Consider the following 72089-nt stretch of genomic DNA (forward strand, 5'->3'; position numbering starts at 1 on the left):
CTTCTTTGATATATAGGTTGATGTTATCGTAGTTCTTTGATAACCAATCTTTATGAGAAAATTATGTAACCTTTCATACCAGGCTCTAGGGGCTTGTTTGAGACCATATAAAGCTTTGTGTAATCTACAAACCATGTCCCTTTTGCTAGGATCAATGAAACTTTTTGGTTGCTCCATGTGGACTTCCTCTTCTAAGATTCCATTCAGAAATGTTGATTTCACATCCATTTAATATACTTTGAATCCTTTGTGTGTTGCATATGCAAGGAGTGTTCTAACAGCTGCCATTCTACCAATAGGAGCAAAAGTTTCTCCATAGTCAATACCTTCCTCTTGAGCATAACCCTTGCAAACTAGCCTTACCTTATTTCTTGAAACTTCTCCATTTTTATTCAACTTAGTTCTGAATACCCATTTTGTGCCAATTACATTCTTATCCTTGGGTCTAGGAACAATAGTCCAAGTCTTATTCCTTTCAATCTAATCAATTTATTCATTCATTGCTTCAATCCAACTTTCATTCTCTAATGCATCTTTGATAGATCTAGGTTCAAATTTAGTAAGCAAACATGTACCTTTTAATTTGTTCCTTTTCATTAAACCAACTGATTGATCTCCAATGATTTTCTCGGGTGCATGATGTCTTCTGACATATCCAGCAAGTCTAGGCTCCTTCTTTCTGAAATTACTAGATTCACCATGATCTTATGAATCATGTTTGGGTCCCACTGACTGTGACTCAGGTCGATTAGACTGTGACTTAGTTTCCAACTGTTGAAACTTAGGTCCTTCTAATGACTTGGATCCTTCTGATGACTCAGGTTGCATTGGCTACAACTTGGGTTGAACTAGGGATTTAAGGGACTTAGATGGTGAAGACTGTTGATTCCTAATTGCATTAGATAAAGTGTCAGGCTCATAGTAAACAAAGTTTTTGTAGTTTTTAGGTTCCTTACTACTTTGTTCTTTACTCTTTTCTGAAAACTCATCAATCTTCACATGTGCACATTCTATAACTTTATGAGTAGATAGATTTAGACATTTATATGCTTTGCTCTTATTTGAGTATCCCATAAATATGCGTTCATCACTTTTCACATCAAATTTTCCTTTTCTTGACTCCTTCAAAATATAACATTTGCTTCCAAATACTTTGAAATAACACACATTAGGTTTATAGCCATACTATAATTCATAAGGTGTTTTCTCTTAATCTTTCTTTAATTGTACTCGGTTCAAGGTATGAAATGCAGTGTTGATTGCTTCCTTCCAGTATTTGATAGCAACGTTCTTCTCTATCATCAAGGTCCTTGCACAATCCATGATTGATCTATTCCTTCTTTTAGCTATACCATTCTATTAGGGTGTACCAGGTACAGAAACTTGCCTTTTGATTCCTTTCTTACTACAAAATTTATTGAATTCAATAGAAATCAATTCTCCTCCTCTGTTTGATCTTAAACATTTCATTTTCTTTCTTGTTTCTTTCTCCACTCTATCTAGATACCATTTGAACTTTTGAAAAGCTTCTAATTAATCCTTCAAGTACATTATCATCGTCATTATAGAATAGTCATCAACAAATAAAATAAAGTACTTATCTCCAAAGTTGCTTTCTGTGCCAATAGGTCCACAAAGGTCTGTATGAACCAGCTCCAGCACTTCTTCAGAATGATAATTTTTTCTTTTAAAATTTGTCTTTCCCATCTTACCAATTTAGCAATTCTTGCACATGCCCATGCAAGGTTTCTTCAGGCTTGGATTTCCTCTAAGCCTTTTATTTGTTCTTATGTTTACCAAAGTTATCAAAGTTCACATGACATAAACTCTTATTCCATAACCAAGTTTCTTCTATTGAGCAATGAAACATGAACTTTCATTTAGATCTAGGTAGAATAGATTACCTTTAAGTTGCTTGCTATTCCCAACTAGATTTCCTTTCCCATCTAGCGAATTGGCCTTTCCATTCATGAATTCTACTTTGAATCCAATGTTATTCAATTGAGCCACACTAAGTATATTATGCTTCAATCCTTCAACCCAATAAGCATTATCACATCAAAGATCATTGGTTAGTGCAATACAACCTTTACCTTTTACGTAACATGGTTCATCATTGCCAAATCTAACACTTCCACCATCATAGTGTACCAAGTTCTCAAATTTAGAATTGTCACCAGTCATATGGTGAGAACAACCACTATCAATCATCCATGTATCATTCTTACTAATATGTGAGATAAGGGTCATCTTATCATTTTTGTCATCTGATTCATCCTTAATAAAAATGTAGACCATTTCATTATCTTCTTCACTACTATTAGAATCTTTAGCAATGTAACAAGATTTCTTAGCTTTGTCCTTGTAATCCTTGTAGCTTTTGAATTCCTTCTTGCCCTTGTATTTTTCATGCTTCTTTTCTTCTTTACCTTCTTTGTTTGGACACCTTGTAGCAATGTGACCAACTTCTTCACAAGAAAAGTAGATCAAAGGGATTTTACCTTTGTACTTTCCTTTGCCCTTGGAAAATCTTCTTGCAAGTAATGATTCAATAACTTCAAGATCTTCATCAAAACCATCTTGATCTTCACTATCAGATTGCCTTTTAGATTTTTCAACTTTCTTCTTGAGTGATAGCTTGGCTTGAAATGTAGACTCAAGGTTGCTAGAGTTAGGAATAAAGTTATCATAGTTATCTAACTCAAATATTGTCAACCTTCCCACTAGTACATCCAATGTTATATCATTATGTGGATTGCATCTCATCTCTTGAATTACTAAAAGTCTAATTACATATATAGGAAGAAGTGTTTTGAGAACCTTTCTTACCACTGTTTCATCATCTATCTTTTCTTCTAAGGCTTTGATTACACATATGTAGGCGTTGATCCTTTCACTATATTTTGAAATATTTTCATTTTCATTTGATCAAATTGACCTCTAAGACTTTCTGCCTTAGCTCTTCTCACATTTTCATCACCTCAATAGATGGCTTTGAGCTCGATCCACATCTCATAAGATATACCACAATCTTTGACTTCATCAAATTTAGCATAGTTGAGAGTCAAGGCAATATCAATCATCATAATATTATGATTCTTCTTTTCTATAATTTCTTCACTAGTCATAGTTCCAGTAGGTGCCACATACTTGGTGTCTAGGTACTTTAGGTCTGAGTCTCCAATAATTTCCAAATGTAATCTCATGAGTTCCTGCCATGCCTAAAATTTATCTTTGTTCAGCTTAGGGATCTCCCTTCTATAAGACAACTTGATCTTTAGCTTAGGTTCTTGAAACCTTCTCTACAACCACCAAAAGCTCTAATACCAATTGTTGGAAATATAAGAGGAGTAACTAAGAGGGGAGGGGTGAATTAGTTACCACAAAAATAAATCCATCATCCCTTAGATGTCAATACAAGTCAAAACCAAATTCTGTTGAAAATGAAATACTCTTGTAACTCGATTAGCACTGAATCACTTGGCAAACACTAAGAATTATTGTTACTTGGCAATTAGTGAAATAAATGCTTCTTAATATGTTTAATGTGATTAAGCTTAATTAAATTAGTTTTAGAATCATAAATAAAATAACATGAATGCATATGACACTAGGATTTAACGTGGAAACCTAATTTGAGAAAAACCACCAATTGTAACTAGTTACTATTTTTCACTCTTCTGAAGTGAGCCCTGTTAGGAGCCAATCCTGTTAAAGGTTAAAAAAACACATGGTTAGGCATGACCCTATTAAACGATTTAAATCACCTTGTTAGGATTGGCCTTGTTACAGGTCTTTATACACTTCAATCTAGAAATGTTGTCTTGTTAGAAGATTTGGCAAATAGTTGTTAAGATAACTTTGTTAAGAGATTTGATACATTGCTACAATTATTAGAGAGTAACAATGATATGACCTGATTGCTAATGCAACTATACTAATTCTAATTTCAAATCTTTGTTCTTGCTTGAATACTTGATCCTCCTTGATTAGATAAAAATTTATAGCTCGATCAACTCAAGATACTTTGATATCCTTCCAATTCACTTCCTTGATTTATCTTCTCAATCCCATGCTTCTCTATTTCTATCCCACAACTTGACCTTATAATTATACCATATACCTTGTCAAGTTGGCTTGAATACACTTTCAAATATTCAATATTCATTCCTTAAGTTGGCTAGACTTAACAAATAAACTCATCAAACTAAATATGTTGATTCAAGAAAATCCTTCGTTAGCTGACCAAGCTTAGTTAATACTAACTCATAAAAGAAATTCTTCACACTTCCTTTGTTAACCATGTGAACTTAGTTAACACTGCATCCTAAATTGAATTCCCTTTGTTAACCAAGTGAGTTCGGTTAACACTGGTTCCTTGCCAACTTTTCTTTGGTGCTTGAGTGAACACAGTAGACACTGTCTCTGTACAAAGGTCCTTTGGATCTTGAGTGAACTCAGTGGACACTGACTCTAAACTTGATTATCTTTAGAATGCTCAATTGAGACTGGGAATTCTCTTCATCACCCAAGTGAGCTTGGAAGACACTAACTGATAAAGACTTGACATTTTTTGTAACATCAACAATATACAATTGAACAATTATTTTCAACAATAGTTTGGAGTTTTCCAAGACCACTACGAGGCCTTTTCTTGTCATTCAAGATGTTCCCTTATTCAAATTTTATTGGCTAGATATGGAATGTAATATAAATTTCCTATTTTGATGGTTTGGAATTATCAAAGAGGAAAATCATTTGTGGATAGAAATTTATTTCAATGCTTATGGTTATCTCATTCCTCCTTCCCTAGTCCTTAAGACATAAGATGAGTGAAATTAATTCTTCACAAACTCTTCAAATGTAGAAAAATAAAGAAATTGGTAACTCATAAAGAAATCAATAAAAAAACCAAGATTCTGAAGGGTATGGGTTCAGAGGATTCAAATGACGAAATTATTGCTATCACCATCTATAATATTTGCATATACATCCTAGTTTGGAGTCTCTTGGTATCTTTTGTGGCATAAGTATCTTTCTTCCAGACATACATTTCTTGTTATCTATCTTGAATAGGTTCTTAAGTAGTAGCATATTTTTTTACATTAGTAAGAAAGTATTATGTTTCTTTTCCTCTGGTCATTGTGCCATACTAGCATGTTTATACTAAACTTTCAATTATCATAAAAACATGAATTCTTATAACTCATATTTTTCTTTTAAAAATATTTTCTAGTCAATATATATTGTTAGTTAGTTCATTATGGATTTATACTCATATTATATTTTGGATATAAATTATATATTGGATCTTAAGATATTTTCTCTATTTCTCTTTCTCTTTGGATTTAGCTTGTGTTTTATCTATTGTTTCCTTTTCTTCTTTGCATCCTACCTTTATTGCCACTTGATGAATTTGCTCTTTTTGTCCTATCTATTTTCTTACTTGTGTAAGTATTCCTTTTAGGTCTTGTCCATTTGGCTTCCCCTTTTTCATATTATCATCCTCTCTAAAGCAAGGTCCTTATTTATTCTAGACTTGGTGGATCTCTTTCATCCTTATCTTTTGTTCTCCTTTAGGGCTCGATGTTTTCCTCTTTGTTATGTTTTGTCTAGGAGGGTTGTACCCTTGGTGAACTATATCTCTAAAATATATTCAAGGGTACAATATCCCCTTGGTAATTTATCCTACTCAACTTTTCTTGATTGTTGTCTTCTCTCTAGCCCTCTATTTTTGTGGTTTTTGGTTTTCCCTTGTTTTGTTTTCTTTACTTCTATTTCTAGGTATTTCAAGTTGTCTCTTTCCTCCTTTCACCTATTTCTTGCCTTTCTCTCTTGTCCAATTTTCTTCTCTTTGTCTTTGATTTTTCTTGTTTCCCTTTCTTATATGCTTTCTATTTTCTTCCTTCTCTTTTTCCCTTTTTGGTTTCCTTCCTTCTTCTCTTTGGTTTCTTTGGCCTTTCCTTTCTCTTCTATTTTGGGTTCTATGAGTTGCTTTTTTCTCCTTTGGCTTGGGGTAGCTATAGGCTCTATTATGATTGCTTTATTCTTTCTTTTAGTTAGCTCCTAGGAGTTTTCCTTCCCTTTAATTTTTTCTCTTAGCTTTTCTATTTTTCTATTTCCTTTTTTTCGTGTTCATCTTATGCATGTTCTTATTTATTGTCTTTCTCTTTAGTTAGTGTTGTATCTTGTTTTTTTGTCATTATTTGTCTTCATTTTTTCCTTTTTGTTTCTATTTTCATTTTCTTCATCCTTCCTATCTGTTAGTATTAGTTTCTTTATGTTCTTTCTTCCCTGTGGTCTCTATTGTTTTTTCTTTTGCTTTTCATGTTCTATATTCTTCCTAGCTAGTTTTCTCTTGTTGTGCCTCTCTCGAGTTTTTGGTTTGGTGTTACCACCTTGTTCCTTATTTTGTCCTTATCCATGTATTTTTTTTACTTCTTTTCTATGTGTTAGATTATGGTAACTGATCAGGAAAGTACTGTACATTTTTGGGTCGTGGACGACATGGTAGCTGACATATTATGGCCGACATATGGCCGACATGTTGTAACCCTAAAATGAATAAAATACTTGTATAAAAGGGTTTAGGGTTAGGTATTTTCATTATGTTATGATGCAAAATTGGTTCTTGCGGCAGTATTGAGCTGTAAGGGATTACGGATTGTAATCAGGTTGTAATCACTAGATTGTAATAAGATCATACTTACTGTTTAGTGGACGTAGCCCAAGGATTAGGTGAACCACGTTAAATCTTGGTGCCTTCTGTTCATTTCTGTGTTCTATTATTTTTTGTTATTGGTTATATTTGTATGTAGTTTTTATTTCTGTCCATGGTTTATCCTAACAAGTGGTATTAGAGCGAGGTTTTCTTTTAGTTATCCTCTGCAGGAAAGTATCACAGCTAAGTGAGAGTCTCACAGTTGAGTGGGAGCAATGGCAGATGAGGGTAAGTTGAGGGTTGACAGGTTTAATGGGCAGAACTTCCAATTATGGAAGATGCAAATGGAAGACTATCTATATCAAAAGGATTTATGGAAGTCACTGGATGGCAAAGCCAAGAATCAGGGAACTATGTTAGAGGCTAAATGGGATCTTTTGGATAGAAAGGCACTCGAAAGCATTCGGTTATGCCTGGCACCATCGGTGGCATTTAATATTACAAAAGCAAAGACGACAGAAGATTTGATGAAAACCCTAGCGACACTATATGAAAAGCCCTTCACTTCAAACAAGGTATTTCTCATGAAGCGTTTATTTAATATGAAAATGGAAGAAGGTAGATCTATTGCAGATCATTTAAATGAGTTTAATACTATTACTAGTCAATTATCTTCTGTGGGTATCAATTTTGATGAAGAAATTAGGGCTTTCTTGATTTTGTGTTCTTTTCCTAAAAGCTAGAATGGCCTGGTAATGGCTATGAGTAATTCTGTTCTTGGATCTAGTACCCTAAAATATGATGATGTGATTGGTGTTATTTTAAATGAGGAAACTTGTAGAAAATCCTCAGGTGGATCTACATCAAGAAGTGCTTTGAATGCACAAAGCAGGGGCAGAACAACTGAGAGAGGAAATAACTCTAGAAATCGTGGGAAATCAAGAGGAAAGTCAAAGGGGAAGAGGTCTCAATTGAGAGGACCAAACGACTATTGGTACTGTGGGAAACCAGGTCATAAAAAGAAAGATTACTGGAATCGAAAGAAAAATGAAGGAGATAAATTAGATGGAGACAAGGAGGCAAATGTGGTAAGTAACAAACGTGAAGAGGATGCTTTGCTTCTGTCTTTAGAAAGTGTTGATGATTCATGGGTTTTAGATTCTGGTGCTTCATTTCATGCTACACCTCATAGAGGTTATTTCATTGATTATGTCCAAGGGGATTTTGGGCTTGTTTATTTGAGGGATAATGAACCCTGTCAAATTGTTGGAAAGGGAAAAATTAAGATTAAGTTGCAGAATGGGAATCATTGGCTACTACATGAGGTAAGACATGTTCCAAGGCCGAGTAGGAATTTAATTTCAGTGGGGCAACTCGGTGATGAGGGTTGTGTAGTTACTTTTAATGATAAAAATTGGAAGGTTTCAAAGGGTTCCCTTGTAGTAGAAAAAGGTGTGAAAGTAGGCATCTTATATATTTGTACAGGTCATATTGTTCCTTCTACTTTGATTGTTTCAGAGAAAAATGAATGTTCAGGAACAATTGCTGCAATTGAGTAGGGAGAACAAATAGTTGCTGTAGATTCTGATACAGTGCTATGGCACAACAGACTTGGGCACATGAGTGAAAAAGGTATAAAAGTACTTCATTCAAAGAAAGTTTTACTAGGTCTGAAATGTGTGAATATGGATTTCTGTGAAAGTTGTGTGTATGGAAAACAAAAGAGAGTGAGTTTTGTAAAGACTGGGAAGGAAAACAAAAAGGAGAAATTAGAGCTTGTGCATACAGATGTATGGGGATCAGATCAGGTATCTTCCCTTGGTGGCTCTCATTATTATGTTACATTTATTGATGATGCAACTAGAAAAGTATGGGTTTATTTTCATAGACAAAAATTTGATGTGTTTCAAACTTTTAAGAAATGGAAATGCTTGGTTGAAAATGAGACTGGTAAGAAATTAAAATGTCTCAGATCTGATAATGGTGGTGAGTATTGCAGTCATGAATTTGAAGATTATTGCTCCACTAATGGTATTCGTAGACAAAAAATTGTTCCAAGGACTCCACAGGAAAATGGAGTGGCTGAACGCATGAATAGGACTATAATGGAGCGCGCAAGGAGCATGAGGTTGCATGCTGGGTTGCCCTTACACATGTGGGCAGAGGCTATCAATACTGTAGTATATTTTATTAATAGAGGTCCCTCTACTCCTTTGGGCTATGGTATTCCAGAGGAGGCATGGACTAGGAAGAAGGTGAGTTATTCTTTTCTCAAGACCTTCGGTTGTGAAGCTTTTGCTCATATAGACTCTGAAAATAGAACCAAGCTAGAAGCTAAGTCAAAGAAATGTGTCTTTGTTGGATATGGCATTAATGAATTTAGTTATAGGCTTTGGGATTTTGAAAATCATAAAATTATAAGAAGCTAAGATGTCATATTCAATGAAAAAGTGTTGTACAAAGATCTGTTGCAGCAACATGAGAAGAAAGAAGATGATTATGTAGTGTTGGATGATACTCCAAAAGCTGATGTTCTAGCCATTCCTCATGATGTGCAACAACCGGAACAACAAATACCACACACACCAGTGAATGTTAGATGGTCAACAAAGAAAATTAGACCTCCACAAAGGTTTTCTCCCTCTTTGTATTCTATTTTACTTACTAATGCTGGTGAACCTAAAAGTTATGATGAAGCTGTGTAGGTGGATACTAAGATTCAGTGGGAGTCTACAATGAAAGATGAAATGGACTCTTTGCTGAAAAATAAGACATGGGATTTGTGCAAGTTGCCTGCAAGTAAAAAGGCTTTACAGAATAAGTGGGTTTACAGGTTGAAAGAAGAGGAAGGAGGTAAGAAAAGATTTAAGGCCAGGTTAGTTGTAAAAAGATTTGCACAGAAAAAGGGAATTGATTTTGATGAGATATTTTCTCCTGTTGTTAAAATGACTTTGATTTGTACTGTTTTAAGTCTTGTGGCTACTGAAGATTTGCATTTAGAGCAGCTAGATGTTAAAATAGCCTTTCTTCATGGTGATTTGGATGAAGAAATATATATGGCTCAGCCACAAGGTTTTGAGGTCAAAGGTAAGGAGAACTTTGTGTGCAAATTGAAGAAAAGTTTATATGGCTTGAAGCAAGCACCTCGGCAATGGTATCTGAAATTTGACAAGTTTATGCATAAGCATGGATATAACAGGTGTCATTCAGATTACTGTGCTTATTTTAAGAGGTTGGATGATGATAGCTACATTATTTTATGTTTATATGTTGATGATATGCTTGTCGCTGGGTCTAACATGGATCATATTAAGGGGCTAAAATGCCAGTTAGCACATGCATTTGCTATGAAGGATTTGGGGGTAGCAAAACAAATCCTTGGTATGAAGATTTGCAGAGATAGGAAGAACAGAACCTTGATGCTATCTCAAGCTGATTATGTTGAGAAGGTATTGCAACGTTTCTCTATGGAGAATGCTAAAGCTATCAGCACACCTTTACCTGGTCATTTGAAATTGACTAAGGAGATGTGTCCCAAGACACAGGAAGAGGAGGATAAGATGTCCAAGGTACCCTATGCTTTAGCTAAAGGAAGCTTGATGTATGCTATGGTATGCACTAGGCCAGATATTGCACATACAGTGGGAGTCATTAGCAGGTATATGAGTCATCCAAGATTTGAGCATTGGAATGTTGTCAAATGGATTCTTAGATATTTGAGAGGAACATCGAATAAGTGTTTACACTTTGGGGGCTCTACTACTGATTTACAGGGCTATGTTGACTCAGATTTGGCTAGGGATATTGATACCAGGCGGAGTACTATAGGTTATGTCTTTACTGTTGGTGGGGCAGCCGTGAGCTGAGTTTCTAGGTTAGAGAAGATTAATGCTCTATCCACTATAGAGGCAGAGTATGTTGTTGCTACAAAGGCAGCCAAGGAGATGATATGGCTTCAATTCTTCTTGGAAGAATTGGGACATCCTCAAAAGGATAATTATTTGTTCACCAATAGTCAGAGTACCATTCATCTTGCAAAGAATTCAGCTCTGCATTCTAAGACCAAACACATACAGTTGCGGTACCATTTCATTCAGTCAATTTTGGAGGATGGACAATTAAAGCTAGAGAAGATACATACCAATGACAATCCACTAGATATGTTGAAAAAGGTTGTAACACGGGAGAAGCTGAACTCCTCTTCAGCTTTGATTAGTCTTTTACACTAAACATGAATAAAATAATAGCAGAGTCTAGGGTGGTTTGATCCAGTGGGAGCCCCATGTGGTAGTGGTATTGGTACAGGATCAGTCTACAAGTGGGAGATTGTTGTTTAGTGTGGAGCCTGATCAGTCCCCAAGTGGGAGATTGTTAGATTATGGTGACTGATTAGGAAAGTATTGTACATACTTCATAAATAGTGGGGTTCGAGGCATGGTAGCTGACATATTATGGCTGACATATGGCCGACATGTTGTAACCCTAAAATGAATAAAATACTTGTATAAAAGGGTTTAGGGTTAAGTATTTTCATTATGTTGTGATGCAAAATTGGTTCTTGTGGCGGTATTGAGCTATAAGGGATTACGGATTGTAATTAGGTTGTAATCACTGGATTGTAATAAGATCAAACTTGCTGTTTGGTGGACGTAGCCTAGGGATTGGGTGAACCACATTAAATCTTGGTGCCTTGTGCTCATTTCTTTGTGTTCTATTATTTTTTGTTATTCGTTATATTTGCATGTAGTTTTTATTTATGTCTATGGTTTATCCTAACACTATGTTTCCTACCTAACTTATTTCTATTTGGACTTTTCTTCCTTCATGTTTTCTTTTATCTCCCTTGTAAATTTGTTTGGACTTTGGTTCCATACTTAGGGGTTATTGTACCCTTGATAGTAAATACTTAAATGGGTGCAATTTCAAGCATACAATATCATGCCATTATGAAATTGATCACTTTTATTTTTGTTGCATTAGGATTGGTCATTCAATAATTTTTGGCTCTCTTTAGATAGGGATAATGATGATATAACAACTTACAAGGATCTATTATAATCTAAAAATTCCTACATAGTTAGCATATAGAAAAATAATAACATATTATAAATAATCATATTGACTAGTTACTTATCTAATTAGGGTTTCCTTATAGAAAATTCACTTAATAAATTTGACTCTTTCCTTTACACATTTTTCATGAATTTTAATATTAGACCTTTTTATCACACTAACAAGGCTCTTAAATGATAAGATTAAGCTTAGATTGCAGGCACTATCGCATCGATAAAAATATCTTAAATACTAAGAGTAATCTTAGATTGTTGGAACTGATATTCTTCTTATTTCTAGATCTCAAGATACTACTAGCAATGACCTTAGCCATATAAAGTATACAAGCACTAAATGTTGGAAATAACAATGGGAAAGTAAGTTCTGAGAGGGCGGGTGATTCAGTACTTAAAAATGTTGCCTCTATAACATATCACCAAAATCCATCTCATAAATTAACATGTAAACTGAAATAATATAACATGCATTACATCCATAGCATAAAGTAAATAACACATAACATAGTAAATTGGTTACCCATAAACCCTCCAATGAGAAGGTAAAACTGGGGTGGGGATGATACCCACAAATCTTCACTATGTAGTTGTAAAGTGTGGCCTATTATGGCTACAATATTTTGTCCCCTGGTAAAGGCTTACAAAGATTGTTAGGTCTCACCTTGTTAGAGGATTTAAACTTATAATAAAGTAAGCACTCAGTTAAGAGATTTATAATAGCTTGTTAGGACTACTTAGTTAAGAGATTTTCTATGTATCACCTGTTAGAATGATTTAGCACCATGATCTTTTAATTAGAACCTTTTCTACTTTATGTTAGATCTTCTATTTACTTATTAAACCTTGATCCTCCTGATTAGATATGTCTCCTCTATCCTTTCACTTCTATACTCTATTCTTCTCAAACTGATTATGCAATGCATAGCTCTGTCATGGCCATATAAGCCACCATGAATGCTCTCTCTACTCTTAGCATTCATCTCCTCACACACATAAAACCTCTCTAGGGTTTGCCTTGTTAAATAAGCATTGGTGGAGATGGATTAGGTAAGAATCAACGGTTGTGGTTGATCCATATTGCAACCTTAAGATTCCCTTTTTAGATTGGTTGCATGTATTGCAAAGGGATTTGCAATATACCTCCATACTTATCTTTCATAATCATAAAATATGATTATGTCACCCTAAAAATGGTTTACATAGAATATTGTGTCATTACAAACAACTATGCCAATAACTATTCACTCGGCATCCAAAGACTCTGATGATCGGCCTTCATTATGCTCCTAATGTTGTAACTTGACTTTTGAATAGCTCGACACTCTCTGCTTACTCGACACCTAAATCACTCAGCATGTATAGACTGCTTGGCACTTGAGTGACTTGGCACTAACTATTCATTTGCTCAACATGTATTGGTTGACAACTTATGCGCAGCATGCTCTAATCACTCGGCTCGGCTTGCTCTGATCACTCGACATACACTATGTACTCGGCTTGCACTATAATTTTGCTAGATCATGAATGAGTATTTTGTCAATGCCTTGTCAAAACCAATATGAGATTAACAATCTCCCCCTTTGACATGAGTGGTAAAAACACTTTGTCATGGCATATACATCTGTACATTATGCATAAGTCAAACAATATATTCTTCATTACTCAGCTCATATACAAAACTTCAAAATTTTAAAACTTTGCAAAATTATTGTTTCTCCCATACTTGATTACTCCCCCTGAGTGTGTTAGGATTAACCTTAGACAAAAATAACAGTTACATGCAAATATAACCAATACTAGAAAATAGTAGATCGCATAGAAGAGAACACAAGACACCAAGATTTAACATGGTTTACCCAATCCCTTGGCTATGTCCACCAACAACAAGTCTAATCTTATTATTATCCAGTGATTACAACCTGATTATAATCCATAATCCCTTACAGCTCAATATCATTGCAAGAACCAATTTTGCATCACACCTTATGAAATCCCTAACCCTAAGCCTTTTTATACAAGCTTTTGCCACTTACAAAATTAGGGCTAGAACAATAGGAAAATAGTAGCCAATGCCTTTTACAATATAAAGGTATTCTTGGCTTTGGTGGCATTGGCCTAGGACCCCGTAGGGGCACTGCCCCTTGACCCCATCTTGGGGGCGCTACCCCCAAACCCTCATAGAAATAATATGGGGAGAAAACCACACCAAATAAACCTTCGAGTTTGATTAGGCTCCACATCACAATAGAGTGAATGCTTCACTTTTGTTTCTTCTCTGATACTCCTACTAAGTAGATATCTGCCTTGACAAACATTTTCCTTCAAAATTTCATTATCCCCATTTTTTGACACTTATGTAATTTGGGTTATACACTAAATGTGTGTTTGTCCAAAAATGGCTTGTGAAGCTTCATGACTATCTTTAAAGCTACATCCTAGTTATTACATGCTACCTCTAGAGATTGAATCTAAATGTCTAGTTGGACAACAAGGTCAACTAAGCCAACATGTGTTGAAAGATGTGGAAACCCCTAAAAACCCCCATGGGGGTGTTGGCCCTCAACCCCACCCTATACTGCGATAGGGAGCACACCTAGAGCACTGCCCTAGGACCACATAGGGGTGCTACCCCTTGACCCCATCTTGGGGGCACTGGCCCCAAACCCCCATAGAAATAATATGGGGAGAAAATTGTACGAAATAAACCTCTGAGTCTGATTAGGCTCCACATTACAACAATCTCCCACTTAGAGACTGATCAGACTCCACAACAATAACCTCCCACTTGGAGACTGATCATAGCACTGCTAAACCTGTAGCTCCCACTGGAATATCAAACCACCCTAGACTCTATTGTTCTTTTATTCTATTTAGTCTAGAAGACCAACTGAAGTTGAAGAGGAGTTCAGCTTCTCCCTTGTCACTACCTTTGTAAACATATCTACTAGATTGTCATCTGTGTGTATCTTATCCAACTTTAACAGTCCATAATCCAAAATTGATCGAATGAAATGGTATCGCAACTGTATATGTTTTGTCTTTGAATGCAAAGTTGAATTCTTTGCAAGATGAATGGCACTCTGACTATCTGTAAAAAAATAATTATCCCTCTGAGGGTGTCCCAATTCTTCCAAGAAGAATTGAAACCATATCATCTTCTTGGCTACCTATGCAGTAGCAACATACTCTACCTCTATAGTGGATAAAGCATTAACCCTCTATAACTTAGAAACCTAGCTCACGGCTTCCCCACCAATAGTAAAAACATAACCTGTAGTACTCCACTTAATATCAATATCCCTTGCCAAATTTTAGTCAACATAGCCCTATAAATTAGTAGTAGAGCCCCTAAAGTTTAATCATTTACTGGATGTACCTCTCAAATAGCTAAGAATCCATTGAACTGCATTCCAATGCTCAATTCTAGGACGACTCATATACCTGCTAACAACTCCCACTACATGTGAAATATCTAGCCTAGTACATATCATAGCATACATCAAGCTTCTTGTAGCTAAAGTAGAACGTACCTTGGACATCTTATCCTCCTCTTCTTGTGTCTTGGGACACATCTCCTTAGTCAACTTCAAATGACCAGGTAAAGGTGTGTTGATAGCTTTAGCATTCTCTAGAGAGAAATTTTGTAACACCTTCTAAACATAATCAACCTAAGATAATGTCAATTTCATGTTCTTCCTATCCCTGCAAATCTTCATACCAAGGATTTTTTTTCTGCCCCCAAATCCTTCATAGCAAATGCATGTGCTAACTAGCATTTCAGCCACTTAATGTGATCAATGTTAGACCTACTTACAAGCATATCATCAACATATAAACATAAAATAAGGTAGATGTCATCATCCAACCTCTTAAAATAAACACAATGATCTGAATAACACCTACTATATCTATGCTTATACATAAAATTGTCAAATTTTAGATACCATTGCCAAGGTGCTTGCTTCAAGCCATATAAACTTTTCTTCAATTTTCAGACTAAGTTCTCCTTACCTTTGACCTCAAATCCCAATGGCTGATTCATATATATATATATCTCTTCATCCAAATCACCATGAAGAAAGGTTGTTTTAATATCAAGTTGCTCCAAATGTAAATCTTCAATAGCCACAATACTTAAACAGTATAGATAGAAGTCATTTTAATAACAAGAGAAAATATCTCATCAAAATCAATGCCTTTCTTCTATGAAAATCTTTTTACCACTAACCTGGCTTTAAAATGTTTCTTATCCTCTTTTTTCAACCTATAAACCCATTTATTCTATTAAGCCTTTTTACCTGCAAGCAACTTGCATAAATCCCATGTCTTATTTTTCAGCAAAGAGTTCATTTCTTCATTCATTGTAAACTCTCACTAAATCTTTGTATCCACCTACACAGCTTCATTATAAAATTCAGGTTCACCAGCATCAGTAAATAAAATAGAATAAAAGGAAGGAGAAAATCTTTTTGGAGGTCTAATTTGCCTTGTTGACCATCTAACATTCGCTGGTGTGTGTGGCATTTGTTGTTGCGATTGTTGCACATCATGAGGAATTGTTGGAACGTCAACTTTTGGAGTATCATCCAGCACCACATAATCATTTTCTTTCTTCTCATGTTGCTGCAATAAATCTTTGTACAACACTTTCTCATTGAATATGACATCCCTGCTTCTTACAATTTTATGATTTTCAAAATCTCAAAGCTTATGACCAAATTCATTAATGTTATATCCAACAAATATACATTTCTTTGACTTAGCTTCCAATTTGGTTCTATTTTCAGAATCTATATGAGAAAATGCTTCACAATTGAAGGTTTTGAGAAAAGAATAACTCACCTTCTTACCAATCCATGCTTCCTTTGAAATACCACAACCCAAAAAATTAGAGGGACCTCTATTAATCAAATATACAACAATATTAACGGCCTCCACCCACATGTGTAAGGGCAACCTTGCATGCAACCTCATGCTCCTTTCATGCTCCATTATAGTCGTATTTATGCATTTAGCCACTCCATTTTCTTGTAGAGTCCTTGGAATAGTTTTATGTCTATGAATACCTTTAGTGGAGCAATAATCTTCAAATTCATGACTGCAATACTCACCACCATTATTAGATCTGAGACATTTTAATTTCTTACCAGTCTCATTTTCAACCAAGCATTTCCATTTCTTAAAAGTTTGATTTCTGTCTAAGGAAATAAACCCATACTTTTCTAGTTGCATCATCAATAAATGTAACATAATAATGAGAGCCACCAAGGGAAGATACATGAGCCGATCCCCATACATCTGTATGCACAAGTTCTAATTTCTCTCTTTTATTTTCCTTCCTAGTCTTCACAAAACTCACTCTCTTTTGTTTTGTATACACAAAACTTTCACAGAAATCCATATTAACACATTTTAGACCTAGTAAGACTTTCTTTGAAGGAAGTACTTTCATACCTTTCTCATGCATGTGCCCAAGTCTGTTGTACCATAGTGTTGTATCAGAACCTACAGTAGCTATTTGTTCTCTCTGCTCGACTGCAGCAACTGTTCCTAGACATTCATTTTTCTCTAAAACAATTAAAGTAGAAGGAACAATATGACCATACAAAGATATAGGGTGCCTACTTTCACACCTTTTGCTAATACAAGGGAACCTTTTGAAACCTTCCAATTTTTATCATTAAAAGTAACTACACAATTTGCATCACCGAGTTACCCTGCTGAAATTCAATTCCTACTTAGCCTTGGAACATGTCTTACCTCATGTAGTAGCCAATGATTCCCATTCTCCAACTTAATCTTAACATTTCTCTTTCCAACAATCTGACAGAGTTCATTATCCCCCAAATAAACAAGCCCAAAATCCCCTTGGACATAATCAATGAAATAACCTCTATGAGGTGTAGCATGAAATGAAGCACCAGAATCTAAAACCCATGAATCATCAACACTTTCTAAAGATAGAAGCAAAGCATCCTCTTTAGATTTGTTACTTACCACATTTGCCTCCTTGTTTCCTTTTGGTTTATCTCCTTAATTTTTCTTTTGAGTCCAGCAATCTTTCTTTTTATGCCCTAGTTTCCCACAGTACCAGTAGTCATTTGGTCCTCTTGATTGAGACCTCTTCCCTTTTGACTTTCCTCTTGATTTCTCACAATTTCTAGAATTATTTCCTCTTTCAGTCATTCTACCTCTACTTTGTGCCCTCAAAGCACTTCTTGATGTAGATCCACCTAAGGATTTCCTACGAGTTTCCTCATTCAAAACAACACTGATCACATCATCATATTTTACGGTACTAGATCCAGGAACAGAATTACTCACTGTCATTACCAAGCCATTCAAGCTTTTAGGCAAAGAACACAAAATCAAGAGAGCCCTAATTTCTTCATCAAAATTGACACCCATAGAAGATAGCTAACTAGTAACAATATTAAACTCATTTAAATGATCTGCAACAAATCCACCTTCTGTCATTTTCATATTAAATAAATGCTTCATGAGAAATACCTTGTTTGAAACAGAGGGCTTTTCATACAATTTCTTTAGGTTTTGCATCAACTCTTCTATTGTCTTCACTTTTGTAATATTAAATGCCACCAATGGTGCCAAACACAATCAAATGCTTCCAAGTATCTTTCTGTCTAAAAGATCCCATTCGTCATTTGACCTGATTCTTGGTTTTGCCTTCCAACGACTTCCATAAATCCTTTTGATAAAGATAATCCTCCATTTGCATTTTTCATAATTGAAAGTTTTTCCCATTAAACTTGTCAACCCTCAGTTTACCCTCATCTACCATCGCTCCCACTCAACCATGAGACTCCCACTCAACCGTGAGACCTTCCTGCAAAAGATCGCTAATAAAAAAAAATGACAACTATTTGGCTAAAAAAAAAATGATGAATGTCTGGCTCTAATACCACTCGTTAGGATTAACCTCAAACATAAATAATAGTTACATGCAAATATAACCAATACCAAAAAATAGTAGATCACATAGAAGAGAACACAAGACACCAAGATTTAATGTGGTTCACCCAATCCCTAGGCTATGTCCACCAACAACAAGTCCAATCTTATTATTATCCAGTGATTACAACTTGCTTACAATCTGTAATCCCTAATAGCTCAATGTCACTACAAGAACCAATTTTTGCATCACACATTATGAAATCCCTAACCCTAAACCTTTTTATACAAGCTTTTTTTTCTTACAAAATTAGGGCTAGAATAATATAAAAATAGTAGCTAATGCCTTTTACAATATAAGAGCATTTTTGGCTTTGGGGGAGCTGCCCCAAGACCCCGCAGGGGTGCTACCCCGAAACCCCCATAAAAATAATATGGGGAAAAAACTGTGCCGAATAAACCTTTGAGTCTAATTAGGCTCCACATCACAATAGAGTGAATGGTTCGCTTTTGTTTCTACTCTAATACTCCTACTAATTAGATATCTGCCTTGACAAACATTTTCCTACAAAATTTCATTATCCCCCTTTTTTGACACTTATGTCATTTGAGTTGTATGCCAACTGTTTATTTTTCCAAAAATGGCTTGTGAAGCTCCATGACTATCTTCAAAGCTACATCCTAGTTATTGCATGCTACCTCTAGAGATTGAAACTAAATGTCTAACTAGGCAGCAATGTCAACTAAGCCATCATGTGTTCAAAGATGAGAATCTTTCTTCATCAAAGTTTTTGCATAGACTAGTTCTGTATGCAACACTTCCATGTGAGGAGTTAACATTGACTAGACATTGATCAAATTAGATATGATATTAGCATCTTGTGCTTGGAACTCGACAAACCTACTTTGAGTTGATAGTAACCTCTGAAAATGTATCTGACTTTGACCAGGAGATAGCTTTATAGTATTACCTGTGAGCTGTAGATCTTCTTGTAGCTGGTCAATAGCCCTATGGGTCTCTTGTGTAAATAATTCAATATTGCATAACTTAGTGTATAGAGAGAAGATGTTCTCTAACATTGTCTTCACACTCTCTATCTTGGTTGCTAGATCAACCTGTCTAAGTGCAATAGCACTAGATATCTTTTCCAATACCTTGGTATGAAACTTTCTTTCTAACCATTCTAATAATTTGACATTAGAATCTAGGTCTTCATCCTTTATCTTGTCCACAATAGTGACAAGTTGCTCTAATTATAGATATGAGTTGGTAATGTTTCGATCATTCTTTTGTCATTGATGTCAAACCTACTACTTGTTGCTAAGACAACTACTTAGTTGATTTGAGTACTATCATTTGTTTGATTGATGAGGATGTTTTTATCAAATGTGATAACAAGAGAACCTAGAGGAAAGGTTGAGTTATGGTATGAAAAAGGAGTACAAAGATTAGCTAAGATAATGATGATATAGTGTATTGATTATCTACTTAATTCTACAAAGGTTGGATACACTAATTAAGTCTAGAATAACAAGTAAGAAGAATTGAGTCTGCGAAGTTTGACTGAGTGGATAGTAGGTGCCAAGAAAAGTTAGTGCAAGATGAGCAGAAAATTAGTTGAAGCTAAGCAAAGTGAAGTTTCAGTGTATGCTGAGTGAACTTAGTGTAAGTCAAGTAAAGTTTAGTTGATGCCGAGCACCATTAAACTTTAGTGTTTACCAAGTTAACTAGTTGAAGATGAGTGGAAGAACAATATGGAAGCTGAGTGACAAAATATTGATGTTGAGTGCCAGTTTCATGTTAAATCATAGATTTGACAAATCTGAGCTAACTATTTTATTTTCTTGAATTATGTGAAGCGTGTGGAAGATAACTATGATGAGCTAGTAGCATAGAATTCAAGGGAGATTGAAGAAGAATTTTCTAGAGGAACCAAATGGAAAAGTGGGTAGACTCATTATATCTTACCTAATCCTACCTAACCCTAAAATGGATGATTGAGGTTGAATGGTAAAAGATCTTAAATCTCTACTTATAAAGAGAGTTGGTCAAAAGCAAAAGTTGTCATGTGTGAGAACCTAAGGAAGACAAGGAATCTAGGGTATTGTTTCACTCAGTGGCCGAATAGAAGAGACTTCTATTGGAAAATAAAGCAAGAAGGCTTAAGAGTATGAATGCTTGAAGGGTGAACAAGCTATCTAAACAAGGAGAATGGAGGACTAGAACATAGATCTTTAATCTACAAGTGAGTTGTAATTTGTTATCAGATCAAGCCTTACTGTTATTTTCTAATCATTGTATCAGTCTAGGGTAAATCCTTTAGATTAAGGTTGACCTAACAGTCATTTATAAATCCTTTAATTGGGTGACATTCCAAGTGAGTGATCTAAAGTCCTCTAACAAAGATCACTCCTAATAGGGTGATTGAAATCCTCTAACCCAAGTCACATTAATAGTGTGTATTGTAACCTTTAACAGGGTTTGTCTTTCATAGGGCATCACTTTAGAAGAGTGAGAATTAGTAGCATGTTACTAGTGGTTTTTCTCAAATTGAGTTTCCATGTAAAATCCATGTATCAAATGTGTTATTGAATCTATTATGTTTCATGTTTACATTTTTGCCAAGATATTTTGACCTAGGACAGTAACCTACAAAGTTTAAGCATTGCATTATCTAATGGATGGATGCATATTAAGGTTTTATGGATATGGGCTGACTAAGGAGTGAAAATTTTTATTTGTACATCTAGATCTTGGATAACTAATTCACCCCCTCCCCCCCTCCCCCTCTCAATTATTCTAAAGAATTCCAATAATTGGAATCAGAGTCATCTACTTAAGAGGACTAGTTTGAAGGTACTAGAAGCAAAAGATCAAGACGTCAAAAAGAGAGGTACCCAAGCTTAACGAGGACAACTTCCCTGCATGAAAAATTTTAATGAAGCTAAACCTAAGAGGTCTTGGAGATCATGCACAATCTACCATTATCACTAAGCATGTCAATCCTGCTACAGCCCTAATTGTTAAATATCTAAAAAAGAAGAAAGAATACAATCAAGCAATGTTGGAGATTGCCTCTGCCCTAAGTTATTCCAAGTTTGATGATATCAAGGGTTGTGACAGTGCAAAGAAGATGTGGGATGCTCTTCACATCATTTATGGAGGAGAAACAAATTTTTTAAGAGCCAAATTTGAAAGTCTTAGAAGTAAGTTCGATGATATGAGAATGGAAAAAGGTGAGAATGTTGCTCAATATTGCTCTAGAATAGAAGATGTTGTTAATGCTATAAGAGGAGCTATTAGTAAGATAGATGATGATACTATATTAAGTAAAGTTCTAAGAACACTACTGCCCATCTATGTTATTAGAGTTTTTGTCATACAAGAATTGAGATGTATACTAGGTTCTAATCTAACTTTTGAAGGTCTGGTAGGTAGGCTCGCTACCTTTAAGCTCTCTAATTTTGATAATTTCAAACCTGACAATCTTGAATCTACTTTCAAAGCTAAGTTTTCATTAAAGGAACATAAGGAGAAGAAGAAAAAGGTCAAATATATTTATAGTGACACTAACATAGATGAGGAGGATGTAGAACAACTTGAAGCACTGCTAGCAAGGAGATTCCACAAAGGCAAAGGCAAATTTAAAGGTAAGTTACCTATCATGTGTTTTAATTACAATGAGGTTGGTCATATTGCTACTAGATGTCTAAAGAAGAAGAACAATAGAAATGGTGACAAATATGGAGGTAGAAGAGATGAGGACAACAAAGATTACAAAGAAAAAGGCAAGAAGTCTTGCTACATTGTAGAAGAGGAAACCGAAGATGGATCTGATGAACATGATGATGAAGTGGTGTATGTTTCAATGAAGGACGAATCTAATGAGGATGAGGCAACCGCACTAGTGTCTTATGTGAACCAGAGTGACAGATGGATCATTGATAGTAGGTGTTCACATTACATGACTGGAGATAAAAGTAAGTTCATTACCCTAAATTGTCATGATGGAAATAGTGTAAGGTTTGGTAATGATGCACCCTATCTGATAAAAAGAAAAGGTTCTATCAAACTCATAGAAAAGATTTTGTATGAAAATGTTTATTATGTTGAAGGACTTAACTATAATTTTTTAAGTGTGTCACAACTGAATAGTTTAGGTTGAAAGGTTGAGTTTGAGAAAAAGATAGCTAAGATATATGACACTGATGGGAAATTAATTAGTAAAGGTGATCAAACTAAAGGTAATCTATTTTATCTTGATATGAATGATGTTACTTGTCTTGTTGTAGAATTTGATGATGTATGTTTATGGCACAAGGGGTTATGTCATGTTAATTTTGATAACTTGATTAGTATCAGTAACATGAGAAGATGGATTGAGAGATGGATTCATTTTGAATCACTACTCATAAAACATGGGTCAATGAGTTTGACTCTAAATCACACAATTAAATCCTGATAGCAATATCACAATTTGACTTGTTGTGGAAATTATCTCCTACTTATCAACATAAGAAGAGTCAGAGGTCTGCCTAAATTAAAGAAACCTAACAATATAATTTGCAAACAATGTTAGTTAGGCAAGATGAAAAAATCTAGTTTTAAAAGTAAGACTCGCACCTCTAAAGGAATTTTGGAGATTGTTCATACTGACCTGTGTCGACCAATTAATGTGCAAAGCTACAAGGGTGACAAGTACATTATGTTATTTGTTGATGATTATTCTAAGATGATGACAATTATGTTTATGAGACAAAAGTCTAATTATTTTTAAATGTTTAAGTGGTACTTAACAAGAGTTGAGAAGGAAACATGTAAAAGCTTGAAATTTTTGAGATCTAATAGAGGTGGAGAATTTATATCAAATGGGTTTGAGATGTTTTGTAATGACAAAGGAATCAAAAGACAAACATCTGCACCTAGGATCCCTCCACAAAATGGACTTGTTGAAAGGAGGAACATATCTATAATGGACTATGCTAGGACACTCATGATGGAGAAGAATGTTGCTTTGAAATACTGGAGAGAGGCTATAAGTATAGTTATCTATACCTTGAATCGTGTGCAAGTGAAGAAAGGTACTCATTCAACACCTTTTGAATTATGGTGTGGATACTCACCCAGTTCAAAATATTTTAAGGTATTTGGAAGCAAGTGCTATATTCTTAAAGATTTTAGGAATGGTAAATTAGATGTTAAAAGTGAAGAAGGTATACTCCTTGGCTATTCCACAAGAAGTAAAGCTTACAAGTGTTTAAATACTAACACTAATAAAATTGTGGAAAGTGCAAATGTAAAGTTTGATGAATATACAAAGATACATGAGGCTGAACCTATGAAGGAACTAGAGGAATACAAATATTTTGTATACTTTTATGAAGGTATGTTTGCTGATGAAGATGTTGTAAAATCAAGTTGCAAATCAAATTGCAAATCAATAGCAAGTTTCAGTGACTGTTGAGCCACATCCAATGAATGTTGAGTTGCATTCAGGAATTGAGTTGCAGTCAAGTGCCGAGTTGTAGACTAAAGCTAAGAGACTTTCTAATTTTAAGACTATGTTGAATTACCTAATAGATAAGTACATAGTGATTCAAAAGTTGACAGACCTAATGAGGAAAATAGAGCAAAACGAAGATTGTTAAAGTATGTCAAGAGACATCACCCTGCTGAACAAATTATTGGAGACAAAGATGCTAGACCAATGAAAAGGAATAAGCTAAGAAGTGATACATGTTTGCTAAGCATACATGGACCTAAGTCAGTGAAAGATTCCTTGGACAATGTGGACTAGAGTAAATCCATGAAAGAAGAGATTGAAGAAATTGAGAAGAACAAAACATGGACTCTAGTTCCCAGACCAGAGGATATGAATGTGATTGGAACCAAGTGGGTGTACAAAAACAAGTTAGATGAGAATGGTGAAGTCACAAGGAATAAGGAAAGATTAGTTTGCAAAGGGTATGCACAAGAAGAGGGGATGGGCTATGGAGAAACATTTGCCCCTATTTCAAGATTGGAAGGAGTAAGAACTTTGCTTGCTTACTCTGTATACAAAGGTTTCAAATTTTATCAACTGGATGTGAAATATGCATTGTTGAATGGTATATTAGAAGAAGAGGTCTATATAGAACAACTAGAAGGATTTTTGATGCTAACAACAAGAACATAGTATATAGACTACACAAAGCTTTATATGGTTTAAAGCAAGCACCAAGATCATGGTATGAAAGGTTTCACAATTATCTTGTGAAGATTGGATTTGAAAAGACTGATGAGAACAAAAATTTGTACTTGAAGACAGAAAAAGGTAAAGGTATCTTACTAGCTGAAATTTTTGTTGATGATATCATATTTGGAGATGAAGGCATTTACAAATGAAATGAAGAAAGAATTTGAGATGTCTATATTTTGAGAGATCAAGTTCTTTGTTGGTTTGAAAGTATATCAGGTGAAATATGGTATATACATCACTTAGTCTAAGTATGTGAAGGAGATATTGAAAACTTTTAGATTGGAACATTCAAAACTAGCTAGCACTCCTTTGGTGATACGCCACAGGTTGTCAAAGAATGATGATTTAGCTAATGTGAATCAAACATTGTACAGGTCTATGATGGGAAAATTGCAATATGTAGTACATAGAAGACCTGACATTGCATTATCTGTTGAAATAGTTGCAAGATTCTCTGCTAATCCTAAGGAGAATCATTTGATGGTTGTTAAGGGAATAATAAGATATCTAAAAGGAACAAAAGACTATGGTCTATACTACAAGAAAAATGAAATTTTTGAGTTGAGAACCTACACTGATTTTGATTGGGCTGGAAACATTGATAATAGAAAGACCACTAGTGGAGGAACATTTTTCTTAGGAAAGAGGTTGGTCACCTAGACCAGCAAGAAACAAAATTGCATATCTCAATCTATTGTTGAGGTTTAATATGTTGTTGCTACAGTAAATTGTACAAACATTGTATGGATCAAATAGCAACTCAAAGGTATGAAGGAAGAAATCATTGAACCTGTGATACTTTATTGTGATAATATAAGTGTTATAAATATAACAAAGAGCCATGTGATGCACACAAAGACTAAGCACATTGCAATCAAGTATCATTACTTGAGAGAGTTAGTTCAAGACAAAGTGGTGAAGATGGAATATGTCAATACAAAAGAGAAATTAGCTAATATCTTCACAAAAGCTTTACCTAAGGATAGTCACGAGTATCTAAGAGGTACACTAGGGGTGATACCCCTATCCAAAGCTACTTAAGAAGCTAAATAGTGCCCTGCATCAACCAAGTTGAATGTTGTATCTTACACATTGATGCAGTGGATATTACTTTAGGAGCTACTGAAAGTAATGATGGAGTTGAATTAGCTGATCTACAATCACAAGTAAGGTGACAGAGGGAGGAACTAAAATTGTTAACATCTGCATGTTGAGATGACAAGTCTTTGGCATTGTTGTCAAAGGATTATATTTTTGGTATTGTTGTTGGTATTTTGCCATCAATGAAAAAGAGGGAGATTGTAGATATGAGATTATAATGTTTCAATCATTTTTTTGTCATTGGTGTTAAACCTACTACTTGCTGGTAAGACAACTACTTAGTTGATTTGAGTACTATCATTTGTTTGATTGATGAGGATGTTTTGATCAAATGTGATAATAAGAGCACCTAGAGGAAAGGTTGAGTTGTGGTATGAAAAAGGAGTACAAAGATCAGTTAAGATAGTGATGATATAGTGTATTGGTGATCTACTTAAGGCTACAAAGGTTGGATACACTGATTAAGTCTAGAAGAACAAGTAAGAAGAATTGAGTCTACCAAGCTTGACCAAGTGGACAGTAGGTGTTGAGCAAAGTTAGTGCAAGCCAAGTAGAAAATTAGTTGAAGCTGAGCAAAGTGAAGTTTCAGTATATGTCGAGTGAACTTAGTGTAAGCTGAGTAAAGTTTAGTTAATGTTGAGCACCAATAAACTTTAGTGTTTATCGAGTCAACTAGTTGAAGATGAGTAGAAGAATAGTATGGAAGTCAAGTGACAACATATTGATGTTAGGTGCCAATATTCATGTTAAATTGTAGATTTGATGAATTTGAGTTGATTATTTTGTTTTCTTGAATTATGTGAAGTGTGTGGAAGATAAATGTGATGAGATGGTGGCATAGAATTCAAGGAAGATTGAAGAAGAAGTTTCTAGAGGAACCAAATGGAAAAGTGGGTAGATTCATTGTATCCTACATAATCCTACCTAAACCTAAAATGGACAATTGAGGTTAAATGAAAAAAGATATTAAGTCTCTATTTATAGAGAGAGTTGGGCAGAAGAAAAAGTTGTCATGTAGAAGAACCTAAGGAAGACAAGTATAGGGTATTGCTTCATTCAGTGGTGGAATAGAAGAGATTGTTATTGGAAAGCAAAGCAAGAAAGCTTAAGAGTATGAATTCTTGAAGGGTGAAAAAGCTATCAGAGTTTAAGTGTGTGAAAGCCAAGTAGAATGGAGGACTGAAACAAAGATCTATAATCTACAAGTGAGTTGTAATTTGTTATCAAATCAAGTCTTATTGTTACTTTCTAATCATTGTATCAATCTAGGGTAAATCCTTTAGATTAAGGTTAGCCTAAAAATCATTTGTAAATCCTTTAAGTAGGTGAAATTCCAAGTGAATGATCTAAAGTCCTCTAATAAGGCTCACTCCTAATGGGGTGATTGAAATCCTCTAACTAGGTCACATTTAATAGTGTGTATTGTAACCTTTGATAGGGTTTGCCTTTCATAGGGTATCCCTTCATAAAAGTGAGAATTACTAGCATGTTACTGGTGGTTTTTCCCAAATTGGGTTTCAATGTAAATTCCATGTGTCAAATGTGTTATTGAATCTGTTATGTTTCATGTTTACATTTCTACAAAGATATTTTGACCTAGGATAGTAACTTAAAAAGTTTAAACATTGTATGATCTAATGGATGCATGCATATTAAGGTTTTATGGATATGGGTTGACTAAGATGTGAAAAGTTTGATTTGTACATCTGGACCTTGGATAACTGATTCACACACCCCCCTCTTAGTTATTCTAAAGAATTTGAACATGATAGGCTTATTTGCATTTAGTTCTGGCAGGTTGAAAGCATCAAAGAATGTGTCTTTAATGTCATGTAAGACTTGATTTTGCTTGTATTCTCTCCTCAATCTTCCTTTTCTCTTTTTCCTTTGGGGTATGTGCAGGATCATGGTGTACCAAACTATATGGCCTTAAGTGGCAATAAAAAATCAGCAAATCAGGTTTATGTCAACTTCACACATAATTTTGAAGTGGTTATGGAATTTATATCAAAAAGTTGTAAGAAAATAATCTGTAGGAAATTGAATGTAGTTTCTAAACTAGTAGGCTTTATCAAGAGAAAAAAATAATTAATTGGTCAAAAGTTTGAATTTTAATGCAGTACTAAGAAAATTTCAGGGCGAAAATAAAAAGTAGGTGTATGTCTGACCACCTTAATCAAAATCAAATCATAATTTTATTTAATATAATTATAGATGTAAAAAGTAGACTCATGCCCGGATGTGACGCATATTTTCCGGTATTTTTATTTCAAATAAATAATTAAATATGAATTTTCTATCAAAACTTTTTCGGAAAAAAAAAGTCCCGTGTCTGACCACCCTAACTAATAGAAAATTTTACCAAATTTTTTTTTTAATTTTTTTTCTTATACTAGGTGAAGTATAGAATGTGACGCAACTTTTACATTTAAAAAATGTTATACCGTTTGAAAGTTATAGCTATTTTGCAATTAGTATATCAATCAGCACTTTACAATAATCTTCATTGATAATTAACTAATAAATATTTATCGAACTCAGAATTTGACAGAAATTATATTGATGGAATCTAGAGAGCGATATTAAAAAACTCTTTTCGTTTTATTCAATTTCGATCAAAATAACATTGTCAAACGGCTACCCGAAATCTAAGTATCACTAAAACCCTCTTCAAACACGTCTTTTGGATTGACCGGGTAGGCTTGGTAAATACCAAGCCTAATAGGATATCCGATATGCTACGGTTGAGAAATTCCAAATCCCAACCCATTTTGGAAGGAAAATTGGGTTTAAACGTTATAGATTATAATTTATAAATTATTTCACTTATATTACTATGTAAAGATGTATGTGTGTGTGTGTGTGTGTGTGTGTGTGTATAAAATAACGTAATATAAAGATATAAGATATAATCTAGTAATATATAATAATATATTATGTTAATCTTATTACAATCTATAAATATAATTTATATTATTATTTTTACTAAATATAATAACATAATTTATATATATATATATATATATATATAATATGTATTATATATTATTATATTAATATGTATGTTATTAATATATATATATAATAACGTAATATTTTCATTAAATATAATATGTATTATATATTATTATATTAATATGTATAATAATATAATATATATATATATAATAACGTAATATATTAAATATAAATATATAATATGTATTATATATATTATTATATTAATATTTATGTTATTAATACATATATATATATATATATATATATAATAACGTAATATTTTCATTAAATATAATATGTATTATATATTATTATATTAATATGTATGTTAATATATATATATATAATAACATAATATTTTCAGTAAATATAATAACGTAATACATATATATATATATATGTTATTAATATATATAATAACGTAATATTTTTATTAAATATAATAACGTAATATATATATATAATTATTATATATTATTATATTAATATGTATGTTATTAATATATATGAGTCAAAGGGGGTCATAGGTCAACCATTGACCCCCTTTGACGCATTAAATGATGACATATGTCCCTAGGGGTCCTAGGACACCTAGGGACATATTACAATGGTTAATATGGGTCAAAGAGGGTCATAGGGTGACCTATGACCCCTTTTGACCCATTAAATGACGACATATGTCCCTATGGGTCTTAGGACCCCAAGGGACATATTTGAATCATTCATATGGGTCAAAGGGGGTCATAGGGTGACCTATGTCCCCCTTTGACCCATTAAATGATGACATATGTCTCTAGGGGTCATAGGACCCCTAGGAACATATTCAAATGGGTAATATGGGTCAAAGGGGGTCATAGGTCCCTTTGACCCATTAAATGACGACATATGTCTCTAGGGGTCCTAGGACCCCTAGAGACATATTCGAATGGGTAATATGGGTCAAAAGGGGTCATAGGGTGACCTATGACTCTCTTTGACCCATTAAACAACGACATATGTCTCTAAAGGTCTTAGAACCCCTAAAGACATATTCGAATGGGTAATTTGGGTCAAAAGAAGTCATAGGGTGACCTCTGACCCTTTTTGACCCATTAAATGATGACATATGTCCCTAGGGGTCTTAGGAGCCCTAGGAACATATTCGAATGGGTCATAGGGGTACCTATGACCCCCTTTGACCTATTAAACGACGACAGATGTCTCTAGGGGTCCTAAGACCCCTAGGAACATATTCGAATCATTCATATGGGTCAAAGGGGGTCATAGGTGACCTATGACCCCATTTGACGCATTAAACGACAACATATGTCTCTAGAGGTCATAGAACCCCTAGGGACATATTCGAATCGTTCATATGGGTCAAAGGGGGTCATAGGTTGACCCATTAAACGATGACATATGTTTCTAAGGATCCTAGAACCCTTAGAGACATATTCGAATCGTTCATATGGGTCACAAGGGTTTGACCCATTAAACGATGACATATGTCTCTGGGGGTCCTAGAACCCCTAAGGACATATTCGAATCATTCATATAGGTCAAAGGAGGTCATAGGCCATTTGACCTATTAAATGATGACATATGTCCCTAGAGGTCCTAAGACCCCTAAGGACATATTAGAATCATTCATATGGGTCAAAGGGGGTCATAAGTGACCCTCTTTGACCCATTAAACGATGACATATGTCTCTAGGGGTCCTCAGACCCCTAAGGACATATTCGAATGGGCCATATGGGTCAAAGGGGGTCATAGGGTGACTTATGACCCCCTTTGACCCATTAAATGATGACATATGTCCCTAAGGGTCCTAGGACCCCTAGAGACATATTTGAATCGTTCATATGGGTCAAAGGGGATCATAGGGTGACTTATGACACTCTTTAACCCATTAAACGATGACATAAGTCCCTAGAGGTCCTAAGACCCCTAGGGACATATTCGAATCGTTCATATAGGTCAAAGGGGGTCATAAGACCCATTAAACGACGAATTATGTCCTTAGGGGTCCTAGGACCCCTAAAGACATATTTGAATCATTCATATGGGTCAAAAGCAGTCATAGGGTGATCTATGACCCTCTTTGACCCATTAAACGATGACATCTGTCCCTAAGGGTCCTAGGACCTCTAAGGACATATTCGAATGGGCTATATGGGTCAAAGGGGGTCATAGGGTGACCTATGACCCCCTTTGACCCATTAAATGATGACATATGTCCCTAGGGGTCCTAGGACCCCTAGAGACATATTTGAATCATTCATATGGGTCAAAGGAGGTCATAGGGTGACTTATGACCCCCTTTGACCCATTAAACAACGACATATGTCCCTAGGGGTCCTAGGACCCATAGGGACATATTCGAATTGTTCATATGGAACAAAGGGGGTCATAGGGTGATCTATGACTCTCTTTGACCCATTAAACGACGACATATATCCCGAGGGGTCTTAGGACCCCTAGGGACATATTTGAATACGCCATATGGGTCAAAAGGGGTCATAGGATCACTTATGACCCCCTTTGACCCATTAAACGATGACATATGTCCCTAGGTGTCCTAAGACCCCTACGGACATATTCAAATCGTTCATATGAGTCAAAAGAGGTCATAGAGTGACCTATGATCCTTTTTGACCTATTAAACGACGACATATGTCCCTAGAGACATATTCGAATGGGCCATATGGGTCAAAGGGAGTCATAGAGTGACTGATGACTCCCATTGACTCATTAAATGATGACATATGTCCCTAAGGGTCCTAGGACCCCTAGGGACATATTCGAATCATTTGTATGGGTCAAAGGAGGTCATAGAGTGACCTATGACCTCCTTTGACCCATTAAACGACGACATATGTCCCTAGGGGTCCTAGGACCCCTAAGGACATATTTGAATCATTCATATGGGTCAAAGGGGGTCATAGGGTGACCTATGACCTCTTTTGACCCATTAAATGACGACATATGTCTCTAGAGGTCTTAGAATCCCTAAAGACATATTCGAATGGGTAATATGGGTCAAAGGGGGCCATAGTGTGACCTATGACCCTCTTTGATCCATTAAATGACGACATATGTCTTTAGGGGTCCAAGGACCCCTAGGGACATATTCGAATAGATCATATGGGTCAAAGGGGTTTATAAGGTGACCTATGACCCTTTTTGACCCATTAAACAACAACATATGTCTATAAGGGTCCTAGGACCCCTAGTGACATATTCGAATCATTCATATGGGTCAAAAGGGATCATAGGTGACCTATGACCCCCTTTGACCCATTAAACGATGACATATGTCTCTAGGGGTCCTAGAACACCTAGGGACATATTCGAATCGTTCATATGGGTCAAAAAAAGTCATAGGGTGACCTATGACCCTCTTTGACCCATTAAACGATGACATATGTCTTTGAAAGTCCTAGAACCTCTAAGGACATATTCGAATCGTTCATATGGGTCAAAAGGGGTCATAGGATGACCTATGACTCACCCTATGACCCCCTTTGACCCATTAAATGATGACATATGTCTCTAGGTGTCCTAGAACCCTAAGGGACATATTCGAATCGTTCATATGGGTTAAAACGGGTCATAGAGTGACCTATGACCCCATTTGACTCATTAAACGATGACATATGTCCTTAGGGGTCTTAAGACCCCTAGGGACATATTTGAATCGTTCATATGGGTCAAAGGGGGTCATAGGGTGACCTATGACACTTTTTGACTCATTAAATGATGACATATGTCTCTAGGGGTCCTTGGACCCCTAGGGACATATTCGAATAGGTAATATGGGTCAAAGGGGGTCATAGGGTGACTTATGACCCCCTTTGACACATTAAATGATGACATATGTTCCTAAGAACATATTCAAATTGTTCATATGGTCAAAAGGGGTCCTATGACCCCCTTTGACCCATTAAATGATGACATATGTCCCTAGGGGTCCTAGGACCCCTAGGGACATGTTTGAATGAGTAATATGGGTCAAAAGCAATCATAGGTCACCCTATGACCCCCTTTGACCCATTAAACGATGACATATGTCCCTAGGGATCTTATGACCCCTAAGAACATATTCAAATCGTTCATATGGGTCAAAAGAGATCATAGGGTGACACAATAAACGATGACATATACATATTTGAATCATTCATATGGGTCAAAGGGGGTCATAGGGTGACCTATGACCCCTTTTGACCCATTAAACGATGGCATATGTCTCTAGGGGTCCTAGGACCCCTAGGGACATATTCGAATGGGCCATATGGGTCAAAGAGGGTCATAGGTCCCCTTTAACCCATTAAAAGATGACATATGTCCCTAAGGGTCCTAGGACCGCTAAGGACATATTTGAATCATTCATATGAGTCAAAGGGGGTCATAGGGTGACCTATGATCCCCTTTGACCCATTAAATAATAACATATGTCCCTAGGGGTCCTAGGACCCCTAGGCACATATTTGAATGGGCCATATGGGTCAAAGAGGGTCATAGGGTGACTTATGACCCCCTTCGACCCATTAAACGATGACATATGTCCTTAGCGGTCCTAGGATGCCTAGGGACATATTTGAATCGTTCATATGGGTCAAAGGGGGTCATAGGGTGACCTATGACCCCCTTTGACCCATTAAACAATGACATATGTTCCTACGGATCCTAGGACCCCTAAAGACATATTTGAATCGTTCATATGGGTCAAAAGGGGTCATAGGGTGACATATGACCCCCTTTGATCCATTAAACGATGACATATGTCTTTAGGGGTCTTAGAACCTCTAGGGACATATTTGAATGGGTAATATGGGTCAAAAGGGGTCACAGGGTGACCTATGATTCTTTTTGACCCATTAAATGACGACATATGTCCCTAAGGGTCCTAAGACCCCTAGGGATATATTCGAATGGGTCATATGGGTCAAAGGGGGTCATAGGTCACCTTTGACCCATTAAACGATAACATATGTCGCTAGGGGTCCTAAGACCCCTAGGGACATATTTGAATCGTTCATATGGGTCAAAGGGGGTCATAGGTGACCTATGACCCCTTTTGACCTATTAAACGATGACATATGTCTCTAGGGGTCCTAGAACCTCTAGGGACATATTCGAATCGTTCATATGGGTCAAAGGGGGTTTTAGGGTGACCTATGACCCCCTTTGTCCCATTAAACGATAACATATGTCTCTGGGGGTCCTAGAACCCCTAGGGACATATTCGAATCGTTCATCACCCTATGACCCCATTTGACTCATTAAACGATGACATATGTCTCTGAAAGTCTTAAAACCCCTAGGGACATATTCGAATCGTTCATATGGATCGGAGGGGGTCATAGGGTGACCTATGACCCCCTTTGACCCATTAAATGATGACATATGTCCCTAGGGGTCCTAGGACCCCTAGGGACATATTCGAATTGTTCATATGGGTCAAAGGGTGACTGATGACCCCCTTTGATCCATTAAATGATGACATATGTCCCTAAGGGTCCTAGGACCCCTAGGGACCTATTCGAATCGTTCATATGGGTCAAAGGGGGTCATAGGGTGAGCTATGACCCCCTTTGACCCATTAAACAACGACATATGTCCCTAGGGGTCCTAGGACCCCTAGGGACATGTTTGAATGGATAATATGGGTCAAAAGGCCCTATGACCCTCTTTGACCCATTAAATGACGACATAGGTCCCTAAGACCCCTACGGCCATATTCGAACCGTTCATATGGGTCAAAGGGGGTCATAGGGTGACCTGTGACCCCCTTTGACTCATTAAATGATGACATATGTCCCTAGGGGTCCTATGACCCATAAGGACATATTCAAAATGTTCATATGGGTCAAAGGGGGTCATAGGGTGACCTATGGCCCCCTTTGACCCATTAAATGACGACATGTCCCTAGGGGTCCTAGGACCCTTAAAGACATATTTGAATCATTCATATGGGTCAAAGGGGGTCATAGGGTGACCTATGACCCCCTTTGACCCATTAAATGACATATGTCAGCAGGAGTCCTAGGACCCCTAGGGACATATTCGAATCGTTCATATGTATATGGGTTTATATATATATATATATATATATATATATATTTATTTATTTATTTATTTATTTATTTATATTTATATTTATATTTATATATTTATATTTATATATTTATATACCATTTATACTATTTTATGATAATAATAATAATAATATAAATAAACACTAAATATTAATATTATTATATCTATAATAATAATAATAATACTATTATAGCTATAATAAGAATATATTTATTAATACTATATTGTAGCATAATAATAATAATAATAATAATAATAAACACTAAATATTTACACTATTATATCTATAGTAATAACATTAATACTATTATGGGTATAATAATAATATTGATACTATAGCTATATTAATACTATATATTAATACTACTATATATTAATACTATTGATACTTTATATTAATACTATTATACTATTAGCTTAGTAATAAACCAAAGTCGGTTTCCCTCCAATGATTTTCATAATATTAATATAATTATGGCAAAGGAGGGAAATTATAGCAAGTTTTTCACCCAAAAATTCACTTTGTAAAATCAGATACCCGATTTTATATCGGATATCCGATCACAAATCAAATGTCTGATTTTACTGGCACCAATTTCCATTTTACTGGCACCAATTTCCAATATTTTCCTGTCCCTACAGACCCGACAACATCACTTTTTCACTTCTTTTTTCACGGGTTTTGCAAAACGTCGCATTTTGGGGCCCAACCAATCGAAAAAAATTCAAAAATATAACCTTAGGTGTTCGAATTTGTCATCTGAATGGGGAGCAACAGTCTTCAAAAGGATAAACACAAAAGGAAGATATCCAATGAAGACATTGCGACATATAGGGAAAGGGACAAAATGGAACACCGAAGAAAAAGACAAGGTATGCTAAATATCAGTCAAGTTGACGATGAATTAATCGAAGGTGAAATCATAGAGTCAGATAATGAATATGTATAATTGGAGAATGAAAATGTACCTATTGAAAATGATAATGCCGAAATTGAAAATTTGGAGAATGAAAATTTTGAAGAAGAAATTCCACCAAGTCATAATCCAAATTGCATAATTGACCATGTTGAAGATGACAATGCACAAGAACCTAATGCACAAGAACCTTACATATCTTCTAATTATAATCAACATGAAGGTTCTAAAACACCAAAATGGATAATTGAAATTGATTAAATGATTATTACTAGTCTGGAAGAAAAAAATCAGAAAGAACCATTCGGTTATGGGCTTCAAGACTATATCAGATATTTTTCGGCAACAAGACAGTGGTAGAGCAATGTCAGCTTTTCATGCACTTATTAAAGATGCAAAAGATGAGACCTATGCTTTTCAAATTGAAGATTCATGTCAATAAAAAGTTGGAAAGAAATGCCATTATTGAAGAATCTTTTCAGTGCTCTCAATAGCATTGAAAAAAATAGCAGAGAGAAGGATAATAGAGTTGCTCGAAGGGTTATTACAACCTCTTGGGTAAGTCATCATTTGAGAAAGGGTAGATATATGAGACAAACTTGTATTGATTTGAACCTAAATTGTACTAGTTTGATAAGAGCACTTAGTCGACGAGAGAAAATTGATGATCCTCTTCAAAATGAAACATGGGCATTTGGTGGGAGACTTTCACGTTTTGATAAGAAGCTATCCGATGATGTGAAGGAAGAAATTACACAATTTTGGCACTCTAACTCACGAGTATCACCCAATGCTAAAGATGTCTTAAAGTTGAGAATTGGCATCAAAGACCACATGCCACATCCTAAACACCATTTGGAGGTAAGTCAAACTATGTTGTTCAAACAATTTAGAGAGAGTCATCCAAGTCTTCATATATCACAAAGGGCTTTTGAATTTTTGAAGCCATTTTATTGTGTGCCACTCAAAATTCGAAATACATGTTGCAAATATTATGTTAAGTTTTCTATGCACCATGAACTATTACGCTTCATCCGTCCTACTTTGCATAGTAAATAAATGTTGGAGGATTGTGGGGCTAGTGGGCTTTCAAAATCATCAAGAGACTTGCTAGATCAATTCTTATGTCGTAGAGTTGATGGTTGTTCCTTTTATAGAAATGCTTGCTTAAATGAGAAGTGTTTAGAATGTGGTGGTTTATCTAAGTTTGACACATGTTTCCATAAGGGTGCGAACAAGATCTTGGAAAGACAATACTGAAAAAAAGGGTATATGAAATGGTGAAATACACATTGAAGAGTGGGAGTGAGAGCTCTAGATGTGAATTGGTTGGAAAAGATATCAGTGTGGCTAATTTTGTTTCAGATTTCAAGGAAAATCTTTTTTACAAGTATGCAAGACATAGTCACAGGTCTCAGTGGTTGGATCAACAATTTCGAATGTGTAAGGAGACTTTCCCATTGGTACTATTATATCAGTTTTTGATTTTTCTGAGAGCTACACATTGCAACCTCAAAATGAGACACAATCTCAATATTACAACTCCATTCAGATTGCAATTTTTGTTCACATAACATATAGACATGCCCCTGATAGTGCGGAAGATAACCAAAAGATTATTAGAAAGTATCTTTTTTAATGAGTGATGATAGATCTCACTCTCACGAGTTTGTGCAACATTGTTTCGAGAATTTTTTTGATTTCTTACATGAGCATGCAATTGCTATCGATAGACATATCATTTGGTCAGATAACTGTATAGGTCAATTCAAAAATGCTCGCATGTTTTATTGGTTGTGTAGGATGCACGTAGAGAGAGGGGTGCCTCATATTTGGAGTTTTTTTGAGTCTGGCCATGGAAAAGGGGAACATGATGGAGCAGGGGCATGTGTGAAGAGAGCTCTAGTTAAGGAGCAACTGAAGATTTCAACAACAGAGCTTCTTGATGCTCGTAGCATTGTTGATTGGTGTAGTTTAGCATTATCACAGGGGGGACTCTTGATTCAGTGGTACACAGGTTCTTTTGGTTGGTTGAGGAAGGGTCCATAGGTGATAGATCAGATTGTGCTACCGTGAGAAACTCATCAAAAATGCATTCATTTTAGAGCTTTGATTCTAGTACATGGACCATTTGGACACAACAACTAGCTTGTTTTTGTCGTACTTGTTTTTAGTGTGATTGGGATCACTGTGAGTCAAGTGAGTGGGTGGACACATGGGCTCCACATTATCTTACTCCATTGTCTATCATAACCTCTATCAAAAATGACGACATGGAAAGTTCACTTGAGCATAACCATCTATCAGATCTACTTCAGCCAAGACATGTCTTTGCATTGGTTGCACCACAGGGGAATGATGAGAAATCCAATTATTGGTTAGCACGTTGTGTAAGAGGCAAACAAAAACTTGCACAACCGATCACAGATGATGATGGATTCACATATCCTACTGGTTCAGTGGTTGTTGCTGGAACATGGCTACGAACATACATGCTTAGAAGGAACAGAATTCCTGCATTCGAAGACTATCAGAAGCACAAAGTAATTCTCATATATTTGCATCTTATTATAGCAACAAATGTAAATTTATTGAAGCATCAAGGAAGACCAAAAGTAAAAGGACTTTTTACTATTGCTAATGTTGATCATGAAGCCCTGTTGGAGACCCTAAAACAAAGAGAGGACCCTATTGGAATACTCGACTAGGTATATATACTTCTTATGTTATTTTCTTTATAATGATTTAATGAATTGATGATTATCTTGTTTAATACAATAAGTTACTAATTTTTTTATGATATTGGAATGCAAGTACATCATGAAGAGTTGGAGGGGGGTGGTATTGGGGAGAATTTCTAAAATTTATGATGTATTATGAGGTAAAATGTGTACTTTTTTTGTATATGGTTTTTGTATTTTGGTAGGTTCTTTGTAAGGAATTATAAGAGGAAGATATTGAAAAAGTTCTTGCAAATCATATTTGCATGTGATACAAGGCTATAAGGACAATTTTAAGAGCATTTATAACTATATGAAAGATAATTGCATGTAGATATCTTATTACAAATTTGGTTTTTTCCTTATTTGACATAAAGTTGACATTATGATTATTAAAACTATTTTTATCAAACTAATCAAATAAGAAAAATCTTGAAAGTATGGATGAACAATTAGAATACTTTATTTCTTCCATTTTGCAACCAATCATGGCATTTGAAAGCATAAAGAGTCATAATATTGTATAATGTTTTGAAAGACTTTCATATTGAAAAGTTGTATGAAGCACATTTGGGATAAGCCATTAAATCCATGAAAGAAGATAGCATGTAGGATAAGCAATTAAAGCCAATAAACAAGATAGCATATGCATAATGACATGATATGAAGTTGGATATGAAGGCTATGAGTGAATGAGAAAGTAAAATAGGGAATCTCATGGATAAGATAGCCAATATGTAAGGATAGCTCAAAATTTTCAAGATCAAAGATGAAGAGGGAATAGATGGATGATGGAAGAATTACACATGATGCATGTTTACCAGGTTTTCACCATGGTACTTATCCAAAGAGAAACAAGAAGTGGTTTTCACCATAGAATGAATTTATTTCTCTTTACTTTTCTACCAAGGTGTCACAAACAATGGTTTTCACCAAGGCACATTTTTTATCTTCTTTTCTATTTTATTTTTATTTTTTAGAAATAGGTCAACTCTTTTCAAGTTAGATAGTGTTCCTATAGGAAAGATAAGTTATGATAAGCCAAGACCATAGATAAGTATGCTCAATGATGTTGATAGGGTGAAGGAAGTGAGATGATAGTAGGATAAGAGTTCATTCCTTGGAAGGATTATATGAGTATGGATAGTAGGTAAGTGTAGCTTTGAAAACATTGCATAAGGGTAGGTTACAAAGTGGAGAAGATCAACATTTACACACACCTTGGAGGGTTTCCGAATGATGGAGAAATCATGGATGAAATAGATCAAGGTTTAGATGTATGAGCTGGTAGGACAATGTTAGAAGAAGATTGAGTGGAATATTTGTAAGCTTTTGAGAAAGATGTTTGGAAGAAAATGGAGTGGAAGCCTTTGGAATATTGAATGTCAACTTAGATTTATGTTCAATATTAAAGTCTTTCAAGAGAGACTTTGGAATCCATATAGCTTTAGATTTTCCTTTGGATACTTTATAACACATTTCTTCAATAATGGGTTTAGGAACCCATATTTTCTTTTATTTCACTTTTTGAATAGTGAACCTTTGTGGTATCTTCAATATATTTTCATTATGTCCATTCACATGTTGATTAGATGAGACATAATGATCTCTATTTTTTAATGTATTATTGTATTTCTTGTGTTGAACATCCAAATTGCTTCCAAAAGATTTGGGACTTATGGATGAATAAGGCTGATATGACTGGTTTAGATGGTTGAGTGGACAGTTATTTTCTAGGATGAATGTCTTGTTGATCTTGAGGTACATTAGGAGAGCTAGAAGTAGAAAGTGTAGGAGAAGGTTTGAAGACTTTAGATTAGATGGATAAGGACCAAGGATAGAATTAGGAAATGCAAAGGGATAGTGACTAGGGATTTCAACATCTTTAGAGTGAGTAGCATGACCAAAGTCATCAATAGACTCATGAGTACCTTTTATAGGAGAAAGACTTTTGATAGGAGTGTTTGAATCTTGAGCATAGTTTTGAAGTGGATATGGAGAAGTAGAACATGAGGGGACACTTTGATCTTGAAATGTTTCTTTATATAGCATAGAAAGATCACTTTTCCCATAAGTTTCAGTAAGCTCAATGGAGGTAGTGGAAATGGTATCCTCATCATATGTAGGAGGTGGGTAACACATAGGATATAGAAAGGTGAAATTTTGGATGAGGTAAAAAGGTGTTTGATCTTGATCTTTATATATATATATATATATATATATATATAGAGTCATCTTGATATGGAGCACCTTCTAAGGACAAGGGAAAATGTGAGGTGTGCATGATAGAATCTTAAAGCAATAATGCAGGATTAGCTAAAGTGGGCATAGTAATCATAGTATTGCATGAATGTTGAGGATCTTTAGTCTTAGTAGCATGGAAAAGGTTTGCAGACAAGTGAAGGTTAGCTTGATTTTCTTTTAGTTGTAGCCATACGCATGGTCTATATGGAAAGAATTAGGTTCTTTGTTTGGTGGAGGCATTTTGGAAAGCTTTGAAACTTTTGAAGGCTCATTAGTGTTATAAGAAGTGAAGGTGTCAAAGAAATCATCACTTGACATAGGTTCATCAGCATGATCTTGTGACACATAAGTCATTAGAGGTATCAACAATCCCATCATAAATGAGATCTTGGATTTTATGTTTCAACACTATGGAATCTTTAGTTTTATGAAATTTTCTTCCATGGAAGTGGCAATAATGATAATTTCTCCACCATGGAGGTTTGATTTTGGGTTCATAAGGTCTAGAGTTGTCTAGTAATGTGATGGATTCATTATCAAGAAGTGTTTGCAAGATGTTATCATGAGAATCTTCCAATGGAGTAAAAGTTCTCTCAAAAATTTCTCCATGATAATTTTGTTGTTTCTTAAGTGAATAGAATGCATCCATGTCTTCATCACTATCTTGGTCAAAGATAGGTCCATAATGAAAGTTTGGCATAGGCTCAAAGGAGGTATCACTTGCTTGTTCTCTGAAGAGGTCTTTAGATCTAGAAGATGAAGATATTTGATGTCTTGGAGTAGAATATGTAGACCTTGAAGAAGATGACCCATGTGTATGTAAAGGTCTTAAGGGAGATTAATTTAAGAATGCAATATTCTCCTCTAACCTTTTCTCAAGTTTAGAATTGATTTCTATCATGTGCTTAGAGAGATGAGGGTAAGAAAGATTATTTGTCTCTTCTAGCTCTTTGTATTGAACATATAGATCTTGAAACTCTTTAGTGGCATGGAGGATATCATGATCATCTAGATTTGGTTGAGGTTTGGTAGCACAAGTTTTGAATACTATAGTGGTAGATAGATAATAAAGCATGAAGGAGACTAGAGGAAGCTAATAAGGTGACACAAGATAACTTGATGTCCAAACTAGAGAGGTAGAGTGTTCGCATGTCAAAGAGAGGTAGAAATGAATGAGTGACTTGTCAAACAAATTGTCCAAGCAGGTTACAACACTGACTCAAGTCAAGAGCTACAACAAAATCCCAAATAGCAATGTAGATAAAGAAAGAGAGATGACAAGTGAACAAATTTAAGTGTAGTCAATAGATCAAGGAAACCATTTAGTGAAAGAAATTCTTAGTATGCATATCATAGACCATGAAGTTAGAAAATACCAATAGCTCTAAGACCAAAGAGCCATTTTAAGCATGTTCAAGCACTAGAGACATAGAAAATCAAAGTCAATTTATGAAACTCCCCTTAGCAAAAAATGCAAAAAAATATTTGCACTTGATGTTTTGACTTGGTTGAAAAAGTTTGACAATAATTGATAATATTGCAAGCTTGATGTTCAAAAGCAATTTTTTTTCCAAGAAAGATAGTGACACATGGAGTAGTCTTCAAACAATCAAGCAAGGCACAAAGCAACCTTTCATGATACAAGTCAAAGGGGTCAACCTTTCTTGACAACTTTTCAAAATCTAACTCATAACGGCTATAATTCAGTGCCATTAGCTCTGAGTGGGTGGGTGAACCCTAGTGACACCCTTGTTCCAACCACAGAGACCCTCTATCGTCTGTGGCCACCCCGTACCAAGGAGTCCCTAATGTTCTCTAAGTGTGTTTTGAGGTCGATCTTCTGAGGGTCATAACTCGAAGCTCGTGAGGGCTATTGATAAACTATCAAATGCTATAGGACACTGATGTTGAGGCCTAAAATAATCTATCTCATTTTCAAGAGATCACATTCTATTTGGATTCAGCACAGCGATCTCACTCGATGTCAAAACTTGCAGTGTGCCTCAGTTCATAAGTGCACCACAGCGTAACTTTGAAACTGTTGATCTTGGCATCAAATCGTCAACACCATTTCCGGCCATGAAGACCATCCATCATTTATGGCCACCCCGTACTAAGGAGTCTCCAAGGTGCTCTAAGTGCATTTTGAGGTCGATCTTTCGAGGGTCATAACTCAGAGCTCGTGAGGGCTATTGATGAACTATCAAATGCTATAGGGCAGTGATACTGAGGCCTAAAATAACCTATCTCATTTTTGAGAGATCACATTTCATTTGGATTTGGCACAGCGATCTCGCTCGATGCCAAAACTCGCAGTATGCCTCAGTTCATAGGTGCACCACAACGTAACTTTGAAACCGCTTATCTTGGCATCGAATCGTCAGTGCCATTAGCTCCAGATGGGCGGGTGAACCCTAGTCACACCCTTTTTTTGGCCATGGAGACCATCCATCATTTGCGGCCACCCTGTACCGAGAAGTCTCTAAGGTGCTCTAAGTGCATTTTGAGGTCGACCTTTTGAGGGTCATAACTCAGAGCTCGTGAGGGCTATCAATGAATCGTTAGAGGGAAAAAGTTTGTAAGAAGTAGTGGCTTAGTGTTTTTGCTAAAATAAGTTAGTGGGAAGGCTTTATTAGAGGGTCTTGGCCAAACTAGTGGGGTGTCTACCCACTCTCTAATTTTAGAGATAGTTAGGTTTTGGAGGGAGATTAGGGGAGCTCTACTACAACTATCCTTACCCTAGCTTGGACCAAGGTTGGTATCTCAAACTTGCTTCTTTTCCATTTCTTTCTTTTAGCATGGTTAAGCAAATATGCAAGTGTGGATTTTATCAATGGAGTATGCATTGCATTGCATTGTGGAGTAGCATTCATGTGAGTGCTTGAATGGTGTTCATTCCATGTAGATTAGTGTGACACCATTGTGCATCTTGTTGTATTGTGTGGAGTATTGTGAGTATGAGGTTTGGATTTCTTCTATTTCCTTATTGTATTATGGGTGTTGATTTTGTGTTGTGAAAATGTGATGTGCTCTTGAAAATTTCTTGTTTTAGTTCTACTTGGTTTTGTTTTCTTGTTTTGTGCTTGAGTGTTGTTATGGGCGTGGGGCTTACACTCACCCTTGTGGGAAGGGAAGAGAAGTCTAGGGTGAAGGGCTTAAGTTGGGTTCAAAAAATGTATTGAGAACCTTGGAGTATGGGCTCCATTGTATGCCATAACCATTCATATCTTGCTAGGGGTGATAAGGAAAGTATGGTGTAGAAAGGAAGTTTGAGGAGTTACAGCTAATGGTAGTGGATTTGGAGGAGGAAATGTGGAGGCCCTGAGAGGGCATTAAATTGTTGATTTATGATAGCCCCGAGAGGGCATGAAAATTGTTTATTGCAACTATGGTTTGGTATGGCAAGTCTCCATTTTAGAACACACCTTCACCCTATGTATATGGTTCCATCTGTGAAGCCATTGTGAAATAGCCTTGGGGGAAAATTGTTCAAGTTTGAAATGTAATGTTTATGCATTGAAAGATTGTATGTGTATCCCAGTTTGAGCCTTGTTCCCTAGCACGGGGGTGGTCTCTTTGAGGCCTATGGTTGGGTGAAAAGCACCCATAGTCCTTCTTATTTTGTTGCGTTGCATATGCAAATTTGTGTCCAAGGGATTGAGCAATGGAAATGGCTTGGAATGATCATCTTGCAGATTGATGTTGGATTAGAAAACTTGACATTGTGCCCTCATTTGTGAAGGAGGATTCACCAGCTTGTTCATTTCCCAACGATCATGTTGGACAATGTTCATGCTACTCATTGTCCATATATTTCAATGTTCATGTTCCTTATGATTTTGAAAAGTCCCTTATGTTGCCCCATTATGATGGAAGGAGATTGTATCATTGTTACCTAATGTACGTGTAGAGGAAATAATTGATAAGGTTGTATATGCATGTTTCATTTGGAGTTTATATTGTTATGAAAGCATTGGTATGAGTCACAAATTTGCTTTGAAATCATTGTTATCATTTGAAAATGTGAAACAAAGTTTTCTCCTTGTGGTATTGTAAATGACTAGTTGATAATAACAATCCATAGATGTTATGTGATACCATTGATTGTATAAATTTAAAACTTAGTAGATTGCTTACAATCTTGTTGTGCACTCAATAATTTGGAAGGAAAATTTTATGTTCATATCACATGCATGGATAACATTGATTTTAATTACCAAGCTTAATGCAATTCTAAGCAAGGAAATCATCAAATTAATTTCATGATATAACAAAATGAAGTTTGTTGTAAGAGAAGAAATAATAAAATCTATGAGATACATTGCTGTAGGCATGCATTTTCCTCTCTGGAAAATGTATGGTAAAGGCAAATAAATCCCTTCCTTAATACAGAGCAATAAAATATTAAAGAATATTCCCAGATTCTAGACTGCTATCCAATAAAAATAAAAATAATAATAGCATATAGAGACTAATGAGTGTCCTAGACTAATATATTTCCTAAGTGACAGAATGGTACACATTACAATCTTGTGACCTCTAAGTCACATCCAACACTCAAATAATAAATTAGTAATTAAATAAATAAAGGCATATTAGTTTGCATGTTAGAGAATATGACAAATTTAAATATTTAACTCAAAAATAAAATAAAAGCCGAGATTGATCTTGACCGCCCTTCTAGAGTAGCCCCCAACATTTTGTAAGCCATCATAATGCAAAAATTTTTCTCCACTCCCCAAGGCATATTGTTAAATCTGACATTCATTCTGACATGTCATGTCAAAACTTTTATCCTTGAGCTTGCCTCCTTGAAAAGGGGTTTCATCCCCATTAATATACTTGGGTGCATAGGACAAAGCGTTTATGTCACATCCTTGTCTTATGCACTAGTCATCCCCTCCTTGCAGCAGTGGTCACGTGTTCCCAAGCATAGGTAGTCAACTTGAAATTTCTTGCAGCAGTGGTCACGTGTTCCCAATCATAGGTAGTCGACTTGAAATTAAGGGGGAGTGGGATAGCAATCCCAAGGGATTTGTACTTAGGAGAATGTCAAGTTGACATTTAATATGACTTGTTCACATTAGGATTGTTGATTGGAGGGATGGGAAAAAGATGTCCTAAGGCTTGGATTAGTCAAAATTCTGCACATGACCCTTGTGGGACCTTGTGGGGACCACGTGTAGGAAGAAATGTGGCCTTGGTAAGAGTTAGGGAATGATGAGGATTTAAGATAGATAGGAGATTCACCCTTTAGATTTGTTTTTATTTTTATCAAATAATTATTTAATTATTTCAAGTCTTGAATAGAGGATAATGACACTTAGTGTATTTGAGCTTAGTTTAAGGGTAATATTTATATCAAGGGGCTCATTTAGAAACATGTAACAATTAAACCATATGGTAATGGAAAAGCTCAATATAGGAAAATAAATTAAATGAAATAAATAAGTTTATGAGAATGCATATATAATTGAACATGATGTTAAGTACGAAGGGTTTAATTAAATTAGTGTTAAGACTGTAAATTAGGATAGTTGGATGTAGATGTAATAGGGTTAATATGAAGTAAGTTGTCGGGATGATGAGATTGGAGAATCAAGGATAAGGATGGATGGTGGATTAAAATAATAACTCAAATCTAGTTTTATCTAATCAATTAAGCACATTGATAGATAAGAGTTACTAGATATAATTGAATGCATGACAAACCTATGTAGATGTTGGATTTAATGTCAAGTGAATTTTATAATTGGCTTGAGGGAATGTTAGTTAGATAATGAATGTTGTGGATTCGATTGAAGATATTAGTAGAATATCAAAGTCGATAGAATATATATACCAATTTGAAAATGTAGTGTAAGAATAAAGCATTAGTTAGCTAGTATGTAATAAGGGTCAATAGGCATGTCATTAGAGGTAGCTCGTCAGCTCATGTACCCTATGTATAATTAATGATAATATGATTCATGTACACCACATTTTACTATGTTAGTTGCATGAAATGATAAATACATATATGTCAGAATGACAAGGTATGTTATATACAAACCTTATTTATCTGCTTGCACCTAATCCTTGCATAAACAATTCATCTAACAAATTTAAATTGACACACTCAATACGATGGTGTAGTAGGATGTGTTTAAATACTGATCATGAATTATTATTGAGTTTAGTACTTTGAATTAGCCCTTAGACTTACTAAGAGTTCCTCATTTTATGTGCTTACTAATTCGTACTATGAAACTACTTTGAATCTTAACATGCTTTGATAATAATAATATTGATAGTGAGAAAGTGAGCTTATGGTGAATAATTAGATGTAATAATGTAAAAAGTAAATGTAATAGTATAGTAATTAAAATAGTAAATGTAAAAGCATGGCAATGTAGCTAGATTAGTTAGTAGTTGATGAGCTAGATAGTTAGTAATTGTCTTTTGTTAGAGTGAGTTTAATTTATGTATTGAAATAGTATTTTTGTGTTTAGGAAACTGTAGTGAGTGCTAGTTTGGTGAGGAAGCAATGTTGATAGAATGCATAAGGATGACTAAATAGAATAAAGAGGGAGAAAATGACTCAGTATTGGTCCAATCTTCGAGAGGACCTGTAACCAGTAAGATATGGATGCAAGCACGTGATACACGTTTGGCACATAAAACAAATTGTTTATTCCATAAGTTGTGTATAGTATGTGTTGAATGATGGATACTATCAATACAAGTGGCCCCTTCTCCATCATGTAGACTTTGAAGCTACCTTTGGGGCATATCTTTTCTAATTTCCAATGGTTAGATCCGATATAGTGTGGTAGATAAGTGTACATTTTCTTATTTGACTAAGGGTGCTCATATGATGAGTACTAAATATAAATTCTCTAGATACGTGTGTTTAATCAATTAAGATATACTACACTTCCACACCATATAGTAATTGTCACATTAATATATATTGTAATGATTAATGAATGTGTTTACATTGGTAATGAGGATAATAAGTAATTCTGGTCCCCTTCCCTTACATGCTAGAATCACGACCTAGTCCATATGATACAACTGACAGACCCCAATAGAATATTAGTATCAGAGGCTTGTTAGGATATGAATTACCTCACTAATTTATGAGTGTTGTATCTTGAACTTTCTCTTTTGACTCATGATGCTAACTTGAACTAGACTGTCATCCAATCTATTTCAAAACCACCTGTGACTAAAATGTTACAACCGGATGACACTATCCACATGAGTCTTGAACTCCTATTCAATGATAACCTTGTTTTACAATATGTAATTTCTTATGCAACTTCATAAGCTACAAAAAATAAAATAAAATTGTTGTGTTTTTACTAGTACATGACATGACATGATACAAATTTAGGGCATGACACATGATCCACGATAAATTGAACAATACTAGATACTAAATTAATATGTATATCATTGTGCACATAAATGACAAAAATATATATATAAATACATGTATCCATAGACAAAATTTTACACAAATATATATCAAAGATCATGTATCCATAGACAAAGTACTCAAATATATATCAAAATACATAGATCCATATACAAAATGTGGCTGATCATGCCATCAGAATGTGTATAATATCAATGTTTATGTATACAATGTGGCATATGCCATCTCAAAATGTCTCATGATGCATCCTATGAAAACTATACTATCCTAGGGTACTGGTGGATGATCAAAATGCAGCCTCTTCATTGCACTAGGTGGATCGAATGCCTCCTACATAAACAAAAAAGGAAAACCCAAAGTTAGACTACTAAATTTATATGATTCTACGTATCTAACATTGAATTACTCAAATGCATAATGATCTTTTTTGTAATGGATATTAATACTATCAAAATTTCATAATAAATACCTCTCTCGTCGACCTCCTGTGCCGGTCAAGAGTCCTCTCGTATGCCCTCGGCAATGCTGGTACCTCTTTGATTGTGGGTTGTATATGTTCAAATACCTTTGTCATATGAATCTACAATTTAAACTATAACATTATAATTCATAGCATGCTAAATTTATAACATATTTAATCATGAATTCAAACTACAACTTACTATTGTAGGCTCCTCCTCAGGAGTGAGTGGTCGTGTCATCAAATCTACATAACTGTCCTGTCGGACCTCATGTGCACTAGGAGTCTCCTATGAGATACAAAATAGTAGTTGTTAATATCACGAAAATAATTTTTGAATTTATTTATGGAGATAAGGATAATAAAAAATAAATGATACTTATACATACAATGGGGCTCTCAATGCAAATGGAAATCCTTGATGGTCTATGACGCAGAATCTGTACAGGCTCATCACCAGTAGCAACGCCCTATATACAATAAAGAATGTAATTAAATGGGATTACCACAAAAAATTTACAAGAATGCATCGATATTTAATCAAATAGAAAGCTCCTAATTACCTTTCCTTTGTTAGTGTGTGCTGGCTCACCCTCCGCACTTTGTCCCTCTAGGACAGGTGGTACTTGCAAGATAAAAGAAAGATTAGCAACCATATATGCTACAATATCAAATAGAAAAAAAATGCGAACACAACATAATGTATCGTAGATGTCTCAAGGCCAAATGAAATGGTCGAGAGCATGGCATCATCAATCTGTCTGAGCTCCTCCTCGGTCATCAACTAAACATGAATGAAGATCAAATACATATAAAAGTCAATATGGCTTAAAAATTAAAATTACTCTATTATAAAAATTAACTTTAAATCACATATTGCATAACAAAAAAATATATAAACGTATCGACACTGAAGGAGTCCATGCCTCTGCATTCCCCTCCTCTCTCGCATCAGGGTCTGTAGCCTTTGCGTGTGTGTGTGGTGTATCCTCGTCTAATACAAAATGATACTCAGGAAGATCACCTATGGGACCCAGGAAAATATTATTACATGTAATGCAAGTGTGAGGCACACAAACATGTGATGAGCTAGCCGATGATGAACTGGCACCAACATCATCAACACGAGGAGGCAGGATTGAACTAGCCTGAGATATCATTAGGCTACTCAGCCTATGAATGGCTCTGATAGTCTGAGAGCTAGCCTCTATCATAATATCTGGATGCTACACTCGAGGAGGAGGGGAGATATCAGGTGGGGGGACAAAAGTGCTAGCTTTCTTCCGCTGGGAAGAGGGTCTATACCGAGGAGCTCCTAGTCCTAAGCCCATGTTGAGCTTCATGCTCCAATAGTTCACTTTAAGTTTCAACACAAATTCAACATATAATTTTCTAAGGAAATAAAATAGTATGTCTAAATTGCCATGTGGAGGGATATCAAAGACCATCCACCAACGATCCCAAAAGTTTGCATGTATGGCATCATTTGTGCACCATTTAATCGATAGTTTGGATTTTTTTGGGTCAACTGGTAAACCCGTTTTGGGGTTCGCAAAAAGGCTAGCCAAATTGTCTTTGCTTATGTTGAGGGCCGCAACCTCATCATAATCCAAACTATCATCAAACATCTCGTGCACTTGATCACACCAATGAAGAGTAGCATTTTGTTGGTTTGTAAGGGTTTCAATGTTATCCACTATGGTGTTTAACGTGGATAACATAGGAGCCAATACGGGTACATTATTATATGTTCTATGCAAACCTCTCAACGAGATTTTCATTTATCAAATCCTCGATTCGAGGAGGGTTTTGAGGGGGTAGAGGATCGTTTGGTGGATGGTTTTGTGGGGGTACTGGATCGTTTGGTGGGGGGTTAAGAGGAATATTATTCCCTGCCTCAGTGTCATCATTCTGATTAGCCATTCCTATTGAATTGCAAAACATAATACATATTTTAAAAAAACCTTTTTTAAACCTTTTTTTTTCCAAAAAAACCCTAGATTCAACTAAAACAAACAAAATCATGCTAAAATCTATCGAATTTAGATTAAAAATTAGTTTAAAAAACAAAAAAAAGGTTACCTTAATATCCGATATCCGATTTTGTATCTGATATCCAATCGCGTGCTAATATTGGCCCCCGAAATGTGAGAAATAAGGGCCCATGGGTCTGTTTTTTGTTTAATGTATGCTTTAGGTATCGGATATCCGATATTATATCGGATATCCGATATTGGATTGGATATCTAATCGTGCCCATATCTTATATTTTATATATAACATATATAACATATTTTATATTTTATATACAGCTTTGAAATATTATATTTTATATATATTATAATATAAAATATTATATTATATTATTATATTATTATAATATAATATTATTATTATATTATTATAATATAATATTATTATTATATTATATTATTATAATGTATTATATTATATTATATTATTATAGTTTATAATATATTATACTTTATTATTATAATATTATATTATAATATTAAATATTATATTATAATATTAAATATTATATTATATTATTATAATATAATACATTATAATATAATATTATTATAATATCATATTATTATTATATAATATAATTATTATAGTATAATATTATACGATTATAATATAATAATAATAATATTATTATATTATAGTATAATTATTATTATTATTATAATATTATATTATATATTTAATAACAATATTATAATAATATTATATTTAATAATATTATAATGTATTATACTTTTATAATATAATGTTTTTATATTATTATAATATTATAATAATAATGTAATATAATTATCGGATATCCGATATATAATCGTATATCCGATAATATCAGATATTTGATATTAAATCGGATATCTGATATTAGATCAGATATTCGATATGGCTCGACCTTTCCTTCCAGGTTTGGTACCTGGATAGGTGAAAAAAAGTCAGAGCGAATTTTGAAGCGCTTTGAGACGTGTTCAAACTCTATTTTTTCACATCGCCACTTTTTGACACACCATGATCCTGCACATACCTTTTGAATATCTTCCTGTAGTATACTCATTTCTTCAATAGTGATTGTGTTTAATCAAACTTTGGGAGCTCAATCACTTCATCTAGGCTTACATCCTCAAATGATGTAACTTCGATACTCTTGGGTGTGCTGGTACTCATCCTTGATATTTGTAGTGGTGTATCCTCTGTACTCGTCCACTAAAGAGTTTGACTACTAAGAGGAGATGTAGATACTAGCAATATGACTAGTTTCTATATAGCAATTTGTTCCTTAAGCTTAGTAGTCAAATCCAACTCTTCAGTCCTGCCATCTTACTTCTAAACTTCACCCTATTGTGGTGGTATAGGTACATGACTTGCATCCTGACCTTTATGAACTTCAGTTCCATCCTTTTCAATAGTTACTACTACTGATAAACCTAAACTATGTAGGCTTGGCACTAATGTGTCTACATGGTGTACTTCTGCCTCTTTCATCTGAAATACAATAGTGGGTATTGCAAATGGTGTCAGTTGTGTAGCCTCTTGTTGTTCCTAGTTTATACTTTGATCTTTTGATAAATAATGTGATTCCTTTTCTTTCACCTCTGTAGATGGGGGCACATTTGATGTATCTTTTGGTTTGCAAATACAAGTTCTGCCTTTTGAAATTCATCAACTCTCACCAATATAGGATTTGTACATAGCATTATTGTATTGGTAGAGTCCTATATAATTTTCTTCAAGTCATCCTTAGTCAAAGGATTCACATTCTATGTTGAATTATCAAAAACATCCTTGATAATAACAATTGAGTCTTGTTGACTCTCTTTATTTATATGTGGAGGATTGGTACTCGTCACCTATACATCCTACTACTTATCTTTGGTTGTAGCCTCCTCTTTTGTTTCTTCAGTACCTACCAAATCAGCTTCCTTGACTGGGTTTTCATCCTTTTCTTTCTCTCCTTCCACATTTTTCTTAGGTTCTTGCATTTCTTGCTCACCTTTTTCTGTGATTTCTGGAGTGGATAACCCATATATTGATTTCCAAATGGATATTCTTTTGTTAACCACATCTTCTATATTCTTCTTCAAGATATGGAAAGCTTTGTATTTGGGGGAAAATTTACTTTTCTACTTTTCCATAGCCTTAGCAATCTTCCTTTTATCTAATTCTGGCATAACTTGGGCTAATGTTGTTTCCTTGATTTGTCTCTCAGTTTGTAAGCTATATTGTCATTTCTGCTCAACTCTATTATATAGAATTTTGGGTAAAGAGTTGGCAATTTCTAGAGGAGTTGTCTTGAATGTAACCATCATGTCATATATGGCCTCCTCAAGTTTATTTTTATCAACTTTTCCTAACTTATCAAAATCTACATGTGTGAAACCAAATAAATCTACATTTATAGTAATGTTTTCACATAAATTATCAATGTCAGAAGAGGGATTGTGGCTTACCACCTTGTATTGACTCAAGTCATCTGACTCGATCTTCTCCTCGTCTAAATCCTTCTGATGTGTGCTCTTCTTCCTTAGTCTTTTATAGGTCATCTTAGTAGGCTCACTTAGTTCTACTATGTCAACTGCTCTCTTACCTTTAGGCTTTGTCACTTATGTAGCCTTAACAGTGGTTTTCCTTGTGCTTGACCTAGTTATAGGTATAGTTGGCTTCTACTATGGCTTCTTCACAAGCTTCTCTATTTTCTCTACAGTCTGCTCCTTTGCTTTCCTCTTCTTGGTATTTTCCTTAGGTGCTTCCTTGGCTTCTTCACCCTTGGCACCTCCTGCATCATCACCTTGATTTTCACCTAGGCTTTGTGTTAATTCTAATGGAGCTTGGCCTTGTTCTTCCTCTTCATTATCTTCTTCTTCTTCCTCTTCTCCACCTTCACCAAATCTCTCTTTCAGCTTCTTGACCAGTTTTTTCTTCTGCCTAATAATTGTAGCCATCTTTAAATCAATTGTAATCCTATATTTGGCTTCCTCATAGTCTCCAAATGAGGTTTCACTCTTGTCAATCTCTTCTACTAATAAAGTTGTTATTGTTGCATAGGCTTCATCTACGTTGATCTCATATGGCAAGGGTTTCAGTCATCTAATATTGGGTAGTGCTACTTGCACATATGTGTGGTTTGCATCCAATAGGAAACAAACATCATTGTAATGTTGTTCCACTAAGGCTATAGGAATCCTCAATCTCTACTTCATGGATTTCTTAAAATCCTCAAAATAACTAGTCATCACTGACTCAAAGTTATCTCCAAGTTTCTCAATAAATTCTAAAATCTGTTGTGTAATTGACCTATTGGTCTTCCAAGCAACTTGACCAAAGGTGGGGAAGGTGTTTTGCACATAAAAGAATATGCAAACAAGTAAAGATACAAACTTGCATGATGCACTTTTACCTTTCCTGATGGCTTCCAAGTTTTCTGATAGTTGTTGTAGTTGTAACTCAACAAGGTCATAGGAATGGTCTCTATTTACTATCTTGTAACCCAAATCAACAGCCATACATGAAACATTATTCAGTCATCTAGACTGAAAGAACTTGTGAGCTATCCCTCTCACTACATAGGCAACTAGGGTATCAAAAATAATATCAATAAACATCCCTCTCTTATTCCACACAACACCTGCATTCTTTTTAATGGTTTCCTTTACATCACTTCTCATACTCTTAGTTCTATCAAGGGTAGGGTACCCTGATACTCGGTTTATAATCCTCTTCATGATCTTAATTGGTCCACCTTCCAACCAAATATAATTGTCATGTATGTGACTCAAAACAATTTGAATCCATTCAATCTGGAACATTTGAGGAAAATCTAGGGCACACGTTAACCCTTTCCATTCAACAATTTTATTCTCTTCCCTCAAGACTCCATTATCACATAGTTTGTTGTAGGTATCTCTTATTTTCATATCTCATATCTCTCCAATCTTTCCAATATAGTAGCATCTGACATCATGAATCATGAGAACCTTTGGTGGTATCATCGATAATGCACCAGATGGATCTCCCTTGAATGTAATTTTAGGAATAGCATGAAATGGGGGTTGCCTAACATCATTACTTATCAATTAAACATTGAAAGCCTCTTTCCCCTCTTTTCTACTAGTTGTAGAAGAGCTAGCTACCATTTTGATTACCTAGGGTTTGCGAGAAATAAAATAGCATAACTTGGCAATAGCTAAATACCTTTCAAATCTGATGAATAATGTCAAGTAGTGGTTGAATTTAGTTTGCAAACACTGGAATCTTCTTTTACAATTCACCTAAATGCTCTTTGTGCGCTCTATAAACTCTAGTAAGTGAAAATGAGTTAAAAATTGACTATATAACCCTTCATATTTGACATTAAATGCTCAGTGCTTACACAGCTATAAGCTTGGCTATCATAGGACTTTCAACATGCTCAATCAACATAGCGACCTTGACACTTACTACCATGTCTCCTTAACTTGGCTACAGCTACTATTCCTCTCCTTGCTTGGCAACAATAGTGAAATCTTCTAATGCTCAATGCTTACACAGCTATAAGCTCAGCTATCATAGGACTTTCAACACACTTGGTCAACATAGCGAGCTTGACACTTCCTACTATTCTCCTTAACTTGGCTATAACTACTATTCCTCTCCTTGCTTGGCAACAATAGTGAAATCTTCTATGCTTGGCACCAACATAGAAAATAACAAAATTATAGATTTCCTCTAGGTTCTAATCACTACATTACATCTTAGTTCATGCTTATATGATCTTTTCAGATCTTAGATCCTTGGAATTGATGCATAATATAACTTTTCAAATATTAGTCCCACACATACCTTTTATTACCTAATTGAGGGTGATGTGATCACCTGATCCATTGGATGAAGTGACCTCATCTGAGCTTGATGTACTGCATTCTTCTGTCTTTTTCAATTTCTTGTTCATTTGCACCTTTACCTTCTCAACATTGACCTTTTCTTTTCCTTTTATGGTTTCATTACTCAATGTTGGTGACCTAGTTGGACAATTTCTACTGACATGACCAATCTTGATACAACTAAAGCATGTAGTTTCACTCAACCATATATTGTAGTTGCCTCTAAAATGTGTTCTAATGTGATTCTCAAGAACATGTCCATATTCTTGACAATAGTGATAATTGTACTCTGTGTTGTAATCCCAATCATAGGATTTTCTATTTTATTGTACCTTTGTTTGCTTGTTTGATGTCCACTTGGCCTTAGATCTGCACTCATATGCTTTGTATACATACTTCTAACAATTGTAACATTATACTTCAAATCTCTGAGTGCTCATGGTCTTGGTCTTGCATTCATTTTCCTAATGTCCTTGTTTGTTATAGTTGTAGCTGTTTCTTTTGTAGTTCTGCTTGGGGTTCTAGTTAACAATTTTGCTCCTGCAAACATTTGTTGTATGGCCCAATTTTCCACAATTATGACAAGTAGGTTTGTATTTCTTACCTTTTTTATTCCTTTTCTCACCACTTTTAGATGATTCTCCTTTCTCAGTATTAGTGTATCCCAATCCATCAATATTATTGTTAGGTCTTAGAGATATCATCAATTTCTCAAAGTGTTTGATGGCCTCGCTTGGTTTGTTGAATCTTTCAATGAATTCCTTTTCTGCTCTTAGTTCACTTTTCACTTGATCATTGTGTGAATTTAGAGTTATGATTCAATGTCTTTTCCATTCAATTCATGGTTTGTAAGCATCAATTGATTCATTACATCCAATCGCATATTAGCAGGCTTTTGCACATATGATGTCTTATCTTCAAGTCTGTTAGTTAGTATTCTTTTATCATCTTCAATCATGACTTTGTCTTCCTCAACTTTATTTTTCTATTCAATCACCTCACATAGTAATACCAATTGGACTTCTTGTTCTATTTTGAGATTTTTGGCCTCTTCAATTAAGGCATTGTTCTTTTCCATAAGATCTGTAGCTATTGCATCAAATTCACTTGAGTTTCCATCCCCAAACAATCTAGTAGTGTCTTCTTCTTGGTATTGAGTGTCATTTTGTTGAATAGTCAGTTCCTTTCTTCTATGCAATGAACATTGAAATTCATCTCTTGCCTCCTTGAGTTGATGTAGGGTGAGCTATATTTCAATATTCTAGTTCTCAATAGTCTTTCCCAACTTGTAGACTTCCATCTTCAAGATCTTACCTCCAAAGCTATAAAACTTTCCTTTCTAGAGAACAAATCTCTGATACCAATTGTTGAAAATAACAATGGGAAAGTAAGTTCTAAGAGGGGGGGAGGGGGGTGAATCAACACTTTAAACTTTTGCCTCTAAAACATATCACCAACAACCATCTCATAACTTAACATGTAAACTAAAATAACATAAAATGCATCACATCTATAATATAAAGTAAATAACACATAACACTAGTAAATTGTTTACCTAGAAACCCTCCAATGAGAAGGTAAAATTGGGGTGGGGATGACACCCACAAATCTTCACTACTATAGTTGTAAAGTGTGGCCTATTATGGCTACAATGTGTTTGATGATAATGTATGATCTACCTTGTGAAAGGTATGTTGTGTTAAAGGCTTACAAAGACTATTAGGTCTCACCTTGTTAGAGGATTTAAACTTACAATAAAGCAAGCACTTGGTTAAGAGATTTACAACAACCTATTAGGACTGCTCGGTTAAGAGATTTGCTTTGTATCACTTGTTAGAATGATTTAGCACCATGATCCTTTGGTTAGCACCTTTCTACTTGATGTCAGATCTTCTCTTTACTGATTAAACCTAGATCCTCTTGATCAGACATGTCTCCTTTGTCCTTTCACTTTTATAGTATATTCTTCTCAAATTGATTCTGAAATGCATAGCTCTTTCATAGCCATCTCAACCACCATGAATGCTCTCTCTACTCTTAGCATTTGTCTCCTCACACACATAGAAAATCTCTAGGGTTTACCTTGTTAAATAAGAATTAGTGGGGATGGATTAGGTAAGAATCAACAACTGTGGTTGATCCATATTGCCACCTTAAGCTTCCCTTTTTTTGATTGGTTGCATGTATTGCATAGGGATTTACAATATACCTCCATATTTATCTTTCATAATTGTAAACTATGATTATGTCAACCCAAAAATGGTTTACATAGAAGTTTGTGCCATGACAAAAAACTATGCCAAAAATTGTTCACTCAGCATCCAAAGACTCTTATGCTTGGTCTTCACTGTGCTCCTAATGTTATAACTTAGCTTCTAAATAGATTGGCACTCTCTATTTACTCGACACCTGAATCACTCAACATGTATAGACTACTCGACACTTGAGTGACTCGACACTAACTATCCATATTTCTCGGCATGTATTGGTTGACAACTTATTCTTGACATGCTTTGATCACTTAACTCAGCTTGTTTAGATCACTTGACATACACTATGTACTTAGCTTGCACTATAATGTTTCTAGATTATGACTGAATGTTTTGTCACTACCTTGTCAGAACCAATATGAGATTAACACTAAAAACACTAAATACTACAAAGAGTATTAAAGAAGAAGGAAGACTCAAATAAGGCTTAAATTTTTAATTACTTCTTTAAAATTGCAAGAGAAGATAAATTTGTTAACGACTTATAATCAAGAGGCAATTGTAATTTTATGTAAGGGAAGGTACACCTTCCTAAAGACCTCTTGAGAAAGGGGCATTTGCATTTTTTAAAATTTTAAATTTCAAATGTATGTAAAGGAAGGAACACATTCCCAAAGACCCCTTCCATAAACAAGGGGTATCTATGTTACCTTGTATACAAGATGATTGTATCCTAGGAAAGTCTAGGGGTTTTCTTCCCCATTATTTTTTCCCCGATGCCTGCACAAAAATATCAAAAGCCTTTCATCAATTAAAAAATAAAAAAATAAATGTAATATTCTATAATTTTAATGTGAGCTCCTAAAAGGTGTCTTGAGATTATATGTATTTGTATCATTAATTGAAAAGCAATATAACAAGGAGAATGGTATCTCTTGGTCAAAAGGAAGGGAACAAAAAATATGTTGTACTATTTTAAATAACTTAATAATGTCATATGTTAGCCCCAACTAATGATGTAATTGGGAATGATAAAAATGCATATAAAAGTCATATCAGATGCTATATTGTCAATTGATGTCAAGTCGTAGTTGGCTATACATTATGCTAACTCTGTAGAGTGCTATATCATTTGATTAATGAAGAGGATTTGATTGGTGAAGAGGATTTGAAGAAACTATATTGATGATAGAGTTGATAACCATGGTATTCAATGTGCATTTGAATGAGTTGGACAATGATAACGTAATGTGTCGGAAACTACAATTCGAACAATTATTATGTTCTCGTTGATGTCAAACCTACTGGAGAGACATTTACTAACAATGTACAGTGTCAAATCTATTGATTGATGAAGAGGATTTGAAAAGAGAGATAACTAGATTAACTAGTGAGTTGTTGAGTAAAGTGGAGTAAGTATGTTGGAATTACAATGGGCACTTGATCAGTTAGTCTTTGGCAAGATAATGTGTTGTTTAATCATTTTATAAAGTGAAGAAGATGGTTGAGTTGATGTTTAGAAGAGAAGACAAGTAATTGAGTAAAACACTAAATCTTGACCGGGTGATAGTTTCAAAAGGTTAATGAAGGAGTTGAAGTAGAATATTAAGGAACTTAAGAGACAACCGAGCAAAATAGTATCAATTATGGCCAAAAAATTTGACGAAGGAAAACATAGTAGTGACTAAGTGTAGTGAAGACTAAGAAAGTTAATGAAAGTTGAGTGAGACACAACATTAGAGACTGAGCTACATAGTTATGCCAAGTATTAGTAAAATAATAGTTTGTGAAAGAATCAAGTTTGAGGCTGACATAGTTGAACTTTTGGATTAGTCAAAATGTGTGGATGATAAGGATTGATGAGTTGGCATATTTAATGCACGAATTGAGTTTTTAATGTGATCAAAGGAAAGGATTTCAAAAATAGTTTCTAGAAGAATTAAGAAAGGAGTAAAAGGACAATATGATGGATAAATTCATTGAATCTGATCAAAACCCTAAGATCTATGGTGATGTTTAAGAGACAAAAGATCAAAGCTACCTATTTAACGAGGCATAAGGGATATTTTATAAGGTTGGTTTTTTGTTGATTGGAGATTTTGTGGAGAACTTGTGAAGAATAGAGTAGCATAAGGAAAGGTGAGAATTTTAGTGAAGTGTGATTGCTTGAAGAGTTGCCAAGAAGACCAGAGATGGAGATGTTAATGAAGTCTAGTTAATGAACCAACAAATGAGCCAAATGGAGATCTAAATTTACAAAGTGATGTGTATCTTAATAAATCAAACCTATTGTTACTTTTTAACAATTATGGTAGTGAAAGTCCTTTAATCAAGGTTGACCTAAAAGTTATTTTGTAAATCCTTTAATCAAGGCGACATTCCAATGGAATGATCAAAATTCATCTAAGTAGGCCACTCCTAACAGGGTGATTAAATCCTTTAACACAATCACACCTAACAATGTGTTTTGTAACCTTTAACAGGGTTGGCTCCTAACCAATCTCACTTCAGAAGAGAAAAAGTGGTATCATGTTACTCGGTGGTTTTTCCCAAATTGGGTTTCCATGTTAAATCATGGTGTCAAACATGTGTAAATGTTATATATGTGATGCATGTTATTTATTGTTGTTTATTTATTGTCAGTCAACATATATTGAACAAAGAGCTAAGTGATGGATGAATATGTTAAGTTGTTGATGAGATGTTTTATGAAGTGAGTGGTTTTATGAGTTTGTTTAAGTTGTTTAAAGTTAATGAAACTTGTATTGGTACATCTGGACCTAAGGATAATTGATTCACCACCACCCCCCCCACCTATCAATCATTCTAAATACTCCAACATAATGTTGGTTTGATATTGCAATCATGTAATATTGTAATGTAATGTGCTACACAAGCTATATTGAGTGACAAGGTGAAATAAGGAAGATAGTATTCATCGAGTGATTGGCAAAGCAAGATAAAAGTTTAGTGTTAACCGAGTAAGTTTAGTATTGACCAAGTGATATTTTACCTGAGTTAAATGTTATGTTCACCAAGTAATAGAAAGAAGAGCAAGTTTTTAAAGATGGAATCTAAGGCTGACTTTTGGTAAAAATAAAGAATGTTCGAGAAGTTCAAAGACACGAGTCAAAGTTTTTTACAAGATCTATGACTAGAAAAATACAATAAAGATATGATGATGGAGACTAAAGAAGGATAAGGATGAGACCAAAGTAATGTGAAAGTTATATTTTCTAAGTGACTAAATGCAATGAATATGAAATTAGCGATCATGATTAAGTGACAATAATTGGAAGAACCTGGAAGCATGGGGAGACTACTATTGAAGGAGCATTTGGAACAAGTTTTTGGTTGTTGATGTTGTTGGTTAATTGATATTAGGAAGATAAGTTGTTGAAGCTAAAAGAAGCAAGGTGAACCTAGTAGAGAAGAGAGAAGATCAAAGTAGAGTTAAGAAATAAGTGAAAGATTGAATCAACCAATAAAGATATTAGAGGATAAAGATCAGAAAGAGACTGGGTAGAAAAGAGATATGAATAAGCAAGGTAGTGATAAACCTAACATATCAATTTGTACTATTATTTTCTAACCAATGTAGAAAAAAAATATGTTAACTGAGTGGACCTTGCAAGTCTATGAAATCCTATATGGTAACATCGATTAGTGGTGTTTATAAGTCCTTTAGAGTAGACCATTCTTTAGATAGGATCAAGGAGTGATAAGGTCTAGATGGTCTTTTGGTGTAAATCTTCTAACCAGGTCGCATTAATAATATGCATGTAAACCTTTCAAAATATTGGCTCCTATCAGAGCTAACTCTAGAAGAGTGAAAATTTTGGGCTACCGATCCTAGGTGGTCTTTTCCTTTATAGGGTTTACACGTTAAAAACCTTGGTGTCAATGCGTGATTGTTGTTATTTTGCAAGTTGATTTTAATGATATTTACTTTTACTACAACTCAGTAACAACTAGGTAAGAACTAAGTTTTATTATTGGCATTTGGTAATAACATGAACAATGAATGAATAGTTTGGAGTAAATTGATTGAATAAGTTAATTAAGAAGTTGAATGAGAACATCGAGAATGCCTATGATGTATATGGAGTTTGATTTGGTCCTTAAGTGTTTGAAGGAACTATAGGATAACTGACCATAACTTATTCACTTCTATCTTAGTTATCTAACAATTGGTATCAGAGCACAATGCTTGGAGAAATACGCGAAAAGGAATTTGAGCTAAAGATCTAAAGATGTATAAGAGAGAGGTACCAAAGCTGAACAAGGAAAAAAATCATCATTGAAAGAAGAATGAGGCTACATTTATCTGGGATTGGGGATAATATTACTCACTAGTTGGACAATGAATATGTCGCACCTCTTGCTCCTATGAGAGTGGAAGAAATGATAGAGAAGAGGAACCACAATAGCCTAATGATTGAGATTTCATCTTCTCTTAATAATGCTAAGTTTGATGATATCAAGAAATACACAAATGCTAAATAGATGTTGGAAAATTTGACACTTATACATAGTGGAGATTCAAATGTGTCGAGAGCTAAAGTTGAAAGTCTTAGAGGCGAGTATGATGACATGATCATGAAAGAAGGAGAGAATGTTGCATAGTACGTGAACTAAATTAAATAAGTTTTTGTTCGAATATATATGGGAAACAAGACACTGAGAGGGGGGGGGGGGGGGGGGGTGAATCAGAATCTTAAACTTTTGACACCAAAAATCAATCTCATTAAATAATACCTAATTCATCATTAAACTGTAATGTTGAAACATAAAATAAGTTCATCACACCCATAATAGTTCAACACATAACACAATGATTTGGTTACCTAGAAACACTTCAAGATGAAGGTAAAACTAGGGTGGGGATGAAACCTAAAAATCTTCACTATTGCAACAATAAAGAACTTTAACTTGTTAAGGTTACAATGTTTGACCATAAGATATGATCTACCTACTAAGAGGTATGTCATGTTAAAGACTAAAAGATTGTTAGGTCTTGCCTTGTTAGAGGGCTTGACACTTACAGAAAAGTAAGGACTATGTTAGGAGATTTACATAGGCCTGTTAGGACCACTTTGTTAAGAGATTTTTTGTATCTCAATTACAAAATAATTGATTCAATACCTAACCCTCAGTATGTTCTATAAGCTGATCTTGGGTCTCCTCTTTCCTCAATCTTTGATTTGGTTGTCCTAATCTAATAGATCTATTCAATCTTTCACTGCTCTGATTGCTCTCTACTAGATCTATCTTTGTAACTCTATTGTTACTCCTTCACATGCACATACTCCTTATGCTTGCAACAATTTTCACTCTCTCCATCTTCCTCTTCATGCTCTCTCTAATTATAGTGTTAGAATCATCCTTAAATAGATGTTATGTGAAGCTTCCAGATCTTGATCAATAGTTAAAACTTCATCATCTTTTTTCATTTCTATCCTTTTTTCTGTTTGGTTGAATTATTTATCTAGTGATCATAACCTTCTATTAATGACATGTAATTAAATCTCTATATATATTAAATCTCATAAAAATGTCAACCAAAACAATTCACATTTGAGTTTGTGCCATTACAAACTCACATATCAAAATTGTATGTTCGACACCTAAGTGCTCTAATGCTCAGTCATGTATGTTGTTGCTCAGCTTCTATAAGTCTATGTGCTCAAAACTCGATAACTTCTCAATATGCTCGATTGTCATTATGTTGCTTGAATCATACTATATTCCTCAACTCGCATATATGCTCAGTCTTAATTGAATGCTTGGAAATCAGTGTTCTGCTCGATCTAAGTGTTGCTTGCTTGACCTTTACTAGATAACTCAGTTGTAGTAATGACCTTGTAATCTTGCCTAGTAGTTGACTTGCAAATGACTAAGTGTTTGGTCACTAATCAACAACATAGGCTTAGAGATCAACAATTGTGAGTGAAATTAGAGTTGCTAGAGGAATTATCAATGACATTGGAATTTGTAAGTAATTATCTTAAAACTCTTCTACTTGTTTATATGCTATCAAAGTTTCTACAATTAAAGAAGTTAGAGGCACACTTGGTAATACATTGACACTTGATATTTTAGTTGGTTGGTTGATTGCATTTGAACTGAGAAAATATGATAATAGTATGGTTACAATTTGAAATGCTTTTAAAACTTCATTAATCGTTGGAAGTTCACAGAAAGAAAAGAAAAGTAAGGAAGAAAGTGAGTCTGAATGTGATGAAGAGCTTGACGAACTTGAAGCATTTCTTGCAAGAAGGTTATCAAGAGGTAAAGGTAAATACTAAGGTAAGTTGCTCCTAATTTGTTTCAAGTGCAATGAAGTTGGTCATTTTGCTATTAAATGTCCTAATAGAAGCAAGAGTGATATAAATGAAAAGAAAGATTACAAATACAGGAAGAACAAGGATTACAAAGAAAAATAGAAGAAATCATGCTACATTGTTGAAGAAGAGCACACTTAGTCCAATACTGATGAAGAAAAGGAAGTAGTTGAGATGATATATGTTTCTATCAAGGAAGATCCTGAAAGAGAAAGGTATGAGAATGAAACTTCCCTTATTTCACATGTTACAGAGAATGATTCATGGATTAAAGATAGTGGATTCTCACATCACATGATTGATGATCTAAGTAAGTTTGATAAATTTCAAGAAATTGGTGATGGTGGAAATGTTAATCTAGGTAATGATGTTCCATGTCTAGTGAAAGATAAAGGATCACTAATGTTGAATGATAAGAAAAGGAAGATTACAAATATAGGAAGAATAAGGATTACAGAGACAAATAGAAGAGCCTAGCCAAAACTAATGAAGAAAAGGAAGTAGTTGAGATAATATATGTTACTATCAAGAAAGATCCCAATGGAGAAACGTATGAGAATGTAACTTCCCTTATTTCACATGTTAGAAAGAATGATTCATGGATTATATATAGTGGGTTCTTACATCACATGACTAGTGATCTAAGTAAGTTTGATAAATTTCAAGAAATTGATGATGATGGAATTATTAAGCTAGGTAATGATGTTCCATGTCCAATGAAAGATAAAGGATCATTAATGTTGAATGATAAGATAAGATGTGATGATGCATACTAGGTACAAGGACTAAAGTATAATATCTTGAGTGTTACTCAATTGAATAATTTAGGTCATAAATTGGAATTTCAAAACACAAAAGTCAAGATTTATGATGATGAAGGTAATTTGATTGGAATTGGAATGAAAACAAGAGGTAACTTATATTATTTCAATCTTACTATTGAGACATGCTTATTTGCTAAAGTTGAGGATGTATGGTTATAACATAAAAGGTCGTGTCATGTAAATGTTGAGAACACAGTGAAGGTCAGTAAAAAGAAAAGAGTTAGAGCCTTACAATTTTTGCAAAAACCTGAGAATGCTATGTGCAAAGAATGTCAGCTCAGTAAGATTGTAAAATCTAGTTTTTCAAGCAAGACACACACTTCAAATGATGTTTTGAAACTTGTGCATATTGATCTATGTGGACCAATAGGTGTGGAGAATTATTATGGTGACATATATTTCATCTTGTTTGTTGATGATTATTCTAGAATGATGACTATTATGTTCATGAAGTTGAATCACATGCTTTTGATATGTTCAAATTGTATAAAGCTAGAGTTGAGAAAGAAACTAGTCAATCATTGAAATGTTTAAGATCTGACAGAGGTGGTGAGTTTATGTCTATTAAACTCGCTAACTTTTGTGCTAATAATGGTATTAAGAGATAGTTATCTGCACTGAGGACACCACAAAAAAATGGTATTGTTGAGAGAAGAAATAGATAAATTGTGGATTGTGTAAGGACATTGATGATTGAAAAATATATTACACAAATATTTCGGAGAGAAGATGTTAGTACCCATGCTTATACTTTCAACCAAGTTAAGTTGAAGAAAGAAAGAAACAAAACACCCTATGAACTCTAGTATGGTCATACACCTAATGCAAGTTATTTATAAATATTTGGAAGTAGGTGTTACATTCATAAGGATGCAAGAAATGATAATTTTGATTCAAAAGGAGATGAAGGTATATTCTTTCGCTATTCATCTAAGAGAAAAAATTATAAATGTTTGAACAATGCTCCTAACAAAACAATTGAAAGTGCAAATGTGTGAATTGACAAGTTTGTAGATAAGAATGATTTGGAAAGAAAGAAGGAACCTAAAGATTACAAAAAGTTTGTGTATGTGTATGAAGATTCACTAGACACACTTCTTGAGTTACTACAAAGAGTTACCAAGCATCAAACATTATCACCTGAGTTACAAACTGCTTTACTCGAGCACCAGACACTACAACATGAGAAGGAAGCTGAACTCCCGTCAAGTGAAGAAAATGAAAAAAATCAGAGAACTAAACCTATATTGGAAAATTATGTGAGAAAGAACCATTCACTTGAACAAATCATTGGAGATAGAAGTGTTGGAGTACAAACAAGAAGTAAGTTAAGAGACAATACTTGTTTAATAGTTGATTTTGAACCAAGAACAATTAAAGATGCATTGGATAATGAGGATTGGATAAACGCTATGAATGAAAAGATTGACCAGATAGAGAAGAACAACACATGGTCATTAGTACCAAGACCTACGAATAAGAATGTGATAGGAACAAAATGGATTTTCATAAATAAGCTGAATGAAAATGGAGAAGTGGTAAGACTAGTTTCTAAAGGTTATTCTTGGGAAGAAGGAAAAGATTATGGTGAGACTTTTACGCCTATAGCAAGATTGGAAGGTGTAAGAACATTGTTGGCCCATGCTACTTACAAGAATTTTAGATTTTATCAAATGGATATCATATCTGCATTTCTAAATGGAGTGCTTGAAGAGGAAGTTTATATAGAATAACCAAAAGGATTCATTGAATCTGATTAGAGAAACATAGTTTGTAAATTGAACAAGGCATTGTATGGACTGAAATAAGCACCGAGAGCATGGTATAAAAGGTTACATTCTTATTTAATTAAGATTGGATTTTCTAGAACAAGTGAGAACAATAATTTGTATTTGAAATTTGAATATGAAAGTATGGTGTTGATTGCTGAAATATTTGTGGATGACATTATATTTCAACGAAATGAAATATTATGTAAGACATTTAGTCATCAAATGAGTACAAAATTTGAGATGTTTATGTTTGGTGAGATCAATTTTTTCATTAGATTACAAGTTTATCAAAAAAAGAAAGGTATATATGTGACTCAATCTAAGTATGTAAAGGAAATCTTGAAGATGTTTGGAATGGATGAGTCTAAGCCATTTGGTATACCTATGGTGATTAGAGTAAAATTATCAAAGGAATATATCTCCGTAGATGTAGATGAAATACAATATAGATCAATGATTTTTAAATTACAATATGTTTGACATAATAGATAAGATATTGCACATGTTGTTGGAATTGTTGTTATATTTTTCTCTAATCCTAAGGAGACACACATGACTAATGTTAAGAGGATATTTTGATATCTAAAAGGAATTGAAGACTTTGGCCTATAGTATAAGAAAGATGATGAATTTAATCTTAAATTCTATACACATGTTGATTGGGTTGGTAATGGGATGATAGAAAAAGCACAAATGCTAGAACTCTTTTTTGGAGAAAGATTGATTACATGGATAAGCAAGAAATAGATTTGTATTTTGTAATGTAGTGCTGAAGTTGAATATGTTACTTCTGCAATAAATTGTTCAAATATTGTATGGATCAAGCAATTGTTGGAAGGTATTCAAGAAGAGACAATTGAGCCTATTACTATTCATTATGATAACACTAGTGCAATAAATATATTAAAAAATTTGGTAATGCATGCAAATACAAAACACATATCGATCAAGTATCACTACTTGAGGGAGAAAGTACAAGGGAAACAAGTAAGGATTGAATATGTGAAGTCTAAAGAACAAATTGCAAACATATTTACTAATCCATTTCCTAAGGATGCTTTTGAGTATCTAAGAGGAAAATTGGGGGCCCTAACACTATCCAAATTTCACTAGGTGAAGATACATGCTACATGAATTCATGGATGAACTAAAATATCTTTGTGGATTTGATGCAAAGAGTTCACTCTTTAGGAGATTCCTGAAGTTGTGAAGATGACTGTGATGAAACTGATGTATATTGTACATGTACGGTATAAGGATAGCTACAAGGTATTATAAGTTTTATTTTATAACTTATAGTTACCTTTGGCATTGCTATCAAAGGGAGAGAGATCTAGTAAGGAGAGATCTAGCAAGGGGAGAGATTTGTGCAACATGAATGCTAATTGTATTTCTTTGGAGGAGTATCCTAAGCATTGCTAGAATAGATTGGGAGATTGTTAGCATGATTGAAATGTTGCATTCATGATTGTGTTTGTCATTGATGTCAACATAGTACTATTGTTATACAGATTGGTAGAGTAGTAGACATAGAACAAGGTTGTATAGACTGTGTATTAATGATGGGGTCATGTTCTACATTGTGTCCTAATGAAGTGGACAAGTGCATGTGCAAAGAGGTGAAGGTATCCAAGTGTTATTCAAGAATTACAGAGGGTAGTGTGCATGCAAAGTACCTGAGAAGTAGTTTTCCACAATTGGATTGTATCTCTTAACAAGGATAGAATAGTAATGAGGAAAGTTAGATAGTGATAGTAGATAGCTTGATGATGAAGTCAGCAAGTGCACAAGGTTCAAGGTCATACATATGAGAAGTTGTATTTATTGTGAGCCGACAATGTTTTGTAATTATGAAAAGATATAATGAATTGTAATATCTTAATGAGGTCCTATTATAATTAATTGGGAAAGCCTCAATGTTGACTCAATAAATTATTTTGAGGATATGGTATAAAAGAAGGTTATTTTCCTTTTGGTGAAGAGCATGTATGTGTGAGTAAGTTGTGCAAGTATGAATTGTACAAGTGATATGTAAAGTTGGTAAATGTGAGTAAGCGATCAAAGGAATCAGTGTGATGCAAGCTAGAAGATCTAGTATTAAGATCTAAAGAGGTTTGGTTTGATCAAGAGGACAGAGAAGGAGTTCAAGTTATTTCATTTCTATTATTCTGCAAGGAATAATACAAAGATCAGTTGGACAATGTGTTCAGTGGCTTGAAGCTATTTGGACAGTGGGTCCTTGTGCCTTCTACAACTCCTAACAAGGTTGGCAAAACTCCTAACAAGGATTTATATGTATTGAATGTATTTCATTGACTCCTAATAGAGTCCATCCTATTACAAGGAACTTTTATATTAGTACATCATTTTGTGGGTACCATCCCCACTGGGGTTTTCTCTCTGATCAAGGGTTTTCCTAGTTAACATATCTAGTGTTATTGTGTATGTGTATCTTCTTATGGTTGTTGATTATATTATTCACATGGTTAAGGATTATTAAGGTTGATAAGTGTTTTAATAGTTGTATAACTAATTCAATCGCCCCCCCCCCCCCCCCCCCCACCCAATTATCTTGGTGAACTTCTTTACTTTCTAACAATTGGTATTAGAGCACCAGATCCTTGAAGGAAAAACTTAATAGCTTAAGGAGATCAATGGCGGGTCTTTTCAGAAAAGAAAGTCCTAAATGTGATGGAGCTAATTTTGATATTCAGAAGATGGAGTTCATTGGTGAGATATCAAAATTATGTACATAATAGATCATTGATTTTCCAGATCCATAATCTGTCTGTTGCATACAAAAGAATAAACCTACTTTATCAAGGAGTGCAAGCACAAGTGAAGATAGATTGGAAGAAGACAAGAAGACTGAAGAAGGAACTGACCTGCTTATGAAAAGAGATCTAGATGGTATGAAAAAATTTGTTTGTTGGACATGTAAAAAATTTCCTAAGAGAGTAAGGAAGACTAGAAATGATTTTCTTTTTTATGATGATAAAAAAATCAAAGCAAGTATGGAAATATTCTTAAATGATAGTAATGATGACAACCTTGAATTAATGGAAGAAACAACTTTAGTAATTGTTATTGATGATGAAGAGGAAGCTAATCCTAAGCCTATCATACAAAATGTTGAAACTTTCTTTGAGATTAACAATGATTTGCAAAATGATGTTCAAGTTGTTGAATAGATAGAAGAACCAAGATCTAAACCTAGAGAAGAAGTAAGAGTTGAGTTAGTGAAACCTACACCTAACAAGAATTTGACAAAGAATCATCTTGCTAATCATATTATTGGGAGAAAAGAAAGAGGAGTTAGGACAAGAAATAAAGTACATGAAGAATTGTGTTTGATTTCTCAAGTTGAACCAAAGAGTGCAGATGAGGCATGCAAGGATGATCATTGGATTCAAGCAATGAAGGAAGAACTAGATCAAATTGTGAAGAATGAGACATGGGAATTGGTTCCTAGACCTAAAGAGAAGAATGCTATAGGAACTAAATGGGTTTTAAGAAACAAGATGAATGAACAAGCTGAGGTTGTGAGAAACAAAGAAAGACTAGTATGTAAAGGATATTCATAGCAAGAAGGTATAGACTATGAAGAGTCATTTTCCCCTGTTGCTAGAATTGAAGCAATAAGAATGTTCTTGGCTTATGCAATAAGTAAGAAATTTAAAGTGTAAAAGATGGATGCAAAGTCAACATTTTTGAATAGAGAATTTGAAGAAGAAGTCTACATTGAGCAGTTTGAAGGATTTCCTTTGACAAAAGAAAAGGATATGGTATGTAGATTGAATAAAGCATTGTATGATCTAAAACAAGCACCTAAAACCTGGAATGTGAGGTTAGACAAGTATTTGGCAAAGTTGGGATTTGCTAAAGGTACAACATATAGTAATTTGTATTTGAAAGAAATTGAGAATGGATTATTGCTTATTGTGATATTTGTGGATGACATAATCTTTTGAGGTAATGATGAAACAAGTTACAAATTCGTTGATGAAATGAAGAAAAAAATTGAGATGAATATTATAGGTGAGATGAAATATTTCTTGGGTCTACATATTTTACATAATAGTGATGATATCTTCCAATCCCAGACTAGGTATTTCAAAGACTTGTTGAAAATATTTGGCTTGCAAAGTTGTAAGCCTATTGGAACACCTATGATAACTAGTCATGAGTTATCTAGCAAAAATGAGACACCTACAATTGAGCAAAAGAAGTACAGATCCATGATTGGAGGTTTGCAATATTTGACTCACACTAGGCCAGATATAGCAAATGTAGTTGGTATAGTTGCAAGATTTCAAGCAGATCCTAGAGAAACACATTATGCAATAGTAAAGAGAATATTTAGATGTTTGAAGGGTACACTTGATTTTGGACTATGGTATGACATATCAAGTGACTTTACTTTGTGTGCATACATTGATACAAATTGGGAAGGCAATATGCATGACATAAAAAATACAAGTGGTAGAACATTTTTTCTTGGAGGAAGATTGGTTTTTTTGATAAACAAGAAACAAGACTATATCTTATAGAGTACACCATAAGTAGAGTATGTAGCATCAACAAACAATTGTAATTTAATCGTGTGCATGAAACAAATATTGAAGGATATTGGGATAGAGTTTTTAGAACCTATTATCATACATTGTGATAACACAAGTACAATGAGTATATCTAAGAATCTTGTGTTACATTCTAAGACTAAGCATATATCCATTAAGCGCAATGTTTTGAGAGAGAAAGTTGCAGAGAAAGAAATTAGACTAGAGTATGTGAATATAAAAAAGAAGATTACAAATATTTTTATGAAGCCTTTTCCTAAGGATACATTTGAGTATTTGCAAGGTATGCTTGGGGTTATGCTCCTGCCTACTTCTAAGTAGATGATGCAAATAGTGCATCAGTCCAATGGTATAGAGCATTATTATTTATCTAGACTAAATGTTGATGATCCTTGTATGGGGGAGTACATATGATGAGAAAAGTCATCAAGGACTCTTGCTAGCTGGTATAAAACTATGTCTTTGGACACTTGAGTTGGTTGAAGACTTTGAGAAGATGATTGACATAAAGAAGCCTTTTTCATTGATGTCAATGGGGGAAATGATCACATGAAAAAATCTTCTAATAGTATGGGGGAGATGTGTAATAACGGGGGCAAGATGTACTGAAGGGAGATGAGAAGCACATTGAGTTATATCAATGGGAAAGA

This window comes from Cupressus sempervirens, chromosome 10 (genome assembly GCF_028749045.1).
Source record: "Cupressus sempervirens isolate cs-2001-9-10 chromosome 10, ASM2874904v1, whole genome shotgun sequence".
Taxonomy (NCBI): Eukaryota; Viridiplantae; Streptophyta; class Pinopsida; order Cupressales; family Cupressaceae; genus Cupressus; species Cupressus sempervirens.